Consider the following 72,089-nt stretch of genomic DNA (forward strand, 5'->3'; position numbering starts at 1 on the left):
ATGTGAGATGGTAATGAATAGACGTTGTTGCAGTATCAGACTCTGCCCACAAGAGTTCACTGTTGCATCTTGAATAGACTCTATGGCAGACCTCATGGTGTTTTTCAGTTGGAGCAGGGAGCTGACTGGAGTAGGATAATTCACTGCCATCCTAGGAGCTCAGAGTTCACTGTGTTCCAGAAACTGATCAGAGTATTGGAGAAATGTGTACCTATTCCTGTGACGCCTGTTTGTCACCGGTGTGTCAGAGGTGACAGACAGTCGTCCTGCAGTTGGTTGCAAGAGATCTCTACATTTGGCATTACAAACATCTTTTTAGAGACTGGCTGTCTCTAGGACCCAGCGGCTACCTCTGGCTAATTAGCTACCTGGGCTGGGTGTATAAATACCTGGTGTGTCTGAGAGGGAGGTGCTGGCAATATTCATTACTACTTGTGAGGCTTTAGCAAGAGCAGTACTTTGTCCTCTCTGGAGCTTGAGGCCGTGTGCGCATTTGTCTGGAGTCGTCTAAAGCTAAGCAACCCCCCCTTGTTTGTCTACCCTTGTTGTCTATAGAGTTTAGTGGGGATCGACTAGTGCTCATCTCCTCCCTTCCCTAGCCTTAGCTATATGCCAGGGAAAGTCAGGACGAGGCACGTGTGCAGCGATTGGTGAAGAGCCAATATAGGGACGGTAGTTGAGACAGGGTGACACTAGACCAGACTAGGAGGTCTCCTCTTCCCCCTTTCCCAAGAGTCTGGGCTCCCTTTCCCTCTTCCCTTTGTGTAGCACTAAATCTTTCCCACACCTGGCGTGACACTGTTAGAGAGAAAAAATTACTTTGCATCCAGCGTAGCCTTCTGCACAGAGTTGGATTCCCCCCAAAGCATCTGCTGTGATGTGGAGGGCCTCTTGCTAGCCTATCAGGCTAAAACTATGCTCCAGATGACAAGTCTATGATCCACTCCTCGGCCTCCCAGCTAAACGGCCGAACGGATGATCAGCCAGCCTCATCAGTGGCCAGGTTACAGCCGATAAGTCCTGAGCTTAGACCCCACCACAGGAATCCTGGTGGGACCATGCACACAGACTTAGAGAGAGTTTGGCGCCAAATGTAGATTCTTAGCTAGAGACATTGTTTGATAGTAGAACTGTATAACCAGGGCTACATACTCACCTCATTAGGGGGAACTTGTATACATATAGCCTAACAGAATAGTAGAATTAGAAAATTGTTAAGTTTGTGAATCTCGGCGCTGCACCACTGCAGGAACCTCCTCTTGCACCCATCTAATTACACCTCTGCCCTTGGTTAACTCTCTGTTACCACTTTAGGAGGAACCACAGGTCAGGCAAATTGTATCCGATAGAACATCCTGGGCCTATCGGTTATGCAGCTCAGGGGTCCTAGCCGATCCGGGCAAGGCGTGTGTACAAATTGACAATTGACAAATTGTCTGGTCTTGTTCTTTGTCCACGGCCGGCTGGGTTCTAGGAGAGACTACCCCCGGTATAATGTCTACAAGCAAACGCCAGAGACTGCAGGGTGCAGACCCAAATCTGGGACTTTTCTGCTGTATCCAGGATGGTTGAGATTAGAGATGAGCAGATCGATTCACAGAACTCCGGTCCAGCATCTAAGCCGGTGGAACCTGGCAGCTGGACCGGAGGCCTGCGAATCTGTTACCTTCTGGCATCCCTGGAGTGACTTTTCATTAGAAAGGACTGACGAGACATCATTTGTGCGTCCTGCTCATCTCTAGTTGGAAACCAAGGATTTATTTAATTTATTCAATCATAGTCGTAGCATCCAGAACTTTCCCATCTTTATGTAGCTTCTCTATACGACATCTGACTTTTTTGTGTCTGTAAAGCCGTGTTCACATATTACATAAATACTCTGCAGATCTCCGCACCAAACTTCACAATAACAAGCTTCTCTGATTATTGCATTTTTGCTGCCTTTCCCCTTTATTTGATGTATTTTTGGTGCAGATTTGAAGCAGCATCTTTAATGTGATTCTTATAGAACGAAAAGCTTTGATTCTGCACTTAAAAAAAGTAACTGCAGTTTTTTACATGCATTTTTTTAGACTCCATGTAGAAGCTGCTAGAGAAAAAAAAGTACCAAAACCACACAGTTCAGCAGCATCTTTAAACACACAGTGGGTAGCAGTCTTCATGAAATCCAATTTGCTTGGACCATTAAACACAGCAGAATTTCTGTGCAAAAAAAAAAAAAGCAGCCGAAAAAAACACAGTATTTATGCTACGTGTGAACATGGCCTAAATGTCCAAGCAAAGTATAGGCTTCTATGTTTTGAAAAAAATATTTGTAACAAAAAATGCCATTGTATTTTTAGAGTGTAGAATCAAAGTTTTTCTGTACTATTAAAAAAGCATTAAAAATGCTTGTCAAGGAATACACCAAAGAGATCCCACAGATCCCACCGCTGCCACCAGTTTGTCAAAGGATAATAGCAGAAGGAGTCACACACATCCCACTCTTGTCACTAGTTTTTCAGGGGATGCAGCCCAGTTTCCTCCAATCGTCAGGATAATTACTCAATGGACTGACGAGTGATGGACAAAGTCACTGCTGCTTCCACTATTGGGTCAGTTATTGGGGAACTCACAGTGAGCGTATGGTATATATGTGTCACCCTGGCCTGGAAGCCACAAAATGTAATAAAGCTGTGTCTGAGAGCAGGGGGGAGGTTCTCTAGTCAGGGGAACATTAGCATGCAGTACCTCCTGTCTCAGGCCAGTAGAGGGAGCAGGCTGCCCCTATAAAAGCTGGAACTGGGGGCAGGGTTAGGGAGAACTGGATGACCTGTCTCAGTACTGAGACTTGTCCCGGAGCAGAGCAGGGACAGAAAGTTGTATTGCACCTAAGAGGAAGTGTGGCAGGAGGAGAGCCACAAGCCAGAGACAAGAGACGAAGCGAGCCTGTCTTAGCAGATAAAGGACTTAATTTACCAGACTTTGGTGTCTGAGGCTGGGAGGATTCCACATCCCACAGCAGATAACCAGTCCGCAGGGAACTATATGTTCCTTGGCCTAAGAAACGAGGAGGCTCTGCCACAACAGAAGGGACCAGTAAAGCCGTACCAGGCCGGGAGCAGAAAGGAACCCACGTCGCAGGCCATACAGGCGAGAGTACACGGAAAGCTCGGAAACGTGGGCTGTTACCCTATAAGGAGGAGATAGCCAGAAGGAGCACAGAAAGCACGGTAGGCCTACACCCTCACCCTGACCCGGGCCAATTTCCCCATTGCTCTCAGACATCCAGGTCCCCTCCTAGCCGGGACTGTTTATGGGTCAGTTTACCTGTTTTAGTAAAGGCCCTGGACTGCAACCTGTTGTCTGTGTGCTCCTTCGCGCCTCCAGCACTACCGGTACTGGGACTCTCACCACCATCACTCCCACCATCCATTATACTGCCCTGGGGCCGCACTCTTCCCGTGGGGAGTCTCACTACCCTAGCTGCACACCTCATCAGCCCCAGCGGTCTGCATGCAGCGGCGGTTCCTAATAACCACAATCCACGGGTGGCGTAGTCGGACATAATCATCAGCGCATAACGGACTACCACTGGCCTGACCACCCTGAGCCACGGAGCCGGGTTGCCACTACTACTCCCATCGTTCCCCTACTGCCCGGATCCGAGTGCCCCACGGCCCAGGGGGCGAGTCATATACACCTCCAATTCCAATGCATGGAAAGGTAGGTAGTGTTTATAAAAAATATACAAAATGAGAACAAAACAATGCAATATATTGTACGCTTCAAAACTCCTTGAGCAACATGTTCACACTGAACTTTCCTCTCACCTCTCATCTAACTTTCTCTTCGATAACCAACAATCTGACTTCCGTCCCTACCATTCCACCGAAACTGCCCTTACCAAAATTACTAATGACTTACCACCAAAGCTTACCGACAATTCTCCATACTCCTCCTTCTAGACCTGTCCTCTCCCTTCGACACAGTTGACCACTGCCTCCTACTATAGATTCTTTCATCCTTTGGTGTCAAAGACCTTGCCCTATCCTGGATCTCCTCATACCTTTCAAACCGCATATTTAGCATTTCCCTCTCCCACACTACCCCCTCAAGGCTCCGTCCTAGGACCCTTACTGTTCTCCATCTATACCCTTGGCCTGGGACAGCTCATAAAATCCCATGGTTTCCAGTACCACCTGTACGCTGATGACACTCAGATCTACCTCTCTGGCCCAGACGTCACCTCTCTGCTGTCCAGAATCCCAGCGTGTCTATCAGCCATATCCTCCTTCTTCTCCTCTCGCTTACTAAAAATCAATGTGGACAAATCTGAACTCATCATCTTTCCTCCATCTCAATTAACTTCCCCATCTGATCTATCTATCACAATAAATGACATCACTCTTTCCCCTGTACCAGAAATATGCTGCCTCGGCGTAACCCTCGAATCTGCTCTGTCCTACAAACCACACATCCAAGCCCTCACCACCTCCTGTCACCTCCAGCTCAAAAATATTTCCAGAATCCGTCCTTTCCTCAACCCTCAATCTACTAAATTGCTTGTGCATGCCCTCATCATCTCCCGCCTCGACTACTGCAACATCCTCCTCTGTGATCTACCTGCTAACACTTTTGCACCTCCGCAGTCTGTCCTTAACTCTGCTGCCCGACTAGTTCATCTCTCTTCTCGCTACTCCTCTGCTACCCCCCTTTGCAAATCGATTCACTGGCTCCCAATTGCCCAGGGTATCCAGTTCAAACTACTAACACTGACCTATAAAGCCATCCATTACCTTTCTTCTCCGTACATCTCTGAACTAATCTCCCGATATATTCCCTCATGTAATCTCTGGTCCTCCCAAGACCACCTCCTCTCCTCCATACTTATTCGTTCCTCATCCAATCGCCTCCAAGATCTACCCCGAATATCCCCATCCTCTGGAATTCTGTGCCTCAACATGTCCGATTTTGCACCACATTCGGATTCTTCAGACGGAACCTGAAAACCAATCTCTTCAAGAAAGCTTACAACCTGCAATAACCACACTGCCGCATCACCACCACCAGAGCTGCTGCAGTGCCCTCAACCTACTGTCTCCTTCCCCATCATCCTGTATAATGTAAGCCCGCAAGGGCAGGGTCATCTTCCCTCTGTACCAGTCTCATTGTTGGTTTGTTTACTGTAAGTGATATCTGTATTTTGTATGTAACCCCTCCTTATGAACAGCACCATGGAATCAATGGTGCTATATAAATAAATAATAAAAATATATACAATTTGTGAGACAGTGAGGGGAGTCATATGCGAGGGCCGTTATGTATTTCCCAGGATGTGCTTAGAAAGATACTGGACCCACTGTAGTACACGGTTTTCAATTAAACCTGCCGTTAAGGTTTGGGTGTGTCAGTTTGTGTTTGGGATTTCACATGTAATAGAGCTGGAGGTGCTGTGGATGTACTTTATGCCTGGATATGTGAAGCTAACACAGACCAGAGCCAGCAATGTGGGAAAACACGTTAGCACCCGAGAACCTTATAGGGGTGCAAGTGACAGCGGCACTGGACTTTATTTTCATGTTCCCGGCTGCGATCTGGAGGTGAGCAATTTTCATGTGTGAAGTATTTGGACAATAAAGGATGTGTAATTCAACTTGGCTGGGTCACTGTCTCACTAAATTCACTGGTGGAAACGCCGGTGACTTATAAATGACATAAAATGAAAAGGAATAACGAAAGAGAATTACTTAACCTGATGTCACCGGAATGGCTCTTATCTTTATGGAGAAAAGTGCTCTGATTAGGAAAATGGAACACTCTCACAGCTAACTATGTCTTCCAGAAGGTTGTGAGTTCTATTGCTTTGGAGACCAGATCACAAGAAAAGATGAGAATTATTTATGACACCGAGAAAAGACTTTGCACTGAGAGAATGAGTGGATTTCGGGACAAAACCCTGACCTGCCAGCAGGACTACGCCATCAAATTGGGACAGTCCCACAGAATCCGGGACGGTTGGGAGCTATGCATGTAGAGCTGTTTTTAGAAAAAAAAAACTGTCATGTCTTATTCTGTACAACTCCTTCAGTACATTTTTATTTATGGTTTTGATTTGGAGACAATTGCCGTTTTTTGTATGTTGTCTAGGGTTGTGATAGGTTTTCTTTGTACCAGGTAACAATGATTAATTCCCCTTGAGGCTTCATTCCTACAATGAGCTTTTGGTGAGTTTTTGATGTTGCAAATTTTCTGCACCTACTAAGTAAATTAGGTTATTAGCGTTTTTTCATTGCATTTTTGAGTATATTTGTTTACATGCATTTTTAATATGTTTTTGACACTGCATTTTTTGTCTCTTGTTAGTATGTCATATTTTAAATAAAGCTGCTTTGTTTTGATACTTCCTGGTAATTGCCTTTGACAAAACTTTACTGATACAGTCATGTGCAGACGACATGCATTTTTGATGAGTTTTTGCATGTGAGCCTTTTACTTGTTCCACATCTAATGCAAATCTATGGGAATAATCTACACATAATACTCCATGTAAGACAAATTGACATATTGTTGATTTGAAATATGTACAGTACAGACCAAAAGTTTGGACACACCTTCTCATTTAAAGATTTTTCTGTATTTTCATGACTTTCAAAATTGTACATTCACACTGAAGGCATCAAAACTATGAATTAACACATGTGGAATTATATACTTAACCAAAAAGTGTGAAACAACTGAAAATATGTCTTATATTCTAGGTTCTTCAAAGTAGCCACCTTTTGCTTTGATGACTGCTTTGCACACTCTTGGCATTCTCTTGATGAGCTTCAAGAGGTAGTCACCGGAAATGGTCTTCCAACAATCTTGAAGGAGTTCACAGAGATGCTTAGCACCTGTTGGCCCTTTTGCCTTCACTCTGCGGTCCAGCTCACCCCAAACCATCTCGATTGGGTTCAGGTCTGGTGACTGTGGAGGCCAGGTCATCTGGCGTAGAACCCCATCACTCTCCTTCCTGGTCAAATAGCCCTTACACAGCCTGGAGGTGTGTTTGGGGTCATTGTCCTGTAGAAAAATAAATGATGGTCCAACTAAACGCAAACCGGATGGAATAGAATGCCGCTGCAAGATGCTGTGGTAGCCATGCTGGTTCAGTATGCCTTCAATTTTGAATAAATCCCCAACAGTGTCACCAGAAAAGCACCCCCACACCATCACACCTCCTCCTCCATGCTTCACGGTGGGAACCAGGCATGTAGAGTCCATCTGTTCACCTTTTCTGTGTCACACAAAGACACGGTGGTTGGAACAAAAGATCTCAAATTTGGACTCATCAGACCAAAGCACAGATTTCCACTGGTCTAATGTCCATTCCTTGTGTTCTTTAGCCCAAACAAGTCTCTTCTGCTTGTTGCCTGTCCTTAGCAGTGGTTTCCTAGCAGCCATTTTACCATGAAGGCCTGCTGCACAAAGTCTCCTCTTAACAGTTGTTGAAGAGATGTGTCTGCTGCTAGAACTCTGTGTGGCATTGACCTGGTCTCTAATCTGAGCTGCTGTTAACCTGCGATTTCTGAGGCTAGTGACTCGGATAAACTTATCCTCAGAAGCAGAGGTGACTCTTGGTCTTCCTTTCCTGGGGCGGTCCTCATGTGAGCCAGTTTCTTTGTAGCGCTTGATGGTTTTTGCAACTGCACTTGGGGACACTTTCAAAGTTTTCCCAATTTTTTGGACTGACTGACCTTCATTTCTTAAAGTAATGATGGGCACTCGTTTTTCTTTACTTAGCTGCTTTTTTCTTGCCATAATGCAAATTCTAAGTCTATTCAGTAGGACTATCAGCTGTGTATCCACCAGACTTCTGCACAACACAACTGATGGTCCCAACCCCATTTATAAGGCAAGAAATCCGACTTATTAAACCTGACAGGGCACACCTGTGAAGTGATAACCATTTCCGGTGACTACCTCTTGAAGCTCATCAAGAGAATGCCAAGAGTGTGCAAAGCAGTCATCAAAGCAAAAGGTGGCTACTTTGAAGAACCTAGAATATCAGACATATTTTCAGTTGTTTCACACTTTTTTGTTAAGTATATAATTCAACATGTGTTAATTCATAGTTTTGATGCCTTCAGTGTGAATGTACAATTTTCATGGTCATGAAGATATAGAAGAATCTTTAAATGAGAAGTGTGTCCAAACTTTTGGTCTGTACTGTACCTCAGGTCAGTTTACTCTGAATAAAAAAAGAAGCACAGTGGGCATGAGATTTCTAAAAATTCCATCCACTCTTCTGGAACTATAGTACCCAGCGAAAATACGTAGAGTCAAAAACTCATCGTGGGCACACAGCCTAAAAGGAATGTGTCACAATTTTTATTTTTTTATTAATAATTGATTATGGAATACATTTTTTTCATGTTAATTTTTATTTGCAGAACCTGCTGTCTGCCATTTTTATTTGCTGGTGTGTAAGTGTCTGATCACAACACTTACACACTGCAAATATGGCAGCACCTAGACATAGGAGACTGCAGTCAGTGTCCAACTGCATCTCCTACAATGTGGCTGCCGAAGCTCTGGACTGAGCGCATGCCTCCTGGGCTGCCCAGTACATAGCTGTGGGAGTAGTTGGTTGACATTTTATTATAGTCCAGAGCTGTGGTCTGAACTTCATTTTCCCACTGTCACCGCTTACACAGTATTCTGCAGCAGTGAGCGGTGATGGGGTAGAGGCGACGTGTACAGGATGGGCTTTGGCTTTGACAGGAGCTCCGAGACCGCGGTGGTGAGCGCAGGTCAGCAGCCTGGTATTGTACTGCTAACAGGAGGTTACCAAGCTGTTCTCACCACTGGAAGAAGTTACTGTCACATGGCTGCTCTGAACGATGACAGCAGTGCTGAAGTAGTAACTTATTCCAATTATGAGAGCAACTTAGTAGTCTAGCATTAGTAGCACAATGTTAATCTGCCGACCTGTGTTCACCGCCACTGTAACCGCAGTGTTCAGAGCACAGAAGTGTAATCTTCACACTACTGTGCGCTAAACAATGACTTGCAGTGTAACGCGTCATTCAGATTTCTGTGTGTGCAGGGACGTCAGAAAGAAGGGCCAGGGAACCCATAAGGTGTTCGGGCCTCATGACATCTTTAGAGGGTGGGAGTGATAGGGTTAAAGGTTGGAAAGTAGGCATGGGGAATTCTGCCTGGTGTAAGTGCAGGAAGCCTGATTGATGGGTGTGGATTTAGGGGCAGGGTAAAAATGGGGCTATTTAAAGAGTAGAAGGGGTTTGCTTACCCTCTCTTGCGTCAAGGACACAGCTGTAGCAGGTCACACAGGTCACACAGGACAGAAATGACAGACCTGGTGACGCTGCTGGAGATGGTGCGGGCTGCCTCCGCAGTCCATGGAGCCCAGACTGTTCAGCAGACGATCCAGTCGGCATGCTTGTCCCCATCGGTGGTGGCGGTAAGCTCGTCTGCCCCTGCTGTGCATGCTCGGAGGTCACGGCCGCCGGAGCGTTATTCCCAGGAGTTCAGAAGTGGGGGGAGAGGTTGATCCAAGAGCCCCCTCGGGGACCCTCTGGGGAGATGTCTCAGGTATCCCATCATTGATCCATTATTTGGATGACTTCTTTTGCGTGGGCCCAGCTGGGCCAGCAGTTTGTTCAAAGTTATTGTTTGCGTTAAAGGAGGTGGTGGCTGAGTTTAGGGACCCATTGGCGACGGGAAAAACGGAAGGCCCAGCGATGGTCATTCATTTCCTTGGCATAGAGATTGATTCTGTGGCAATGGAATGCAGGCTTTCAGAGGACATATTGTGTGATTTGCAATTGTCAATGGGTGCATTGAAACAGGCAAAAAAGTGCGTTTGAAGGTGGTGCAGTCATTGCTGGGTAAGCTGAATTTTGCTTGCCGGATTATGCCAATGGGTTTTTTCTAGGCGCTTGACTGTGGCGATGGTGGGAAAGACCTCCCCGCACCATTTCGTTCATATAACACAGGAAGTAAAAGTGGATCTGGGAGTTTGGGATTCCTTTTTAGAGAAGTACAATGGGCGGTGGCTGGAAGAATGGCATGGATCAGGCTTGGTAAGGATTTTAGCACTTCTGGAGCTGTTTCCAATCATTGTAGCAATGGAGCTGTGGGGGTCAGAGCTGGTGGGAAAAAAGGCGTGTTTTCATTGTGACAATCTGTTAGTGGTTTATGCGATAAATACGCTCTCGGCAAAGTCACTTCCGGTGGTGGCATATTTGCGCCATTTGGTGTGTGGTGTTTGGAATGGAATGTGTTTGTAGTTGCAAAACATGTGCCAGGTGTGTCAAATGATGTGGCTGGTGCATTGTCTCATTTCCAGTTCGACAGGTTTCAGAGGCTGGTTCCAGGGCCGGACGAGAGGGGTGGAAAATGTCCCGAATGGCTGTGGTGACTAGTAACGATGTGATTTCCAATTTAATTAGACATTCAGTAACTGTAGCCATGTGAAACAGATACAAAAAAATTTGGATGGAATGGGAGGAAGGTGAGGTTGAGGCAGAAGTTGGGTCAAGTTACAAAAACAGGTTGTTTCAAGTACTGACTTTTGTGAGCAAGGACTTTGTGGCTGGAAAGTCGGCATCGGCAGTGGGACAGAGATTGGTGGCATTAGCCTTCTGGTTTAAATTGCAAGGGGCAAGTGATATGACAAAGGACTTTCTACTGAGACAGGCGCTTAGAGGTTATTGAAGAGGTGTGTACAGTCGGGATAAGAGATGGCCGGTGTCCTTTGATTTGTTGGGCAAATTGTTGGGTCGCCAACAGGCAATTTGTTTTTCGGAATATGAGGTACGGTTATTCACTGCTTCCTTTGTCTTAGCCTTTTTTGGAGCATTTCGAATCAGCAAGCTGGTTAGCTCATCCAGGTTAGCGGTAGGAGGGCTGTTGGTAAGTAAAGTTGGTCTGTTAGAGGACAGGGTAGAATGTTTTTACGGGGGTCAAAAACAGATCAAGTGGGGCGTGGTAATTTGGTTGTGTTGTATGCAATTCCGAAGCAGGCGGTGTGCCCAGTTGTGGGAGTAATACGGTTTTTAGATTGTAGGGGTGGTGGGCCGAGGGCACTCCTAAAACACAAGGATGGTTCCTACTTGTCAAAATATCAATTTATAGCAGTATTTAGAGAATGTTTGCCCCAGTTTGGAGAGAAGCCGGGAGAATATGGGTCACATTCATTTATGATCGGTGCGGCAACAGAGGCTTCTCGTTGGGGTTTGGGTGACGAGATGATTCGCAGAATTGGGCAGTGGGAGTCATCGCGGTTTAGGTTATATGTGCATCCTCATCAGATGGTGTATGAAAGTTGGAATTTGTTGTTCGCATGAGATAATCGATGTTCCTAATTTTCTCTTGATTATCTCGTTTTGCTGTAGGTGCATGCTTAGTGTGGATCCTTGGGCAGTCTTATGTCTTCCGGGGGCCTTACAGGTGATCGCTCGCCTGGATGGTCGACAGCTCAGGCAGAATAGATCCACGGTCAGGTGGATCAGTATCCATGGCATGACGTGGGGGAGGGTTCTGCCGGAGGTGTCGTACTATAGCAGAATTAAACTCCTACCGGATATCCCCGTGTTGCATGTTGGAGGAAACGACGTTGGTGTCCGTTCATCTCGGGAGTTAATTCGGGACATTAAATTTGATATTTTAAGGCTGTGGTCAGAATATCCCGGAATTATTATAGTGTTGTCTGACATAGTGGCTCTGTTCACATGGAGTTATGCAAGGTCTGTGGATAGAATTAACAAGACACGGATAAAAGTAAATAAGGTGGTGGGGCGTTTTGTGTCCAAGAATGGTGGTATTGTTGTAAGGCATTGTCACGCTGTCTCTGTATACTGGAGGTAGGAGGCCTAAGCTGACCCTAAGCTGGGGCCCTGACTAATCCCTCAACCTGGAGGTACTGTTAAAGGTACAGAGGTCCAGGCCGCCAGCGTAACCCCTACCTCCTGAAGATCCCTGCACCTCAGTAATCTAGTCCTGAGAAGGACCCCGATCACAACCAAAGGGAACAAGAAATAATATGCCCAAACACAGTATTTAGACGAACGAGACAGTACAAGGGAAAAACCAAAACCACCTTGCATACAAACAACTTCTCAACTACAACAGAGGGAAAACCAACGGGAAAGGAGATAAATGATAAAGCGAGGAAAGGGAAAAAACACTTCCAAATACACTTATCTCAGCAACTCCAAACACCACGATCCGCTCTGTCAGTCTGAATGAAATGCTTTCACCGACACCTCCCAAACAGACCAGCAGGTATATGAAGGAGTCTAACTACAGAAGTATTGATTGCAGCTGGGCGAGGCTGGACCTCATCTAGCCCAGAGAGAGAGAGAGAGAATTAACTCCCTCACTGCCGAGAAACACAAAGCACCAACAAGTCAGCTGCGAGAAGTCAGGCTGTGTACTCGTGACGATCTTCGTGGCAACACACCCGTGACAGTACCCCCCTTCTACGAGGGGCCTCCGGACCCTCAGGGCCAGGTTTATCCGGGTGAGTCGTGTGGAAGGCCCGAACTAATCGGTCAGCGTTAATATCCGACGCAGGAACCCACATCCTCTCCTCAGGACCATACCCCTTCCAATGAACCAGGTACTGAAGGGACCGGCGATTAAAGCGTGAATCAATGACCCTCGATACCTGGAACTCCAAGTTACCATTGACAACCACTGGAGGGGGAGGTAAAAGTGACGGTACCACCGGCGCCACATACCTCTTAAGTAATGATCTGTGAAACACGTTGTGAATTTTAAACGTAGGGGGGAGGTCAAGACGGAATGCCACCGGATTAATAATAGAACTGATTCTGTACGGCCCGATGAACCTGGGACCCAGTTTCCAGGAGGGAACCTTAAGTTTTATATTCCTGGTAGACAACCATACCCGATCGTTCACACTTAGGTCCGGACCAGACACTCTCCTCCTATCAGCCATACGTTTGTATCGGTTCCCCATAGTATTCAGACTCTTCAGCACCCCTCTCCATACTGAAGCGAGTGATGAGGAAAATCGTTCCTCCTCAGGAACCCCCGAAGAGCCCCCCCCACTGAAAGTACAAAACTGGGGGTGAAAACCATATGCCCCAAAAAACGGGGACTTACCAGTGGACTCGCTCCGCCTATTATTAAGAGCAAACTCTGCCAGAGGTAAGAAAGAAGCCCAGTCCTCCTGGTTCTCTGACACAAAACACCGGAGATATGTCTCCAAGCTCTGGTTCATACGTTCCGTCTGACCATTGGTCTGAGGATGAAAAGCCGATGAGAATGACAACTGCATCCCCCGCCGTGCACAAAACGCCTTCCAGAACTTAGACACAAACTGAGACCCCCGATCAGACACCACCTCGGAGGGTACCCCGTGAAGCCTCACAATCTCCCCAATGAACACCTGCGCAAGAGTTTTAGCATTAGGGAGAGCCGGAAGAGCGATAAAATGTGCCATCTTGCTGAACCTGTCCACTACAACGAGTATGACCGTTTTACCCGAAGACGGAGGGAGGTCCGTAATAAAGTCCATAGACAGATGAGTCCAAGGACGCCCCGGGATCTTCAAAGGTAAGAGGGCCCCAGACGGACGGGTATGTGAGGTCTTAGAGAGCGCACAAACCCCACAGGACGCGACAAAAGTTACCACCTCCTTATGTAAGTTAGGCCACCAAAACCGACGCGAGAGGAGATCCACAGTTGCTTTACTCCCCGGGTGTCCTGCAAAAACTGAGTTATGGTGTGCCTCGATCACCTTCTGTCGCAACTGATCTGGAACAAACAGTCTCCCTGGAGGTCCAACAGGGGCGTCCCCCTGAGCCTCCAATACCTCCTCCTCCAGCTCAGAGCATACTGCCGAGACCACCACCCCCTCCTGAAGGATAGGAATCGGGTCGTCCGTATTCCCGGCCCCAGGGAAACTACGAGATAAGGCATCCGCCTTTACATTTTTTGACCCAGGACGATATGTAACGACAAAATTAAACATGGTAAAAAACAATGACCACCTAGCTTGTCTGGGATTCAGACGTTTCGCGGACTCCAGATATAGCAGGTTCTTGTGATCGGTGATGACGGTGACCGGATGAACTGCCCCCTCCAAAAAATGGCGCCACTCCTCAAAAGCTAACTTAATGGCCAAGAGTTCCCTATTGCCGACATCGTAATTCCTCTCAGCGGACGACAATTTTTTAGAGAAAAAGGCGCACGGATGCCACTTACCAGGGGACGAACCCTGTGACAATACTGCTCCCACCCCTACCTCGGAAGCGTCTACCTCTACAATGAATGGCTGAGACGCATCAGGTTGAATGAGTATGGGCGCCGAGGCAAAACATTTTTTCAAAGAGGAGAATGCTTGACAAGCCTTGTCAGACCACCTAGAAAAATCCGTCCCCTTTTTAGTCATGTCAGTGAGAGGCTTAACCATGGACGAGAAATTACGAATGAACTTTCGGTAATAATTAGCAAACCCCAGGAAACGTTGTAGTGCCTTAAGATTCTCTGGCCGATCCCACTCAAGAACTGCCCGCACTTTCCCAGGGTCCATACGAAAACCGGACGCTGAAACCAGGAAGCCTAAAAACTGGAGTTCCTGTACGGCGAACACACACTTTTCCCACTTGGCATACAGTTTATTATCCCGCAAAATCTGTAACACCTGCCTAACGTGCTCCTGATGAGACACCAGATCCGGCGAGTAAATTAGGATATCATCCAGATATATGACAACAAACTGTCCCACCAAGCGGCGAAAAATGTCATTAACAAAGTGTTGGAACACCGCCGGGGCATTAGTCAGACCGAATGGCATGACAAGGTTCTCATAATGCCCCTCCGGAGTGTTAAACGCCGTCTTCCACTCATCCCCCTCCTTCATCCTAATCAGATTGTACGCCCCCCTGAGATCCAACTTAGAGAACCATTTGGCGCCCACGATCTGATTAAAGAGATCGGGAATAAGTGGGAGCGGATACGGATCTCGGACCGTAATCCGATTAAGTTCACGGAAATCCAGGCAAGGGCGTAGTCCTCCATCTTTCTTCTTAACAAAGAAGAACCCCGCAGCCACCGGTGAAGATGAAGGTCTAATATGCCCCTTAGCCAGACTTTCTGAGATATAATCCTTCATGGCCTGCCTCTCAGGACCAGAAAGGTTATACAACCTAGCTTTAGGTAACTTGGCCTCAGGGAGCAGTTTTACAGAACAGTCATACACGCGATGAGGAGGTAGTTCCTGACACCCATTCTCCGAGAATACATCCTCAAAGTCCGCCAGAAATGGAGGTAAAACCCAAGGAGTAACCGCACCAATGACCGTGTTCATGCAGTTTTTATTACAGAATTTACTCCATTGGCTTATCTCCCTGGTTTGCCAATTAATAACCGGGTTATGCTTAGCTAACCAAGGAAGGCCCAACACAATAGGAGTGGGAAGACCCTCCAACACGTAGCAAGACAACAGTTCTTTATGTATTGCCCCCACTTGAAGTTTTACGTCATGCACAGCTTGCAAAAAACTTCCCTGCCCGAGAGGCCTGGCATCGATCGAGAATATGGGAATGGGTTTAGCCAACTCACTCAACCGCATACCTTGAACCCGGGCAAACCGAGCATCAACCAGATTAGCCCCGGCCCCACTATCCAGAAGAACAGATATCCTCTCAGTTCTCGTACCCACCACCACCTCCGCCGGTACGAGAAACTGAGACGAACCTAGGGACGAAATACCTACTCCCAGATTGCCGTCCACCACACAACCTGGGATCAACAGTTTTCCGACGACTCTTCACTCTGCAAGGGACGGGATGGACACCCCCCAATAAAATGTCCCTTTCTCCCGCAGAAGAAACACCTTCCTGCCTTATGGCGCACCACCGGTCCCCTCCCCCGAAATGATGTCCCTCCTAATTGCATAGGCTCCTCAGGACTGACCAGGGGAACCACCATATGAGGGGACCTTGTAGGAGGTGGAGTCATCACAGGGGGTAGAGTTATCCCGCACCTCTCCCGAAGCCGTCTGTCCACGCGAATAGCAAGGGCCATAGCGGCTTCCAGAGACACGGGAGAGTCATACTGTGCCAACACATCCTGCAATTTGTCGGATAAACCATGACAAAACTGGCTCCTAAGAGCCGGGTCATTCCACTGGGTGTCCGTGGCCCACCTACGGAACTCCGAACAGAATTCCTCCGCCGGACGATCTCCCTGCTGGATCCTACGTAACTTAGACTCAGCAAGGGAGATCCGATCTGGGTCATCATATACGAGTCCCAGGGCAGCGAAAAACCTATCCACTGACTGGAGAGTCGGGGAACCCGGGGGAAGAGAGAATGCCCAAGATTGTGGGTCCCCTTGTAGGAGCGAGATGACAATTCCAACCCTTTGTTCTTCACTCCCCGATGACCGAGGCCGCAGCCGAAAGTACAATTTACATGCCTCCCGGAAAACAAAAAACTTGTCCCGCCCCCCAGTGAACCTATCAGGGAGAGCTACTTTAGGTTCTGGTCCGGCTTGCTCCTGAGGATGCCAAACCTTGGACCTAACGTCCGCCAGCTCCATGGACAAACTCTGCAATTGCCGAGCTAGACCGGCTACTGGATCCATGGTAGCTGGAGAAAAACTAAGCTGGTCGGTGAAAATGTCACGCTGTCTCTGTATACTGGAGGTAGGAGGCCTAAGCTGACCCTAAGCTGGGGCCCTGACTAATCCCTCAACCTGGAGGTACTGTTAAAGGTACAGAGGTCCAGGCCGCCAGCGTAACCCCTACCTCCTGAAGATCCCTGCACCTCAGTAATCTAGTCCTGAGAAGGACCCCGATCACAACCAAAGGGAACAAGAAATAATATGCCCAAACACAGTATTTAGACGAACGAGACAGTACAAGGGAAAAACCAAAACCACCTTGCATACAAACAACTTCTCAACTACAACAGAGGGAAAACCAACGGGAAAGGAGATAAATGATAAAGCGAGGAAAGGGAAAAAACACTTCCAAATACACTTATCTCAGCAACTCCAAACACCACGATCCGCTCTGTCAGTCTGAATGAAATGCTTTCACCGACACCTCCCAAACAGACCAGCAGGTATATGAAGGAGTCTAACTACAGAAGTATTGATTGCAGCTGGGCGAGGCTGGACCTCATCTAGCCCAGAGAGAGAGAGAGAATTAACTCCCTCACTGCCGAGAAACACAAAGCACCAACAAGTCAGCTGCGAGAAGTCAGGCTGTGTACTCGTGACGATCTTCGTGGCAACACACCCGTGACAGGCATAGGGAGCTGGAAACACCTTCTGGGGAACACATGAGGTCAAAAGGAGTCCATCTTAATTACATTGGTACGGATTTGGGGATGTTAGGTTTGAGGGATGGCATCGAACAAGCAATGTGTTGGTGGCAGGAAAGGGCTCCGGGCTGCATAAGGTGTCACGGTGTCGGTCTGTGGTGGGGTGATAGGTCTGGGATAGAGGCGAGGTCAAGTGGTGATAGCTTTTTGGTGAAAGACACTATCAAAGTATGGTGACTTCGGTGATAGGCCAGGATTAATTGCGGGCGTAGGTTCTGGAAAATTAGGGGTATTAACTAGGTGTGATTAATACCTCATTCCCTGGACTGGTGCTGTGCGGCCAGGGAAAATAATTAGGAAGGTGGTGATATACCTCTGGACCAGATTTATCAGCGGGTTAATGTGATTCTTCTTCTATTCATGTCATTTAATGTTTAGAATGTTTACATTGTTTGGATGTTTGGGGCACTAGGTTGCTGGGCGCCCCAATGGGTTTGAAAATTAATAAAAAGTTGCTGTGGCCATTTTTTACATCAAGTCGCAAGCAGTCATGTCTTTATTTACGGTACTAAGAGAAGTGGAAGAATTTAAGGTCAGATTATGAACGACCTTTATCCCTCTTTAACTTGTCATGAGGATTTACTGCTGCATCTGAAAAATCCATTAGAAGTCAGCAGTAAAGTCTCCTTCAGACATCTGTATAAGGCGTTTCCCTGAATGAGCAGAGCCGTTCATCTAATCTCACCGTGTATGATACAATCCGCTGAGCCATGCATCAAATCCAATCATGTCCACTGTGCCGTGACAGGGTCTGTTGAACTGTGCATCTAATGCCATTATGTGTGACATGGTCCACTGACCCGTGCATCTAATCCCATCACGTGTGATACGGTTCGCTGACCTGTGCAACTAATCCCATTATGTGTGACATGGTCTGCTGAGCTGTGCATCTAATCTATCACATGTGACATGGTTCGCTCAGCCGTGCATGTAATCAATTCATGTATGACATAGTTGACTGAGCCATGAATCTAATCCCGTCATGTGTGATACAGTTTGCTGACTCGTGCATCTAATCCCATATGGGATACGTTCCTCTGAGCCCTATACGTAATCACATTCTATGTGATACTCTGTGTATGGCCACAGCCTCACTCTCAGTATTTGGTCAGTATTCAGTCAGTATTTTTTCTCAGAAGTGGGATCCAAAACCAGGAGTGGGTGATAAATGCAGAATTGGTGACTTGTTTCTGTTATACCTTTTCTCTGATTGTTCCTCACCTGGTTTCGGCTCCCACTCCTGAGAAAAAATACTGACCAAATACTGATACTAGTGCTGTGGCCTATATCTAACTACATCCGCTGAACCCTGTATCTAATCACATTATGTGATGCACTCCACTGAGCCCTGTACCTAACCCCATCATGTGATACACTCCACTGAGGTCTGTATCAAATCCTATAGTGTGTGAAAAATGTGATACACTACGCTGAGCACTGTATCTAACCTATCCTGCGTGATACAGTCCATGTTTCTAATCCCATTGTGTGATACAGTCAGCATATCTAATCCCAGCGCATGATATAGTTTGCATATCTAATCCCAGTTCATGATACAATCCACGTATCTAGTTCCCGTATATGATACAGTCCATGTAGCTAATCTGAGAGTGTGACAGGGCCGGCGTCAGCACCCGGCGCACCCGGGCACTTCGCCACGCTATAGGACCCGTGAGCGAAGCGGTCCCGCTTGCTCAGGGCCCCGGCAGCCGGCGAAACAATACTTACCTCTCCCCGTGCCTCCGCAGCAACTCCGGTCTCTTCCATGGCTGCTGCACTGTGACGTATCAGGTCAGAGGGTGCAGTGACGTCTTTACACCGCGCCCTCTCCTGAGCCATCACAGCGCAGAGTGAGAAGACGCCGGCGACGCTGGAGCCCAGAGCAGCGGCAGCAGGTGAGAAGTGAGGTGAGTATTTGATTTTTTTAAATGTATGGAGGCATGGGGCATTATAAGGGGGGGGGGGTGTGACATCCTGCATGTGGCATTAAAAGGGGGGGGAGTGACATCCTGCATGGGGCATTAAAAGGGGGGGAGTGACATCCTGCATGGGGCATTATAAGGGGGGAGAAGTGACGTCCTGCATGGAGCATTATAAGGGGGGGTGACATCCTGCATAGGGCATTATATGGGGGGGAAGTGACATCCTGCATGGGGCATTATAAGGTGGGGGGGTGTGGCATCATGCATGGGGCATTATAAAGAGGGGTGACATAATGCATGGGGCATTATAAGGGGGAGTGACATCCTGCATGGGGCATTATAAGGTGGGGGTGTGTGATATCCTGCATGGGGCATTATAAGGAGGGGTGACATAATGCATGGGGCATTATAAGGGGGGGGGGGTGACATCCTGCATGGGGCATTATAAGGGAGGGTGACATCCTGCATGGGGCATTATAAGGGGGGGTGATATAATGCATGGGGCATTATAAGGGGGTTGACATCCTGCATGGGGCATTACAAGGGGGTTGACATCCTGCATGGAGCATTATATGGGGGGAACAGCCTGCGTGGGGTATTATGGGGGTGGGGACAGCCTGCATGGAGCATTATGTGGGGGCACAACCTGCATGGAGCGTTATATGGGGCCAGTATTCTGTATGGAGTGTTATAGGGGGGCTAGTATCCTGTGTTGAGCATTATATGGGGGCCAGTATCCTGTATGGAGCATTATATGGGGACCAGTATTCTGTATGGAGCGTTATAAGGGGGCCAGTATTCTATATGGAGCGTTATATGGGGGTCAGTATCCTGTATGGAGCATTTTATAGGGGGCCCAGTATCCTGTATGGAGCATTTTATTGGGACCAGTATCCTGTATGGAGTGCTATATGGGGGCCAGTATTCTGTATGGAGTGTTATATGGGGCCAGTATCCTGTATGGAGCATTATATGAGGGCCAGTATCCTGTATGGAGCATTTTATGGGGGCCAGTATTCTGTATGGAGCGATTCGCCGGTTTCTGAGCTATTGTGGCATTAACAATAGATATCGGTCATGTAATGTAAGAAGTGAAATCTTCGGCATTGTGCTATATATATATATATTTCTCTGCGGTATCTGTGCATCATGAATCGTGGTTTGTGTTAAAGGGCCCCACTGAGACTCTTTCGCCTAGGGCCCACAAAAACCTGGAGCCGGCCCTGGAGTGTGATATGGCAAGCAGCACCATCTAACAGAATCGGCGTGGCCATTCGTCCTCAGTGAAACTATCCTCATGTCAGAATCACTGGCAGTCACCAAAAAATAGGCTCCACACAGTGATCCTTAACTTCATCCTCCCTTAAGCTTTGGCATAAGGGGGGTGGATGTCACAGGTGTGTCAGAGGTGACAGACTGTCGCCCTGCAGTGGGTTGCAGGAGATCTCTACGTTTGGCATTGCAGACAGCTTCTTAGATAAGAGGCTGTCTTTAGGACCGAGCGGCTACCTCTCTCTTGCTAATTAGCTCTCTGGCCTGGATGTATATATACCTGGTGTGTCTGAGAGGGAGTCGCCGGCTATATCCATTTCTACTTGTGAAGCTTAGCAGGAGCAGTACTTCGTCCTCTATGAAGCTTGAGGCCATGTGCTTATTTGGAGTTCATCTAAAGCTAAGCCATTTCCCCTGTTTTGTCAATCCTTGTTGTCTATAGAGTTTAGTGGAGGTTGACTAGGGCTCATCTCCTTCCATCCCTAGCCATAGCCATACGGCAGGGAGAGTAGGGCGAGGCACGCCGAATGTGGCCATTGCTGAAGAGGCAATATAGGGACGATAGTTGAGACAGGGTGATGCTAGACCAGACTAAGAGGTCTCCACTTCCCCCCTTTCCCTATCTAACCTGACGGAACTGGAGAGGATCTGCAAGGAAGAAAGGAAGAGTATCCCCAAAACCAGGTGTGAAAAACTTGTTCCATCATTCCCAAGAAGATTCATGGCTGTACTAGCTCAAAAGGGTGCTTCTACCCAACACTGAGCAAAGGGTCTGAATACTTATGACCATGTGATATTTCAGTTTTTTTTTTTTTATAAATTTGCAAAAATTTCTACATTTCTGTTTTTTTTCAGTCAAGATAGGGTGCAGAATGTACTTTAATGAGAAAAAAATAAACTTTTTAGAATTTACCAAATGGCTGCAATTAAACAAAGAGTGAAAAATTTAAAGGGGTCTGAATACTTTCCGTACCCAGTGTATATAAAATATTAAGCCATTATCTCCTGAATATTGAGTTTCCAATTTCTACCACAAAATGGTTATTCATACTGTGAGAAAGTAACTGGTAAAGTGCTGGAGGGGAGATATGTTTCCCTAAGGCTGTTGGCATCAGTGAACTAAAAGCATTACATTTCCTCCAGCATGTTATCTGTTGAGAGGGGTTAAGTATATAGTAAAAGGGAGTGGTTTTGTGAATGGCCATTGCGAAGGGTGGGAGGCCATTCACCATATCTCTCCGCCTCAGGGTATGGTCTGGGGTAGTTTAAATACTTGGCCAGCTGAGGTATTCAGAGTTCAATGTCTGAAGAAGTAAGCTACAGAAGGGAGCCACTGCAAGGACTGTGCTCTTTGTGTTACCATTTTTGCTATGTTTTTCCTGTTTTGCCCAGTGGGCTGTATTCATTTTCACGGACTAAGGGTTGGTTTATGCCATAATATAATAAACCAACCAAAGATTTAGATAGACGGCGTACCTGTGTCTACCTCTGTGTGCAGCCGAGTGAGTGACCTACCACAATACCTTCATTGATGGGTTTAGTTTAGAGATGAACAAATCTTTCGATATTCAAATTCGACATTTAACCAAATTATTTGAAAAAAATATAATTAGCAGGGAATTGTTTGCTGCGAATCACAAGTACTGCAAAGTCTCCAATGCCTATGAAAAGATGTGTATAACATAAAACTCTGAGGTCTCCTATGACTTTATCCAACCCATTTCAAGCTCTTTAAAGGGGTTGTCCACTACTTTGGCTACCCCTTCTCAATAACTATATTGCCCCACATAAAATAATTACATCCTGTGCTTACCTCCAATGCTGGCGCCATTACTGAAACGCCATAGCTGAGTCTCCTGAGACTTGCGTGATGTTATGTTACGTGAGACTGCAGCCAGTGAGTGGCTGCTTTTGGACAAAACTTACATGTAAGTAAGTACTGCTCCTGCTCTCTGACTAGCTGCAGATGTCAGTTACATTCAAAGAAAGTGAGAGTGGAGCAGCCCAATAGCAGCCGTTGATTGGCTGCAGGGTTCACTTAACATAAGAGCATCATGCAAGCCCCAGTAGACTCCGCACCAACACCGCTGGAACAGCGCCCGCACTGGACGTGAATACAGGCAGTTATTATTTTACGTGGGGGAATATGGTGATTGAGAAGGGGTTGTCCAATCAGTGGATAAGACCTTTAAAACAAACACAGCCTTAGTAATGGCAAAGTAACCTCAACATATCTGGCTATGGGTAAATGGCTAGTAACTGTTTGTCACCACTGTGTTATCACACACATTATACATACAGTTTCTCCAGTGTTTTATGGTTAGATCTCCCTATTTCTATGGCTAAGCTGTGAGCTATAATGTACTCTCACTAACCAGATTCACCACAAAATGGTTGCTACAATATCTGCCTCTGCTTTTATACAGACTATGATAGTCCCTCCTTATTGGCTGTGGTATAATATGATGTGATAGCTGCAAGGCATTATGGGGAAGCCTGGCTGCACTTGTGGTCATGTGATCCTTCTCTGGATGACACAATGTAGCAATGTGTAAAATTCGGCCTGCCATTTTAAGCGATTCCTGTGAAGCAAAGCACAAATTGTTCAAATTTTCCAGGTTCAGCAAATTCCTGAAAAATTGACACAAATTCGATTTGCATTGAATTGATTTACTCCTCTGTAGTATTATTAGAAAGTGCTTGTAAAAACAAGTACTTTTGTCATTTATTATTTATTTATATTCCTCGCAATTCCCTGATAATTACAATTTTAATTTTTAATGGTTAGGACTAGGGATAAGCGAGCATGCTCGGATAAGGAGTTATCCGAACGTGCTCGGTTTGGACTCATTGCCCAGGGAACCGACCACAGTAGTAACTGAAAATACACAATGCCCACAAATTTTCCAGTAGAGCTTGTGAGCACTGCATTGAAGCTGGCCACGATCGCTGGAGAGTAGTGTTGGCTCCTGATCCCGGCCAGCTTTAGTGCCACTGTGCTTTCGATGCTACAGAAGCAAAGCTGCTTCATATAGCAGCATTGGGATCTCACAGTCCGGACCAGCGGTGTAGGGTAATCTGTTACATTGGTGACCCAGATCAACCGTGAAGGATTCATAGTTTAGTGTAACTCTGGCATTGGTACCCAGGTCTTTGACTTCTGAGCACAGTTCCATAAAGTATAATATAAAAAGCAAGTACCAAAACACAATACAGTAAAACAGAATTGATGCTTTAGTTTATTTATACAGATAAGCAGTCTTAATGATGTCAGGGAAATTATACTATATTCACATCTACAGAAATGTAGAATAGCATATTGACTCTTAATAATTACTCCAGGAAGTCAAAACTAGCTGCATATTTTGAAATGAAGCACTTATCGATACTTCGCTGGACTTTTGCAAAGCCTTCTTCTCCCCATTCTTCACCCCAACTGTAAGAAGAAATAAAAATACAGATTATGAGGTGACAGTAAATTATCTGTGAATATAAAGTCACTGAACAGTTGAATCCAGTACAAAATATATAAAAGCACAACGGCAAAGTAGGTGAGTGGGGTATAAAAACTATATGTGTTATAAGAAGAAGTCCAGTTTAACGGTATAAAGTCTTCCAGATTATTTGTATATGTTGAAAACATCTTCACATGCATCATTAGTCCATAGATAGGATCATCCACGCGTTTCTGGTGCACTCACCACCCTTACTCGTGGTGATCAGTTTTATTTTAACCTCGAGAACATTGCTTCCAGTTGTATTTCTAGGTACATTCAATACATTTTCTATATATTGTAGTTGCAATGATCCCTTAAATTGTGGACCTCTCTCTTGGCTTAGCCATATTTCTGCAATCAAATGTCACAGTGAGCAAACCCCTAAACAGCTGGCTATTGTATGTGGTGTTTTCACATGATTAGTTACTCTCTTGATTAATTGTATTAGGTGTATTGAGACTTGTGATTTGAAAATGTGTTTTTTTATGATGGATTCTATGTAGGGGTTTGAGTAAGCAGTGTTCAGCCTTGAATTGCAAACAGCAGAAAGTCTGTAAATTTTGCTATTAAACCTGATATGCATTGTATATATGTGCAACTGTATAACAAATGTTATAATCTGTACAAGTATAATACATTATTCTGATATATGTTTTATAAATATATATGTTGTGACTGTATGATATATATGTGTGACAAGATAATTGGGTGGGTATTGCTATATTTCCCCAAGAATCCTTTCATTCTAGTTTCCAGGAAATTTTGTCTGTTAAATGTCCATGGTGTTAACGTGCTCCTGCACATTGCACGTCTATCTATCTATCTATCTATCTATCTATCTATCTATCTATCTATCTATCTATCTATCTATCTATCTATCTATCTATCTATCTATCTATCTATCAAATGCATTTGTTTTTGTTGTACATTGTTAGCAATATTTAAATGTCCATAAATGACATACGCTAATAGAAAACAAATTCTGTTGTGATATCTTATTTGAATTACTATTATTGTGTTCTAGTAAATAGGATTTGAATACCATCTCCCACAGCTAATAAAACAGGAAAGTATCTTTGCTATACCATGAAAAAGGTCAGTATGCCAACATAAATGCAAAGTGCGTATCAAAAATTCAAATATTTAAAAGTGTAATGAAGTCATATGGACATGACTTAGGCAAATTTTACGGATATGATCTTAGTGGCTCTGTAGGTTGAGTTGCTGTAGTGGTTCTTTTACCAAAGATCATAAGCAAATAAAACTCACCGCTTCATTTGACTTAATTCCTGGGAAGGCAGATCAACGTTTTTTTATCATACCGATTCGGCATGAGAAAAAGATCGCAGCATGCTGTGATATGACCTGTGAGTCGGAGAAGACTCACCCATTCAAGTCTATGGATGTGTGGAAATCATCAGTGTGCAGTTCGATTTCTCACAAAATGGAGTGTCATTAGAATAATCAATCCGATTCTCTTGGATGAGAGACTGTACGATCATTTGACCTGGGCCTAACACTGGGGTCTGGTTTGTGTAAACTATATACTACAACAGAGAGTCCAATCCTATACCCAAAAAACCCTCTAGGTGCCATCATGGGGTTGCAATAAATTATAAGAAATTGAAATCTGAAAAAGTATTGAAAGGTATTGTGCAGACTGAAAATTATTGTTATTGAATGACTTATAGATATATACTTGTGGGAAGGGCTCCAAAAACCCCACAAAAAAAGCAAAGTACTTTGGTCCTCCCGACCTATCCTATCCATATGCTATCCAGAGTGTCAGCAACTAGCTCACCTAGATTTCAGCCCCCAACCATTATGACTTCCAAATGTGCCCCTCTACTAGCTCGTCACTATTGGGCCAATTTACAGCTTGCAGAATGTAAAGGGGTCTGCACCTGAATAGAAGTCAATGTTGTAGAACTCCATATGTGCATGATGAGGGAGATTTATTATAGTGGTGACAGTAGTTGTAAATTATATTAAATGCTATGTTTAAGTTGAAGCTTTTAGGAGTTTTTCAACTGCTCATCACCTGAATTTTAACTAAAAGTGAATGGAGCTTATGAGAAAGGGCAGTGTTATACATGGTCCAACAAATTTACTATAATTTATACCAGAAAGTGGCATAAACTATAGTGAAAATCGACACCAGCCACGTGAATTTCAGCTGCATTTACTGTGCCTCTTTACAAATAAGACGCATTTTACGCCACCCTTCTTTTTATTAAGACCAGTGTAATATACATCAGTCTTAATAAAATCTTCTTCAGTGTACTTCAGGGACGTCTCCATGATCACCACTCAAGAATCCATGTAACAGTTATAAAAAAATGACATTTTGGACCCATACAACTCATCCAAGCTTAGGGTACATGAATTTTTGTGCAAGGCTATGTTCCCACGATGAGATTTTGGTGAGTTTTTTTAAGCTGTGTATTTTCGAAAAAATCCAAGCAACCTATTTTTACTGAGGCTACCTTCCCACGATGAACTTTTGTTGAGTTTTTGACCTGCAGAATTTCCACACCATTTCTGCACCTATTATTTAAATTAGGTTACTTGCAGTTTTTCATTGCGTTGCTGTGTGCTTTTTTTTAACATGCATTTTTATCGCGTTTTTGATGCTGCATTTTTTTGTCTCTGTTTGGTGTGTCATGCTTTAAATAAAGCTGCATTGGTATTTGGATTTGGTAAAACGTTATTGCTATACTTAGGTGTGGATTGCATGTACTTTTGTTGCGTCTCAGCCACGGAAATACAGTAAAAATGCTTGTGCATTTTTTACATGCAGATTTTCTGCATCTAATGCAAGTCTATGGGAAAAATCTGCACAGAAAACACAGCGTAACCACAAAAGGAATTGGCGAGATGCAGATATGAAAATTGTCTCTTCAGAGAGGAAGAGGAATAGAACTCTATTGCCACCTACGGGAAGTAGTAATCCTAAAAGTTAATAGTGACCCTTTAACGAGCCTTATCACATGACTTAGGATAAAAGCCAAGACCAGAAACTCAATTTGCAGACACTGTGTTTCGGGGTACTGCCCCTCGTCAGTGCAAAGTGTGAGTTCTGGTTTGGCTGGATGAGAGGCATCAGACCGGTATCTAGGGATAATATTTCTCCTTGAGTGACGTGTTAAGCATGTCAGGTGAGGAGACTTTTAAGCCACAATGCTCCTCTAAGAAATATGCAAATTGCCTCTTCAGAGGGGAAGAGAACTCTAGTGTCACCTACAGGAAGTAGCAATCCTAAAAGTCAATAGTGACCCTTTAACAAGCCTTATCACATGACTTAGGATAAAAGCCAAACCAGACACTCAAATTTGAAACACGCACCACAGATCAGTTTATGCTGAGTAAACAAAAAAGCACAGTGTGCATGAGATTCTTTAAATCCCATCCACATTTCTGGAACTGTAAAACGTTGTGGTTTTGATGCAGCATCAAAAACGCACCAAAAGCTCAACGTGGGAACGTAGCCTAACAGAGCAATATCACAATATGGCTGTGGGTCAGGGATCGTTTTAGGAGGTTGCAAATTGGGCAATTACCTAGGGCCCCTATTTTCTTCAGGCACAAATTAAAATCACCCAGTATTATTTAGTAAGTGTTACAGCATTATGTATTAATAGTATGGTAGTATTATCTGGGCTTTTTTGTTATTGAGGTGTTACATATTATCCGATTGCTATAAAGTGGTATATTATGTGGAAAGTATACGGTATTGTTGTCTTTGCTCTCAGTGGCCATATGGCTAGGTAGCGGGGGGCTACATTGCTTGTTGCCCAAAGTACTATTTTCTATAAAACTACATTTATTTTTCCTAATATATAGTCACTAAAATATTAGCTCCTTAGATGTATCCACTCATTGGAGTTAATGTTATGAAAGGTGTATTCTTTACTCACCTATTCTTTATTATCCAATATGGCTGTTCCTCACCATCTTCATTTTTTTCAGTACCAAAGCCCATAGCAATAATGGCGTGATTGGCATCTTCTGCACATTCCCCATCAAATATTCCTTGTATTAAAAAAAAACATGATCTTAAGTTTCTGTAGCATTTAAGAGAACTGTAATAAGAAGACAAAAGCGTGCTAAGTGCTATCACTTCACTGACCAGTAACATACTGATAAGCTATTCTCCTTACTCTACTTAGGCTATGTGCCCACGATGCAGAAATGCTCGGGATTTGTTCCTGAGCGTTTCTGCATCTCCCTGGCAGAAAAAACGCATGCGGATTGTACATGCGGATTGTACATGCTTTTTTCCTGCCAGGGACATGCAGATGTGAAGTGTTCTTCACTTGCATTTCCACATGCGGGTGTCAAGCGATTTTAGCATCACTTGGAAAGTGCTTGACAACTTGGTCACACTATATAAATCCATGCAAACGGCATGGATTTATATAATGTGACCGAAAGAATGGTAAAAAATAAATCTATACTTACCTTCTGATGGCCCCCGGTGTCTTGCTTCGCTCCGTCCTGGCTTGCCGGCAGCTCGCGGTACACTGCACTGAAGGACTTGCCGTCACATGACTATGACATCAGCGCAGTTCCTTCAGTCCACCGCGATCTGCCGGCAAGGGAAGACAAGGACACCGGGGGCCATCAGAAGGTAAGTATAATATTTATTTTTTATTTTATTCTTTTTTTTCACAGGTTCTATGGTACCCGGGTCCGGAGGAGAGTCTCCTCCTCTACAGACCCGGGTACCATCAGCACATTGAAATGCATGGAATGCGCATCTACATATGCAGAGATGCGGATCCATGCGTTTCAATGCAAGTCAATGGCGGCGAAAACGCAGCACTTCCGCAAAATAATTGGTAGTGCTGCATTTTTTTCCGCAATGACAACCCGAAGCAGATTCATTTTGTGAGGTAAAATATTTCACTGCCTGTTTTTAAACAATATTTTACCTAACAAAATGAATCCTCAATTTCAGTTTTTTTCTTTTTTGATTTTTCCTCCTCTTCTTCCCGGAGCCATAACCTTATTTTTTTTGTCCACATAGACTTATGAGGACTTGTTTTTGGCAGGACGGGTTGTACTTTTGAGTGACACCATTTATTTTTATCACATAGTGTAGTGGAAAATGAGAAAAAAATTCCAAGCGCAATGAAATTGCGAAAAAAAAATACAATTCTGACATGCAGTCTTGAGAATTGTTTTTATGGCGTACTTTGTGTGGTAAAAATGACTTTGCATTATGATTCTCCTCATCAGTATAATTATGGCGATACCAAACTTGTCTAGATTTTATATTATTTTTGTGGTGAAAAAAGACAGAATCTAAAAATAAAAACCAGAAAATCACATTGTATTTAAATAATTAAATTGCATTTTATTGCATGAAATAAGTATTTAATCACCTACCAACCAGCAAGAATTCTGGCTCTCACAGACCTTTTTAAGAAGCCCTCCTACTTTGCACTTATTGCCGGTATTAATTGCCCATTTGAACTTGTTACATTTATAAAAGACACCTGTCCACACACTCAATCAATCACACGCCAATCTCTCCACCATGGTAAAGAACAAAGAGCTGTCTAAGGACACCAGGGACAAAATTATAGACCTGCACAAGGCTGGGATGGGCTGCAGGACAATAGACAATCAGCTTGGTGGGAAGGCAACAACTGTTGGCACAATTATTAGAAAATGGAAGACACACAAGATGACTATCAATCTTCCTCGGTCTGGGGCTCCATGCAAGATCTCACCTCGTGGGGTAAGGATATTTCTGAGAAAGGTCAGGAAACAGCCTAGAACTACATAGAAGGATCTGGTCAATGACCTGAAGAGAACTGGGACCACAGTTTCAAACATTAGCATTATTATCACAATACATCAACATAGATTAAAATCCTGCAGGGCACTCAAGTTCCCCCTGCACACACCAGCAAATGTCCAGGCCCATTTGAAGTTCAACAATGACCATCTGGATGATTCAGATGAACATGGAACCAAAATAGAAATATTTGGTATCAACTCCACTCACCGTGTTTGAATGAAGAAGAAGGATGAGTACAACCCCAAGAACACCATCCCAACCATAAAGCATGGTGGGGGAAACATCATACTTTGGGAGTGATTTTCTGCAAAGGGGACAGGACGACTGCACCGTATTGAAGGGAGGATGGATAGGGTCATGTATCGCGAGATTTTGGCCAACAACTTCCTTCCCTCAGTAAGAGCATTGAAGATTGGTTGTGGGTGGGTCTTCCAGCATGACAATGACCCGAAACTCACAGCCAGGGCAACTAAGGAGTGGCTCCTTAAGAAGCATTTCATGATCCTGGAGTTGCCTAGCCAGTCTCCAGACCTGAACCTAGCATAATATCTTTGGAGGGAGCTGAAACTCAATGTTGCCCAGCAATAGCCCCGAAACCTGAAAGATCTGGAGAAGATTTGTGTTGAAGAGTGAGCGAAAATTCCTACTGCAGTGTGTGCAAACTTGGTCAAGAACTAAAGGAGACGTCTGCCCTCTGTAATTGTAAACAAAGTTTTCTGTACCAAATGTTAAGTTCTGTTTTCATATTGTATCAAATACTTATTTCATGCAATAAAATGCAAATTACTTATGTAAAAAATCATACAATGTGATTTTCTGGATTTTTATCTTTTTAAGATTCTGTCTTTCATAGTGATGAGCGAGTACCGTAACATTCGTAATCACTATACTCGTAACCAGTACTTTGTAATAATCGCGCATTCGTTCCGAATGTAAGTCAATGAGAAATGCGAGTAATTTTCTGCTGGACCCTACAAAGGGGTCTAGGGGCCTGAGGAAAAGGCTGAAATGGATGGGAAAGTGATGAAACAGAATGGGAAGAGCCTGAAGAATAAGTTTGTCGCAGTATTACGCTACTTTTACGGACACACATGAACAACTACCAAACCTAACCTAAATTGCATTTAACAGGCCAAAAAGGTTAAGAAACAGATTTTCCTGCATAATCACTTGTATATAAGGCTAAATAAACCAGAGAAACCCAAAAAATATCCCTTTTAGAGTTTGTTCACACTTGCTGTTGTGGCTTTTTTTGCCTTTTACAATTGGAAGGGCCATGACTTATACATTTTATAGGTCCCTCTGTCATATATCATTTTTAGTTCGCTATTCCCCAGCACTTTTCAAGCACAGCTAGAACGTACCAGTAGGTATGTTGATCTTTGACCCTCAGGTGGCTCTGTAACATACGTTTTGGAGGGACAGCTATTACTTAGAATTTTGGTGGTCCCTCCATTATTGACCCTCAGATAGTGGTATACATATTCCATAGCAGTTTACAATGTGCCCATTGTAGCGTTGGGCTTGACCCTCCTCCTCCTCCTCCTCTACCACCATGTGATACTGCGCCCCTAAATTCAAATGTTCAGAGGGTCTCCAGTAGGCAGAAAATCTGAGTTTTGCGAAAGCCCTCGTGTGGCCCTGTGACATACATTTTGAAGTGCCCTCCTCTAGAAATTTTGGAGGTGGCTCTTGTGTACATTTGAGAGTTCCCTCACTTATTCATATTGTAGGGCCCTCACTCTATTATTTACCTCATTTAAAGGAAGAGACTACAGAGAAAAAGGCCAAGAGACATGGAGTACTAGAAGGTAGCAGTGAGTGCAGCCTGCGATCCTCAGGTTTGGCTTAACTCTGTGAACCGGAAAAATAAAGCTGCACTAGTCAACTGGATGACAAGCTCAAATATATCACTTGTGCAAGTCAATAGACAAAGGATATATGGTGCCTCCCTCCAGGATGGGTTGGAGAAGCTTCTCCAAATGGCTCAAAGATTTTGATTGCCAATATTCCCCAGATTATATAGGAAGAGAAGACTTCTTGATACTGTACTACTTGGTCCAGTTCAGAATGTCCATCGTATTTCCAAAAATTATTCCTGGGGGCTGTGTCATAGGTGCAGGAAGATTCCATGACAAGGGCCTCCCTTGACAAACATTATCTACAATGGAGTACTGTAGTAGTTGTGGCCCTCAATTCAAGTTTTCCGAGGGCCATCAGTCGGTCATGAACAGTCCGTGTAAATTTCTATTGAATATGTATCCCCTATCTCAGTCACAATGTGGCACAAGCCAGGCATGTTTTTTTGCCAAATAGGGTGACTGACAGTACATTTCTATTGAATATGTATCCCCTATCTCAGTCACAATGTGGCACAACCTGTGACAAGGGCCTCCAATGACAAATATTAGTTTCGTAGGACCAGTGTACATTCCAGATTTGTCCACTGCACAATGTGCATAGTGTTTGTAAAAATTAGCCCTATGGGCTGAGTCATGGTTGACGCAGGAAGCCACCATCCCAAGGGCCTCCAATCACAAATAGTAGTTAGGCTGGAGTAGGAATACTGTCCTGGTTTGTCCACTACACAATGTGCATAGGGTTTGTAAAAATTAGCCCTATGGGCTGAGTCATGGTTGACGAAGGAAGGAAACGGGTTTTTATGGGAGGGGGGTGACGTCAACAGCAGTAGCATGAATCTGCATTTTTGGTGAATTTAGGTTGGCTTGCTGTCATCTGGAGGGATTACAAACTGTGGAGATATCCAGTCCTTGTTGAATTTAATCAGAGTAAGTCTGTCTCCATTTTCCATGGAGAGGCATGTGCGCCTATCAGTGATGATTGCCCCATCAGAACTGAAAACACGCTCTGACACCACACTAGCAGCCGGGCAGGCCAGCACCTCCAAGGCCTATAAATTGAGGTCGGGCCAAGTGTTCAGCTTAGACACCCGATAATTAAAGGGAACTGAAGCGTCAGAAAGGACACACATATGGTCACTTAAGTACCCATTGACCATGTTCTGCAACTTATCCCTCCTTGGCGTTGTTACAGGAACAGATATCCTTTGCTGTTGTGCTGGTTTATTGAAAATTGCCCAATTTGTGCACATTTTCCCCCCACCTCTGTTGGAGCTGGTGTGCGTATCTCTCCCCATTATCCCTTGGTGTTGAAAAGAGCCGGTACCTCTGCCACCAGCATTGTCTGAGGGTGATGTTTTCAGCAACTGATCTACAACAGCCCTCTTGAACGATTCCATTGTAAAACTCTTTGGTGACTCCAAAAGGAGAGAAGGAAATTTCTCCTTGTACCGTGGATCGAGAAAGGTGGCCAACCAGGATAAAATGTGTATCACGCGAGCGTCTTGCCACAGACACTTAGACATGAACTGTGCGATGTGGGCCAAGCTGCAAATAGGCAAATGTTCTGTGTCCCCAACAGTAGAAACAGTACCCATCCTCTCCTCACGCTGACTCATCCATTGGGAAATCTGGCTCCATTCCAACGTGCTGGGCACTCAAAGCTTCCTCTTTGAGATTATGCAGTGATTGTTTCAAGTGACACAGCAGCGGGATGGTTACGCTGATAATAGCCAAGACCCCTAGTCTTGCCTTTTACCTAAGTCACTCATAATATGTATATATTTGTTGTTCACTATTTAAAAATATTTTTTGCATAATAAAATTTATTTATACTTTTCCATCAATAGCTATATCTTTGGCTGTTTTTGTTTGAGAGTGGTGCCCTCCATATACATTCCAGTGGATACTGGTCATACTCCTCCTCTCTACTCTTTGGTGTTAGAGGAGCATATTATGATAACGGATCAAATTTAGGAAGAAAAACATCTATTCACTGTAGAAATAATATATTGTTATGTTACCATGGTTATACAACTGGAAATCTTGATCAACTGCAAACCCAACAGCCACGGGTCCTTCTAGGGCCACTGAAGACACAATGCTTTCTTCATCGGGCAGGTTGTAGTATTTGGTTACATTCAGCATTATTGCTTTATCTTCATCATATTCACAAGCATTTTGCTATTTTAAGAAAAAACAAACAAAAGAATTGTTAATATTTATCCATATCAATATTTTTAGCAATATTTTTCCCACTAGGGTCTGTGCACATAAATCATATCCGTTGTGGAATAATTCTGCAATGGCAAAATTTTGTCCTGATTTCTTTGCAGAATCGCTACAGATTAATATGAATTTCAAATAAGCAGTGGTGTTCAATTTAGCCCGCAGGTTTTCCTTGCGGTATGAGGATGAGATTTTGTAGAATCCACAATACTTTTACAGCATGCAGCAGATATCTCTGTATGGAGTGCACATGCCCCATGCTCAAATACTAATTGGAGTATTTTCACACACAGAGGAAGCCATCCAAAAAATGAGCATGTCACTTCCTTTAACCGCTTGAGAATTTCTGAACCATGAAGTATTTAAAAGAAGTGACATAAGACGGAACATGCGCACAGCAATGCCGTTTTGACATTGTTGTGCACTATGTTCACTTTATAGGACACTTTTGCAGTGCTTTTTCAGGCAGATTCTGGGCATAATCCACCTGAAAAAGACACCATGTTCACACACCCTTATACATACCGGTTGAGTGGCTTTTTTTATTTTTGTTACTTTTGTAACACGTATTCATTGCAAAGGTTTTTTTTAAGTTCTATAGAATTTGTAGAATAATGCTGCTTCTTGGGTTTTAATAAAAATGCCAAGGCTGATCTATAAAACTGCTAAAAGAATATAAAAAAAAAAAAAATTGCATATGTAGACATTAGAAATTAAATAATCGGTATGCGATGTGTGTGACGCAGGCATAAAAGTTTACGTTTTGGTAACTTTTAGACCAATTACAATCATAGATTGCAGAATTTGACATCTATGATTTTATACGTTGATATCATGAAGCGCACTTTCACTCAAAATATACCTATAGCTACTCTTATGGATGATATTATAGACCACCCAAATTATTGTAAAGTCATTGTCCAGTTTGAAAAATTATCAATTAAATGTGTGTAAAATAACGAGATATACAACTTGCTCATATACTTAAATCAAAGGAGCCCTGATTCACCAATATCAGCTTTAGGCCCATTACCTGGCAGCTCTACTTCTGACTTGTCCCCAAGATAGGACAACGTTTCTCAATATGTAGAGATGAGTGAATTGATTCCATGCATTTTACATTTTAGTAGAATTTTTTCAAATTTGGAAACCTGCAAATTTGAACAATTTACAATTCCATTTGTGTGAATTGGAAAAAAAAAATCCAACCAATTTTTTAAGCCTTTCAGAAGATTACATCATTAACAGAAGGTTGACATGACCTCAGACACAACCACGTGAGCTTTCCCATAATGCCCTTCCACTATCACATCACATGGTATAGCACAGCCAATCAGGAAGGACTATTATAGCCTGTATAATAGCTTAGGCAAGAAGTGCAGTAGCCGTTTTAGGGTGTTTTAGATTAGTGAGACGACATCAGAGCTCACAGCTCAGCTATAGAAATAGGAAGAGAAAGCCCTAAAGCATTGAACAAACACTCCAAACAGTAATGTGCTGTATAAACGCAAAACTAAAAAAGATGAGAGTAGTGGTCTGTGAATAAAATGGAGATTCAATTTATAGGGGGGAAAGAGGGAGGAGAGAGGCTAGCAACAGTTCTATAGACTCAGTGTGATTGATCAGTGATATGATGTACATGGCATTTGTCCTACTGCATTTGAATTACAATTTCACGTTTTTTTCTTAATGTTTAAAGGGGTTGTCCAATACTTTATATTGATGGCTTGTCTTTTGGTTATGCCATCAATATCATATCGGTGGGGGTGCAACGGCAGTGGGGATCGATAAGTCGTTCCCGGTGGCGGAAACAGACGAACATGCTGAGTTGCGGAACTGAACCACACAACTGTCAAATGAATAGTGGCCGCAGCTGAGTATTGCAGATACACCCCTATTTATATGAATTGTCATGGATCTGCAGTTCTGCATTGCAACCACTATACAGTTGATGGAGCTGTGTAATTCTGCTCTGCAACTGAGCAAATCCATCCACCCCTGGCACTAAGGACAGCTGATCGATGAGGGTGTCACACCCCCACTGATCTGATAGTTATCACCTATCCTAAGACTAGGCCATCATTCCACCAAGTTCTAGATAATATCTTAAATACACCAGAAAGCAGCAGCAATACAGCACAGTATATGTACCAAAACACATCTGAAATCATTGTTAGTCAGAGATGGTATGCTAGCTAGTCACAAGTGACTGTACTGCATTTTTAGTGTAATCCGTTTTGTGAAAGGGTGCGTTCTTTTTGGCAAAGGTTGAATAATTGGAATATATGGCGTATCTATCATCTCAGTCACAGCAGAATTATGTTACCACTAGCAGTGACACTGTCAGTGTTCTGTACAGAACGACCTGATCACAAATCACTAAGAGGGACAATTGTTGAACTGTTTTTTCATTTAAAAAAATATCATAAGTCTGTCAGTGCCCTGTATTACTAAATAGACTGTGGGTTACTACCGGGTTTATCATCCGTTTCTATGGTAAGATAATTTTAACATTACCGAGACTATGTTTATGTTAAAAAGCGTGAAAGAGGTTGAAGACAGCCTTTAAAGACCTCAGAGGGTTACAGACGTTTTTCCAGGGCAATTGGAGGCTGTGCGATTTGTAATGAATCTATTCTCTGCAAATCGAATTTTCAGAAAGATTCGACGAACCTAGCAAATTCAAAATTCATAAGATTTGATCATCTCTGCTAATATATAATCAATACACTTACTATATGTTATCAATATCATTGTCAGTCCTGGGTCTTGACAGCTCCACTAATGGCTTGTCTTCGACAAAGAAACTTATTGCTTATGTCAGCACATCATCAGTGCTGTGTGTGATGAAGGCAGGTTGACTGGCTTGTTGCAATAGCTAAGCCTGCTCCATCCTCTGTTTTAGCCAATGCATTAACTGATAAGGGGGCTGATTTTGCCATTGAAATAAACAAATCTGCTAGCCCCATTAACATATAACACTGAAAAGTGCAGACATATGAAGTGCCTTTCTGTGTCAAACAGAAGCTGGAAGTGGAGCTGCCAAGATCTAGAACCAACAAATGACTTTTGTCAGTTTGGGACATCTTTGTAAATTGAAGTATATTTGTAACTTGTATAATTTGCTATTATACAAACGGAACAAATCCTTTACCGTCGTTGTTCAAAGACATTGCTGGGATGGGATGTAAATGTAACATGGGATGTAAATTTAATAACTCTCTTAAGATCAGAATACCATTATACAATATTAATTTATACAGTTTTACATGACACAATTTTGTTCTCTCAGCTTGCAATTGTAAAATCTTAAGGCACAAGTGCCCTAAGATATAGGTATAACTGGTCCATTATTCTGCTTGCAACTAATCCAGAATGTCAAGGCTAAACTGATTGACAAGCTTATATTGCCTTTAGAATGAAAGAATTAAAAGATGTACCTTTTCTTCATATTCATAGTCTTGAGATTTCATGAGTCCGGTGTGTGTTACATACGTTAATGCTTGAATTGGGAGCCCTCCACAACATGCACCATCAACACCATCACAGTCCACCAGCTGTTGTTCACTCAGGGTCATCAAGTTATGGTTCTTTATGCATAATCGGGATTCAACCACACCCACCTAAAATGACAGAGACATTTTTATAACTCCTAATTATTCAAGGTAAATGACAAAAACAATAAATATATAAAGAACACTTACTGTTGCAAATGCCCAGCAGGATCCACACATCCCTTGATTCTTAGCAGGTGTTACACATTTGGACTCTCTCCAGTCAACATGCTCAGGTAGACCTTCTTTTAACCCGTAGGAGATAGTGGGAGCTTGGGTTTCCTGCCCATTTGTCATTAAGCAGCTCTTCCTCTTGACTTCTTCAGGTGACTAGTGTATGGTTAGAAAACAGTTACAAACATACATAGTTCACTTTACAGTCAGTGAATAGAAACAGTCTGCTTTACATTTAGAAGCTTAAAAACCCATGAACCATAAGCAGAACCCCAAAAATTGTTCCTCCGTTTTTCTTTTATAGAAAATGTTTCCATTCACTGAGTGAAAAAAAGAGATCTTGAATATAGTAGGAAATTGGAGCAAAAAGTATATTACAAAGTTATAGAATGTTGAATAATGTGTGTGATTTATTTATATAAGATAAATATATCCTTTAAAGCGTTTTCCCATGAACAAAGTACATTTTAAGCAACAGATCTTGAAATAACAATAACTTTTAAATTGGATGTGTTAATAAAATGTTCCTGTGCTGAGATGAATGATCTTATGAATGTGCCCCGCTGTGTACTGTGTAATGGCTGTGTCTGACTGCAGGGACATGGATTTATATATAAAGGTCTGCGTCACACCGAGCAATAGGTGCCAAAAGTAAACTTCAACACTTAATGAAAGAAAAAACCTTTGGCACAAGTGTAGTCTTGCTTAAAGTAATTTAATTTATTGAGCCAACCCACATGAGACAGAATAGATGTCAACGTTTCGACCTTACAGCCTTTATCAACGCTGTCTAGGTGCTCTTCAATGGGTGATTTGTCCTGGGGCATTAGAGTGTATGTGTCTAGCGTGAATTCTCATGGTGGCATGAGATTTCGAGCTAGACACATACACTCTGATGCTCCAGGTAAGACTACACTTGTGCCAAACGTACAGAGACATGGTCTGATCATAGCATCAGAGAGTATAGAGACAGGACAGCATGGAATCACAGCTATCTGAGCTAGCACTTAGTGTGTGAGGCTCTGAAGGGCCCATGGCTAGATTTCCCTCAGTATAGTCTTTTTCACCACCCTTGGCAGCATGCATCACTGAGCGGGGAGAATTCCTGCTGTTTTGCTGATGGCAATAGCAAATCACAGTGCAGCTGCATGAAGCCATTCTCGTCTTCCTGCTTCGCACTTTCTCTATAACTCAGTAAGCGTTACCTCGTCATCGCACTGGCTTAGTCATTTATCAGGCAGCAGGAGAGGATAGAAGGGGTGTTGCAGGGATCGTCTGTAGGGGTAAGTGATTCCTTTTTTTTAAGACAGCGGGGGTGAGCATGATACAGGTGCGATGGCACTGGGAGAGAGGACATGTAATTAAAGTTGATACATGTAATTGCAATGAATTGGGAGAGGCTTGGAGAGAGAACATAGAATTGTAATGAATTGGGGGAGAAGTGGAAGAGAAGATATGGAATTGGGAGAGGAATGGGGGAGTGACATGGAATTGTAATGAATTGAGAGAGTGGAAGAGAGGACATGGGGTTTTAATGAATTGGTGGGACATGTAACTGCAATGAATTGGGGTTGGGGAGGACATGAAATTTCAATAAATTGGGGGTTAGGAGGACATAGAATTGAAATGAATTGGGGGAGAGAGAAGACATGGAATTGCAATTAATTGGGTGGGAGAGAGAAGATATGGAATTGCAATGAATTGAATGGGGAAAGGTAAGGGGATATGTAATTGAAATAAATTGGGGGTAGGGCATTGTTATTATCATTATTATTTATTATTATAGCGCCATTTATTCCATGGCACTTTACATGTGAAAAAGGGAGTATACACAGCAAAAACAATTACAATAATCTTAAACAAAAACGCAATGGCAGACTGGTACCGAAGGAGAGAACCCTGCCCGCGAGGGCTTACAATCTACAAGGGATGGGTGAGGATACAGTAGGTGAGGGTAGAGCTGGTCGTGCAGTGGTGTGGTGGAGCGATGGTACAGCATGTTGTAGGCTTGTCGGAAGAGGTGGGTCTTCAGGTTCCTTTTGAATGTTTCCAAGGTAGGCGAGAGTCTGATGCTTTGGAGTAGAGAGTTCCAGAGTAGAGGAGATGCACGAAAGAAATATTTTATGTGATTGTGGGAAGAGGAGATGAGATGAGAGGGGAGTAGAGAAGGAGATCTTGTGAGGATCGTAGGATGCGTGAAGGTATGTACCAGGAGACTAGGTCACAGATTTATGGAGGAGACAGGTTGTTGATGGCTTTGTATGCCATGGTTAGGGTTTTGAACTGGAGTCTGTGGGCTATGGGGAGCCAGTGAGGCGTTTGACAGAGAGGAGAGGCAGGGGAATAGCGAGGGGACAGGTGGATTAGTTGGGCAGCAGAGTTTAGGATAGATTGGAGGGGTGCAAGAGTGTTGAAAGGGAGGCCACAGAGAAGGAGGTTGCAGTAGTCGAGGCAGGAGATGATGAGGCTCTGCACTAGTATTTTTGCAGATTCGTGGTTGAGGAATGTGCGGATTTGGGAGATGCTTTTGAGTTGGAGTCGGCAGGAAGTGGAAAGGGCTTGGATATGTGGTTTGAAGGAGTGGTTAGAGTCCAAGGTTACCCCAACGCAGTGAGCTTGTGGGACTGGGGAAAGTGGACAGCCATTGATTTTGATGGCTAGGTCAGATGGTGGGGCCTGAGTGAGATGGGGGAAAGATGATGAATTCAGTTTTATCCATATTAAGTTTTAGAAATCTGGCAGAGAAGAAGGATGAGATAGCGGGCAGACATTGTGGGATTCTGGTTAGTAAGGAGGTGATAGCAGGTCCAGAGAGGTAGATCTGTGTGTCGTCAGCATAGAGATGATACTGAAAGCTGTGAGACTCTATGAGCTGTCCCAGGCTGAAGGTGTAGATTGAGAAGAGCAAAGGTCCTAGGACTGAACCTTGGGGGACACCGACAGATAGGAGCCAAGGTGAGGAAGTGGTGTGTGAGTGAGAAACACTGAAGGTCTTGTCTGTTAAGTATGAGGAGATCCAAAATAGGGCCAAGTCTTTGATGCCAAGAGATGAGAGAGTCTGTAATAAGAGGGAATGGTCCACTGTGTCAAAGGCAGATGACAGGTCCAGGAGGAGGAGGACAGAGTAGTGTCGCTTGGATTTAGCAGTTAGTAGGTCGTTGGTGACTTTAGTCAGGGCAGTTTCAGTGGAGTAATGCGGTCGGAAGCCAGATTGTAAGCGGTGAAAGAGGAAGCAGGAGGAGAGGTGGGAGGACAGCTCAGAATGGACGTGTTGTTCGAGTAGTTTTGAGGCATAGGGGACAAGTGGTATGGGGTGATAGCTAGTCAGAGAGGATGGGTCAAGGGAGGATTTTTTGATGCATGTTTGAAGCATGAGGGAAAGACACCAGTTGTTAATGACAGGTTGAAGAGGTGGGTAAGAGTTGGGATGAAGACTCTAGTAAGGTTAGGGATGAGGTGGGACGGGATAGGGTCACGTTCACAGGTGGTGAGGTTTGACTTGGAGAGTAAGGAGGAAAGTTGATCTTCTGTAATGGACATGAAATTATATAAAATTTTGGGGCAAAGGACATGTAATTCTTGTGAACTAGGGGTGTGGGTGGCATAGAGGACATGGAATTGCAATGAATTGGGGGGATAGGACACAGGACTGGAACTCATAATGAGTTAGGGGTGAAAGTTACAATGCTTAATTAATTTCCAATTTTTATTGACCTAGAATAATTATAGATAAAGGGGGACACAATGCTGGCTTATCAATTTATATTTTGAATGGTGGAGTGCACAATGAAAAATTCAGGGGGTCGTAGAGGCAGCTTTGTTGTCTAAGGCTCGGATCACATTTGTGTCGGAAACTCCCTCACAGGTACCGTAATATTTATCGGAAGAAAAGGTGCAAGGTGCTGCACTATTTTTCTGTTAAAAAGGCGGCCACCCAAACAGAAACCAACTAGAACCTATTATAGTCTGGTGCCTTTTTGTTTCTGTCATAGGATGGATATGTTTTCTTGCAAAAGTTCCCTTTTTCTGTTCCTATAGTGCAACAGCAAAATGGGAATTTAAACACCAGTGTGAACCTAGCTCGATCCTGAAACTATTTATTATACGTAGAATATCAACTCTGGGCGATACATATACATTTTTTTAAAAATAAACTATACTTAAAATTCAACTTTCATCCATCATCATATTTGGGATGATCTGGTGGAAAATTTTAGACAACTGCAGTCTTCTCATATATATTCTTGAACTTACTTTGTCCGCGAAATGATTCATTGCCATCCAATATGTGGAGCGGCCTTCGTCAGCAAGCTTATTATGTTCCTGTACCTTATGCCAAGTGGCTTCCCAAATTTTTCTGCGGTGTGTCTCTTCTCTGGTGGATGAATATTTTTTATCTGGTAAAAAGTATTTGTAAATGACTGTTACTGGCATGTTGATAAAAAAAGTTAGCTATTCTTAGACTATGAGCTACTTTTATATAAAACATATTATTTATATTATTTATTTACTGCCTCATAGATTGTAAGCTCTTCCAAGAAGTGCCCTCATTCCTCTTGTTTGAATTTCTGAACCATAATCCTATAAGTTTGTAAAAATCTATTGTTAGTGTCTCTCTGCAGTGTCATACTAACACACATATATATATATATGTATATACATACAGCTCTGCTACATATGCATACAATGAGTAAGAAACAAAAAAGGGTGCAATAGTGCTGTTACCCAATGATAACCATAAAAAGTGAAAGAAAATTATGCTCACCCCTTGACAAACTTTGTCTTTACGGAAGAGCGCAGATTTTACCAGCACCATCTTCATCCTTACACATATACATACACACACAGCTCTGCTACATGTGCATATATAGACACACACAGCTCTGCTGCATATGCATATATAGACACACAGCTGTGCTACATATGCACAGCAGTGAAGATTATTGGGTGAGGAAAAGAGAATAGTGACATGCACATCTTTTAAGGGCAATAGGAGGCTTTGGAGTACTTTTGATTTGCGGTGAATCGATTCACCACAAAAAGAATGTCTCGGGAAAGCTCAGTGATGCTGGCGAATTTGAATTTCCAAAGATTTGCATATCTCTAGTTGTTCCATTTTCCCTCATAGACCATGTTCACATATTGAGCATTTGGTCAGTATTTTGCATACCTGTTTATAAGCCAAAACTAGAAGTGGGAGAAAAATGAAGAAGTGGTGACGTGTTTCGATTATACTTTTCCTCTGATTGCTCCACTCCTGATTTTGGCTTACAAATACTGATGTAAAATACTGACCAAATACTGATCGTGTGAAAGTGGCTACACTCTGATTGTAAGAGTTAAAGGTGTTGAATGAAGCCGCCCGTATCGTGACTGATTATTTAAGTTAGACCACCTTCACACCTTCAGTATTTGGTCAGTATTTTACATTATGTTTCTATTACACTTTTCCTCTGACTGTTCCACTCCTGATTTTGAAGTACCATTCTGCTTCATTATAAGTGAATTAGGGTATTCATTGTAGTGAATTAGGGTATGTGCACACGTTCAGTATTAGGAATAGAAAAATTAGCTGCAAATACTGAGGTGTTAGCAGGAAAACTGTAGCACAAAATATGCACTTTTTTACGTGTTTTCTTGCATGTATTTTTGATGTGTTTTTCCCATTCATTAGAATAGGTCAAAAACACTGCAAAAACACTGAAAGAATTGACATGCTGCAGATTTGAAACTGTTTCAAATCTGCAAGGAAAAAATAAGCAACTTGTACATGAGATTTCAGGAATCTCATTCACTTTGCTGACACTAGGAAATCCTTCAGTTTTTGTGACAAATCTGCATGAAAAAAATTGTGACAAAAACACAGCAAATACTTAACATGTGAACAAACTCTTTTCTTGGGAGCGTTCCCAGTTCCTCTTCACCAAATAGCAGTGTAGAGGATGAGTATGAATGGATCAGCAATCAAGCACCCAGCCTGCTGCTCCATTCAATGTCTATGGGGCTTCTCCTTACCCCAGTTGTGCAGTGAGAAGGGGTGGCAGACTCCAGTTCTAATGATCTCTGGGAATCCAGTGGTGGCACCTCCAGTAATAAGTCATTTTTCTTAACTATCCTCTTAAGAAATGTTCATTTAATAAATATAAATGACGTATAATTTGGTAATACTGTATATTGGGAAAACCTTTGGCTCAGTGAAACATAAAGAGAATGTACATGGAGTATGTTCATGCCATGTATATTATATGCCATAAGTATGCTCAGCTTACTGTAACTTGTAGATATTTTTCACACATGTTCACATATAGTTTTATCATATTACTTACTGTATTTTGTCTTCCATGTACTCCATTCTTGATCGAAAAAAGTTGAAGCCCAAGTACAGAAGAGGAAGGTGGTGAAAATACACAGACTTCTATTCAAATGCATTCTGAAAAATGACATAAATACACTCTCATACTAAGCAATATAATCATGACCTTAAATACATCATGAGGAGCTTTACACAATCTGACAAATAAGCCAATGACAAATAAGTCTCATTGTAAGATTCAATTCTGTTCTGCCATACCGTATTTCACTAACCTGAAAGCTGTGCTTTGTCATATGAGTGTAATATCCCGGTCCCACCACTCAGTATATATACTTATCTACGCGGATGTTTTACATGTCATTTAAATTTATCAGATTCATTTAACTGAATATCACCACCACTTTGAGCCTATCACAATCTGATTACTGGAAACAGTTAAGTGTGATAAGATTATCAAATAAAGGCTTTTTTTTGTTGCAAGTTTGACTGGTTTATTATAAGAATTCATTCTACATTGTGGCATAAATGTGTTTCATTTTCTCGCCTGTGTGAGTAGATTAATTATCCAGCAAGCAGAGATCTTGAAAATGGGGCAGAATAGAAACACAAAGTATAGTATTAGGCTTTAGAACTTTTCTTTTACAGTTATTACATAGTGTCCCAGGATGGGGGACATTTTTACTGGAAGTGGCCCAGGATGAGAGATATTATTACTGGAAGGGGCCCAGGTTGGGGGACATTATACCAGGAAATGTCCCAGGATGAAGGACATTATAACAGGAATGGGGCAAGGATGGGGGGCATTATTATTGGAAGTCGCCCAGGATGGAGGCATTATTACTGGACGGGGCCCAAGTTGGGGGAAATTATACCAGGAAGGGACCCAGGATGGGGGCATTATATCAGAGAGGCACAGGGAGGAGAACATTGTAACAGGAGGTGGCCCAGGATGGGGGGACAATATTACAGGAATGGGCCCAGGATGGAGAAAATTATTACTGGAAGGGGTCCAGGAGGTGAGGCATTATTACAGGAAGGAGCCCAAGATGAGGGACAATATTACTGGAAGGGGACAGGATAGGAGACATTATTACAGGATGGGGACATTATTACAGGAATGGGCACAGGATGGTGGACATTATATTAGGAAGGGACCCAAGATGGAGGATATTGTTAATGGAAATGTCCCAGGATTGGGGGCATTAATATGGGAAGGGGCCAGGGTGGGGGCATTATTATTGGAAGGGGCCAGGATGGGAACATTAATGAAAGAGTCAGGATTGTGACATAATTAGAGGATGGGGCCAAGATCAGGGACATTATTATATGGGGGGGGGTGAAAATATATGTCTTTATAGCATTAAGCATGCTACACAGACCCATATTCATTAAAGATTTCCCCTGACCCACTTCCTGTGAACTGAGAGCCATGAAACTTGGCACAGTTATTAGTCCTTCTCTACATAGGTGTCACCTAGGAACACACACTTCTCCCATCTCTTTATGCAACTATAAACACCTTGCTTGTAGAAGTCGACAGGTTGCTCCAAAAGCCACGTTGTGACTTCGGAAATCAGAGTCTCATCATCTGGAAAATGCTTGCCCTTCAAAAATAACTTCATTTTTGGAAAGAGGTGAAAGTCCGATGGTGCGAGGTCGGGTGAATAAGGGGGATGCGGTAGAATTTCAAAGCGACAGGAGCATGCTTCCATTTGGACAACTTGTGAGTTGTGAACTGGTGCATTGTCTTGCAGAAGGCAGACACCTTTGGTGAGCATGCCGCGTCTCTTGGTTTTGATGGCCTCCCGCAATTTCTGCAGCAGTGAAGAATAGTATGTCCCAGTGATCATGGTACCCTTTGCTAGGAAATCCATCAATAGTACTCTGTGCTTGTCCTTTCAAGTAAAGGAACTTGATGACTGCTCTGTATTCCGCTGGGTCCATTCTCAAACCTCACACCACTTCAGCACCTGTAAAATCAAGACTGTTATCAGTTCTGAGTTGCAAATTGGCACTATAGAGACTTATATCATTGCACATGTAAATTTTCAGCATCCTGTGATGAATAGAAGTGGGTCAGGGGAAATCTTTAATGAACGCCCCTCATATGTAGGTGGGGGTCCAGGTCCAAATTTTGCACTTGGGCTCATCTGACTCTAGTTATGTCACTGTTCATAATTAGTGATGAGCGAGCACCAAAATGGTTGGCTACTCGTTGCTCGGGTCGAGCTAATTTGGAATGCTCGAGTGCTCGGTCCGAGTAACGAGCCCAATGTAAGTCTATGGGAAACTCGAGCATTTTTGGGCCAATCGGCAGAGGGCCTGAAAATTGCCCAAATCGATGGGAACAGTGCTCAAATGCCATGGGAACAGCATGGGGAAGACCCCTGGAAGCATTTCTGACTCCCAGGTCACTGCTGTCAACAATGTTGTCAGAGGTATTGTGCCACTTTTACAGACTCACAATACAACATATAGAAACAAAACCAAAATGGATTTTCCTGGGAAATATGTTAAGGAACATCCTTTCCAGGGTAATGACTTGTATATAAGACAAAATAAATAACCAAAAACCTAAAATGCTTCTCCACACCTTGGGCTATGTTCACACGTAGCATTTTTGATGCGTTTTTGCACTTTTGCATTGCTTTCAACCAAGAAAAATGCATTCACCGGGAAATGTCATTTTAACATTTTACTACCTTATCTGGCTATGTGGTGTGTGACATGGGAACAGCATGGGGACGACCCCTTGAACCGTCTCTGACTCCCAGGGCACTGCCTAAAACTGTGGCCATCTCATCATGTGATCCTATATTACAGCGGTAATAATACAGACATTTTTGGCAACGTGGCAAATCGTAAACTCCATTTAAAATGGGCAAGGTGTGTGTCAAGGGACGGGAAAGTGGATGTTATGGTGATGGTGATAGTGCATGCAGAGGCCGTGGGCAAGATGAAACTGTGCCTGCTGAAGGAGCACAACAAACACCCACGTCATGTCGAACTACCTTCCTGTCCCAATTTCTAAGGGGCCGCAGAACACCACTATTGAAGCCAGAGCAGTGAGAAAAGGTTGTTGGTTGGATTGCAGATAAAGTTTCCTGTCAGTTTGCCACCACCACCACCCTGTGTTCCACATGGTCTAGTCTCAGTAGATGTGAGTATTATTACTTCATCGCCATTTATTCCATGGCGCTTTACATGTGAAAAAAGGGTATACATCGCAAAAACAATTACAATAATCTTGAACAAAAATGTGACAGTGACTGTTACAGGAGAGGAGAGGTCCCTGCCTGTGAGAGCTCACAGTCTACAAGGGATGGGTGAGGATACAGTAGGTGAGGATAGAGCTGGTCGTGCAGCAGTATAGTGGAGTAAGGGTTACTGCAGGTTGTATGCATTTCGCAAGAGGTGGGTCTTCAGGTGCTTTTTGAAAGTTTCAACAGTAGGCGAGAGTCAGAAATGGTGGAGTAGAGAGTTCCAGAGAAGGGGGGATTCACGGGAGAAATCTTGTATGCGATTGTGGGAAGAGGAGATGAGAGGGGAGTAGAGAAGGAGATCTTGCGAGGATCGGAGGTTGGTGCAAGTAAGTACCGGGAGACTAGGTTACAGATGTATGGAAGAGACAGGTTGTGGGTAGCTTTGCATGCCAAGGTTAGGGTTTTGAACTGGAGCCAGTGAAGGGATTGACAGAGAGGAGAGGCCAGGGAATAGCGAGGGGACAGGTGGATTAATCGGGCAACAGAGTTTAGGATAGATTAGAGGAATGCGAGAGTGTTAGAAAGAAGGCCACAGAGCAGGAGGTTGCAGATGTTGAGAATGGAGATGATGAGTGCGTGCACTAGTGTTTTTGTAGATTTGTGGTTGAGGAATATGCAGATCCGGGAGATTTTTTTTACTTGGAGTCGGCATCTTCCTCACCCTGATCCTCCTTCCTCCCACTATTCCGAGTGCCCTGAGACAACTGATCCCACACTTGGACACTCCAAAGAGCTGTTTTGTTCATGTTTCCATTTATAGATTCTGGCCTCTCACTCGGTCTGTACAGAAGTGGAAAGAGCTTGGATATGTGGTTTGAAGGGGAGTCTAGAGTCCAGGGTTACCCCAAGAGCTGTTCACTTTTCCATCGATAAATTTGGGCCTCTCGACCGGCCAGCTTCGAGCAGGGCAACAGAAAATCACATGTAGCGATTTGAGCAGCCATGGTCACCCGACGGTGACGGTGGGAAAGTGCAATTACTGTCGCAAGAGGTGGACAATGATGTGACACAATGGACAGAAAGTCAGGAGAAGGACCCGGGTGCAGAAGTGGAAAAAGAAGCTGTGGACGATTAAGTCATTAACCCAACCTGGCAAGGGGACATGTAGAGGGAAGACAGCAGCACACAGAGGGAGGGAGGCATAGCACCACAACAGGCAGGAACAAGCAGTGTGGTGGCCACAGACACAAGGTGGGCAGCTGCTCCCCAGAACACCAACTGTCACGCCAGGTGAGGGAAAGACTTAGTGCAACACAGAGGGAAGAGAGAAAGTGAGCCCAGACACTAGGGAAAGGGGGAAGTGGAGATCTCCTAGTCTGGTCTAGTGTCACCCAATCGCAACTACTGTCCCTATATTGGCCGCACGTGTGCCTCGCTCTGACTTTCCCTTGCGTATGGCTAAGGCTAAGGATGGGAGGAGATGAGCACTAGTCAATCTCAGCTAAACTCTACAGATAACAAGGGTAGAAAAACAGGAGGGGATTGTTTGGCTTTAGATGACTCCAAATGTGCACACGGCCTCAAGCTCCAGAGGGGATGAAGCACTGCTCCTGCTAAAGCCTCACAAGTAGAAATGAATATAGCTGGCACCTCCCTCTCAGACACTCCAGGCATTTATACACCCAGGCCAGGGAGCTAATTAATCAGAGGGAGGTAGCTGCTAGGTCCTAGAGACAGCCTCTCATCTAAGAAGATGTCTGTAATGCCAAACGTATAGATCTCCTGCAACCAACTGCAGGGCGACTGTCTGTCACCTCTGATACATCCGTGACAGTATTCCCCCTCTACGAGTGGCCTCCGGACACTCAGGACGGGGTTTCTCAGGAAAAGAGGTGTGGAATGAACGAAACAATCTGGGAGTGTTCACCTCTGATGCTGAAACTCACATCTTCTCCTCTGGACCATAGCCTTTCCAGTGCACCAAGTATTGTAGAGAGTGACAGAATGACGTTGGAGATGAGAATCTACAATCCTTGAAATCTGGAACTCCAGATTACCATCAACTATTACTGGGGGCGGTGGTAGAGGTGATGGCGAAGATGCTTCTCGCCCTGTACCTGCCATTGCTGACTTGCAACCATCACTGTCCACGTCCTTGTCCCTTTGCAGCGTTCAGTTGCCCTACCACTGTCCTTGGAATGCAAGCGCAAGTATGCAGCCAGCCACCCACCCACAGGCCGCAATACTAAACTGCCACATTTCTGGAGTGCTTGCTTGCACTTGAAATGCTGCCTTTTAGGCTCGTGGAGGTGGAAGCTTTTGACAACCTCATACCGGTGACAGCCGGGTGTCCATACTCAGTCCCCAGCCGCCACTATTTCTCCCGGTATCATCTCCGCCTTCCACAAGCGCGGGTCCCAGAACATTACTCGTGCCCTCCCCAGAGCACTTAAGTGGGAAGGACCGCATAACCACAAACACATGGACAAGTGAATGTGGCCAGGGACGGTACATCTCACTGACGCATGTGACTGTGTTAATATTGTGCTTGGTCTCTTAGACAGCGACCAAATTATTCATGATGATTGGATCATCCATCTCCTTAGCTTTTGGTTACTTGGAATGCAAGCGCAAGTATGCAGCCAACCGCCCACCCACCACCACAGGCCACAATACTAAACTGACACATTTCTATACTGCTTGCTTGCATTTGAAATGTTGCCTTTTAGGCTTGTGGAGGCGGAAGGTTTTCACAACCTCATGCCGGCGGAAGCCGGGTGTCCATACTCAGTCCCCAGCCGCCACTATTTCTCCTGGTATCGTCTCTGCCTTCCACAAGTGCGAGTCCCAGAACATTACTCGTGCCCTCCCCAGTGCACTTAAGTGGGAAGGACCGCCTAACCACAAACACGTAGACAAGTGAATGTGGCCAGGGACGGTACATCTCACTGACACATGTCACTGGGTTAATATTGTGGAAGCCGGGATCCAGTGGGACCCTGGGACGGAACACGTCCTCCCAACGCAGAGGATTGCGGGTCCTGGGTCAATCAGGGTTACTCCTACATTCTACAGCTCCTGCACCACTTCCTCCTCCTCCTCTTCAGCCTCCATCTCCATCGCTTGATTCATTTTTTCAGGACATATTCCAGAGGATTTACTTAAACTTTGGGTATGCCAATAACACTAAGCAGGACAAACCGCACACCATTGCAGAGTTGTTGAAAGCTGTATCAGTGAACCTGGTGGCGGCTCTGAAGCTAGACAAGCTCGCACATGTACCATGCCTGGCCCGTGTGCTCTTAGTGGTTCTGCAGTCTCTCAATATCTACAAGGATCTGCCAGAGCTGTTTGTGAAAGTACGCCCCATGTGTGCCCATTTCAGGAAGTCAGCTGCAGCTTCCGCCTCTCTGGAAGGGAATCAGCAGCATTTGCAGCTTCCATCTCACAGACTGGTGTGCGATGTGACTATGCTTTGGAAATCAACGTTGCAGATGTTTGGAATAATTTTGAGCAGCAGAGAGCAGTTGTTGAATACCAGCTTCAACACGTCCATCGGCATTCAGGTCAGCCTCCGCACATAATAGCTGATGAGTGGGCATGAATGTCTGACATCTGTGCCCTCCTCCAAAACTTTGAGGACTCCACCAAGATGGTGAGCGGTGATGACGCCATAATTAGCGTCACCATCCCTTCTCTGTCTACTGAAACACTCTCTGCTCACAATTAAAGAGGAGGCATTGAAGGAACTATACAGGGTGATGCTGCCCAGCCCAGTCTCATCTCATCTCAACGCGGATTAGGTGATAATGAGGAGGAGGAAGAGAACATAGACAGTCGTACTCTTGGTGAGAACAGGGAAGTCTTGGCTGTTGGTAGTCTAGCACAAAAGGCCGACTTTATGTTCCCCTGCCTTACCGTGACCATCACATTGTATGGATTTTGGGCATTATAGAAAACTGCCACAAGAGAATTCTTGGAGACAGAGTTGTGAGGTTCTTATTAAGAAGGATGTCTGTCTTAGATCAGTTGCAGACCGGGGGACACAGGAGGGGTGATACACAGAAATGAGGGAAAAGATATAAGCCGGTGCAGAACTGTGGACAGCTTGGTGGGTGAGAGAGATGAGTTTGTATTCTATTCTGTAGTGATAGTTTAACCTAACCCATGCAATGACGGGCACAGGGTAGAGGCGTCGGTGAAGTGGCTTGATAGAAATACGACCCTCGCTGCTGCATTCTGAAGAAATTGGAGAGGAGACAGTTTGTTTAGAGGGAGACTGATTAGAAGAGAGTAGCACTAGTGAATAAGAGAGACAGTAAGAGTTTTTGCAGTATCAAAGGTGAGAAAAGGTCGACTTCTGGAGAGTTTTTAAGGTGCAGGTGACATAAGCGATTGAGTGATTTTCCAGGTTGAATAAAGGAAAGTTGTGTGTCAAATATGACTTCAAGATAGCAGGCGTGCCAAGTGGGAGTTATGGTGGCACCACCTAAAGGAAATTGCAAAGTCAGGTATATGTAGGTTAGTAGAGGGATGAAACCGAAGGAGTTCATTTTTGGAGATATTAAGTTCAGGCTCTTGTTGAAGAATTATAGCAAAAATATATTCCCATCTGACAACGCTGGCAGCAGAGGTCACAGTCAGACAGTTCATTGGACAACCAAGGAGTACAAGCAAGGGTGAAACAAACCAGATGCGGCAGAGGCAGGAGAACACTGTCAAAGGTATGGGACAGTTTTCTCAGACCCTCCCAGTACCCAGGCCCTAATACACGGGGTACTCTGCCAAGGAGGGAAAAGTTTTGGAAGATGCAAGCTGGACACGTGGCATGAACTGTCTTTCTACGCCTTGGAGGTCCTGGCCACTAGCTTTTTGTCAGAGATGGCTTTTAGTGCCGCCGGGGGCATTATAACTGATAAAACGCCTCCGCCTGTCAACTGAAAATGCTGACAGGCTGACTCTTATAAAAATGAACAAGGGCTGAATTGGGCCAGACTTCTCAACACCACCAGATGATAGCATCAAACATAAACTCAAATCCAGTGGTTATTTTTTTGGGGGTCTATTCCCATGCACGTTTTCACACCCAGACATGGGTATATGACGCGCCCCCTGGGACATATTCCTTTTTGAGGGGAATACCCGGCACCGGATCAGATGGGGGGTTGTAGTCTCCGAGCGGCTGTGACCCGGTCCCGTGCCCAGGGCGTCAAGCTAAGTGTTATGTGACAGCTTTACAGATGTTACTAAAGTTCTTTTGTGTCGACTACGCCACCCGTTGTGATGCGGTCACTGTGGCCGCCGCTGCTGCAGGGTCCGCTGAGGCTGATGGTGGGTGCGCAGCTTGGTGAGATAACCCCCAACGGGAGGGGTATAGCCTCAGAGGGGACAGGCGCAGAGGATGGGGGTTGTGGTGGTGCGATGCAGCCGGCAATGAAGACAGACTCGGGTTATGCAGTTAAGGGTGTTTACTTACTGCTGATGTTGTACTGGTCACTCCAGCTGCTAGTGACCACCCGAGCCGTGCTGCGTCCACCAGGTCCTGGATCCGGCCAACCCCCAAACAAGTCCAGAGCGTGGCCCTGAGCTCTCCCTCTGTCCTTTCTTCAGCCGTCCCCACCAGTGATTCACCTAGGTCCAGCTCCCTCGGGCCTTCTTTTGGGACACCCTTGGCCCTGGGTTCCCTGACCCTTCATGTGGTGTGCCTTCGGGGTGAATGTGGTGGGTGACCGTGACAGACACTGCCCACGGTCTCCGGTCTCTGGCTGGGGAATGTCTTTGCCCCCACCAGCTTGGGTTCCGGTACCCTCTTGCTGACTCCTCACCCGGTGCTCTAATTTGGGTTCTTGGGTCCCTTCAGTCTTCCCCCTCTGGGTCTTTCTTTGCTCCACTCTCTCTCTCTCCAGGGCTGCAGTTTCCTTCTCTCTCCTCTCCAACTGACTTGTTCTCAGCGTCTGACCCTGATCTAAGTTGGTGCCCTCCTTATATATCCCTCTATGTGTGAGCTCAGGTGACCAGCACCCAATGAGCTCCTATCTTTACCCAGGCTGCTCCCCCTATCTGCCCCTACACTACATGGGATGTACCACCCCCCTCCCACTCCAGCCAGGAACAGACTCGGTCGTACCTGCACATTTCTAAGTGGGAGTACCGTCGGCCTGTTCCTCGGAAATGGGATGTATGTAGTGCATGCAGTCTACCGAGCTCAGTTCCACACTCCATCCTTACCCGGGAGTGGAATATCACACCTCTGGGTTGAGGTGCAATACCCCTGTAGCAGCCGAATCCTCAGGGTGCTACATTCCCCCCTGGTAAATCACAGCACGTCCTCGGGCTGTAAGACATAAAACACCAAAACATACAAAATTTTTATATGAACATATAAAACATATAAACATTATATATATATAAAACTTTTTATATAAACATTCTCGTAGACTTCTCTTGTCTCTGGTTCCTCCTCCGGACACTGTGCAACGTGTGTCCGGGAAAAGTGCGACAGTCTCTTAGAAAAATCTGGTTTTCTTATAAAACCGGTAGGGGGCGCTTTAGGACGCGCAACTATATACAGGGGAAGTTGAAAGTTGGCCGCTCTCAGTCCTCGGCCAGGTAGAGGGTAGGGAATGGCTGCTCACAGTCCTCAGCCTGTAGGATGAAGGGGTTAACGGGTAAAACAGTTCACTGGTCCCAACGGGGACTATTTTAGCAGCAGCAACAGTTCCAGTTTCAGTTCCTTTATACCCCGATTGGGTAACTATTTACATCACTTCTCGGCCGCACTCAACGGCGTCTTCCTCCTGCTCTTTCTTGATATGATGTTTCTTCAGACCCGTCCGGGTCCTCTGGCTCCTCCTCTCCGTACCGCAACTCCTCCTCCGTCAAGCGGTGTACGTGGAGGGCGTAAGGTCCTTTGGCACACTTGTGCCGGGTGAAAGTGACCTCGTCTCCGACGTAGAGGTCACGGCCTTTGTGACCTTCCGGCAGGTGGGACTCGACGTCTCTGCGGGTCACAAAAACGTCACCGCGGTTGTTACGGTCCCGAATAAAGCCCCACCCATGCTGCGGGTTGAACTTTATCACTGTCCCGATGGTGCGGGGACAATGCGCTGCACGGGGGTTCCTCCTAGTCCGGCTCTTCTGCTCCGCGCTCTGGATTTGGGCCTGTTGTTCTCTGACCCGCCTCTCCTCCCGTTCTCTCTTAAACTCTGCCAGCTGTTGACGGCAACACTCTGTACGTTCAGCTGCGGCTGCCCGAGTTTCTCCGGTGAACCCCATCAAATCTTCTCCCGTGGGGTCCCACACGAATTGGGCTTCTGCTAGAGGAGGCGAGACCCGAGCCACGGGCTTCGGAGCCGGGATTAGGGGCTCACACAAGGGCCCTAGTCTTTGCTGCCGCTCCAGCTCAGGGTACCCTTCGGGCCAGATGAAGGGCCGCCCGTCCGGCCATGTGAGCTGGCCGAAGAGGTCCTCCCCCAGGTGTGGCACCCTTGGTATTGCGGGCGCGGGCGCGGTGGTGGTGGCGCCCGGGTTGCCCAGGCCTTGCGGCCAGGCCTGGGGCACCTGGAAGGTGAAGGGCACCGTTAGGACGGCGGCGCCCTGGGCTACCTGGCCTTGCGGCCAGGCCGGAGGCTCCGCGGAGGTAGGGGGCGCTGTTGGTGATGCGGCGCCCGGGGGTACTAGGCCTTGCGACCAGGCTGGTGGTAATTCCTGCTTTGTCACGCTCCGGGTCGAGGCGCGTGACGTCACAGGGGTCGCTGCGGCGGCTTCCGGTCGGGGCCTAGTCCATAGCGGTGACGTGGCGGCTACGGGCACAGCAGGGGGACTTTCGGGCTCTGCGACAGGGAGCTGGGGCAGGTAAGCGGTGTCACGGCTTGGGGTATAGGCGTCCCCTTTACCTGCCTCCATGCGTTCGGCTCCCTTCTCGGCGCCGTCTCCGGCCTTGGGTCCTCCCGCGCCATCCTCAGAGGCGGTCTGCTTCCTCTTCCAGGGTAGCGTGCTCCGTTGACTGGTCTCAGCTTGCTGGGTCATCTCCCGGCTCCACTCCGCCAGTATCTCGCGCTGTACCCGGGCCATCCTCCGTGCGAGGCCCTCCAGGGCAGTCTGTGCACACTCCCGGTCTCGGGGGAGCTGCGCTAAGATCTCCGCTAGACCTAGCGGGGTTGTGGACTCTAGCAGGCTCCTGACCATCGGGTCGGTGCTGCTCTGCTCTGCTTCCGGCAGGCTCCTGGCCAGCGGGCCGGTGCTGCTCTGCCCTCCTTCCTCGGTCTCTAGCAGACTCCTGGCCAGCGGGCCGGTGCTGTTCTGCTTTCTTTCCATCTCCGGGTGAGCTTCTCCGCTACTCCTTGTTAGACCTCTTGCCTCCGGGTGCGCTCGCTCCAGACTGCTCCAAGCGACACCCATCTTTTCTCTTCTCTTTCGTCTCCTCCCACTTAGAGGGCGGTCCCGGGGCAACTCGGTGACTGTCAGCTCCAGGGGTAGTTCTTTCACGCTGACAGACACCTCCAGCATCACAGTCTCTGTTGGTGGGGGCGGTTTCCACTTTTGGCGCCATTTTCTGTCCCGGCCCACGATGGGAGGTGGCCTCTTGCCCTCCTTTGGCACGCCCATAATGGCGTCCGCTGCTCTTCCAAGGCGGGAAATCTGCGGTTTTGGCGGGAAGCGTCGCCCAGTGGCGGGAAACTCTGCAGATGGCGGGAACAAGCTGGAAATGGCGGACAATCGGCGGGAAACGACCGGTGATGGAGTCCGATGGCGTGGACCCTCCGGAACCGGCGGGAGACTTCTTTCTGAGGTAAACTTGCACTTTTCTTCAGGCACGCAGTACCCGGGTGTTGCGGGCACGTAATCCTGCCGACTACGCCAAAGTTGACGCGCCCCCTGGGACATATTCCTTTTTGAGGGGAATACCCGGCACCGGATCAGATGGGGGGTTGTAGTCTCCGAGCGGCTGTGACCCGGTCCCGTGCCCAGGGCGTCAAGCTAAGTGTTATGTGGCAGCTTTACAGATGTTACTAAAGTTCTTTTGTGTCGACTACGCCACCCGTTGTGATGCGATCACTGTGGCCGCCGCTGCTGCAGGGTCCGCTGAGGCTGATGGTGGGTGCGCAGCTTGGTGAGATAACCCCCAACGGGAGGGGTATAGCCTCAGAGGGGACAGGCGCAGAGGATGGGGGTTGTGGTGGTGCGATGCAGCCGGCAATGAAGACAGACTCGGGTTATGCAGTTAAGGGTGTTTACTTACTGCTGATGTTGTACTGGTCACTCCAGCTGCTAGTGACCACCCGAGCCGTGCTGCGTCCACCAGGTCCTGGATCCGGCCAACCCCCAAACAAGTCCAGAGCGTGGCCCTGAGCTCTCCCTCTGTCCTTTCTTCAGCCGTCCCCACCAGTGATTCACCTAGGTCCAGCTCCCTCGGGCCTTCTTTTGGGACACCCTTGGCCCTGGGTTCCCTGACCCTTCATGTGGTGTGCCTTCGGGGTGAATGTGGTGGGTGACCGTGACAGACACTGCCCACGGTCTCCGGTCTCTGGCTGGGGAATGTCTTTGCCCCCACCAGCTTGGGTTCCGGTACCCTCTTGCTGACTCCTCACCCGGTGCTCTAATTTGGGTTCTTGGGTCCCTTCAGTCTTCCCCCTCTGGGTCTTTCTTTGCTCCACTCTCTCTCTCTCCAGGGCTGCAGTTTCCTTCTCTCTCCTCTCCAACTGACTTGTTCTCAGCGTCTGACCCTGATCTAAGTTGGTGCCCTCCTTATATATCCCTCTATGTGTGAGCTCAGGTGACCAGCACCCAATGAGCTCCTATCTTTACCCAGGCTGCTCCCCCTATCTGCCCCTACACTACATGGGATGTACCACCCCCCTCCCACTCCAGCCAGGAACAGACTCGGTCGTACCTGCACATTTCTAAGTGGGAGTACCGTCGGCCTGTTCCTCGGAAATGGGATGTATGTAGTGCATGCAGTCTACCGAGCTCAGTTCCACACTCCATCCTTACCCGGGAGTGGAATATCACACCTCTGGGTTGAGGTGCAATACCCCTGTAGCAGCCGAATCCTCAGGGTGCTACATATACTCTTCAGGAATTGTTCTATTTTATGTCACCCTCCTCCTTCTCCTCATCCTCCACCATCATATCACCAGGGAGATCTTGATGCAACACCCACATAATTTTTTTAAGGGTGTTTATGATTAGAGACGAGCGAATATTTCAATATTCGGATTACAATCGGTTTTGGATAACAATCGCCGTTTTTGCAATATTCGCCAATGTAATTGTCGAATATTCGTCGAATATTGCCAAACGCCATTGGATTCAATGGGTGCCAAAACCAAACGCATACACAACACCTTCAAATGGGACCAAAAGCTGCCAAAATACATCAGTGTAGGGGCAGTCACCAGGAAAGTACCATCAATTGACCCAGAGTACAAGTAATATAATTATTATTATTTATAATTATAGCGCCATTTATTCCATTGCGCTTTACATGTGAAAAGAGGTCACTGACTGGTCCAAGAGCAGAGAGGACTCTGCCTGTGAGGGAGCACAAACAGTCTATAAGGGATGGGTGAGGATACAGTAGGTGAGGGTACAGCTGGTCGTGCAGCGGTATGGTTGATCGAGGGTTACTGCAGGTTGTAGGCTTGTCGGAAGAGGTGGGTCTTCAGCTTCCTTTTAAAGGTTTCAACAGTAGGCGAGATTCTGATATGTTGGGGTACAGCCTTCAAGAGTAGAAGGGATGCATTGAAAAAATCTTGTATGCAATTGTGGGAAGAGGAGAGAAGACGGGAGTAGAGAAGGAGATCTTGTGAGGATCGCAGGTTGCGTGCAGGTATGTACTGGGAGACTAGGTCACAGATACAGTACAGACCAAAAGTTTGGACACACCTTCTCATTTAAAGATTTTTCTGCATTTTCATGACTATGAAAATTCTAAATTCACACTGAAGGCATCAAAACTATGAATTAACACATGTGGAATTATATACTTAACAAAAAAATGTGAAACAACTGAAAATATGTCTTATATTCTAGGTTCTTCAAAGTAGCCACCTTTTGCTTTGATGACTGCTTTGCATACTCTTGGCATTCTCTTGATGAGCTTCAAGTAGGTAGTGCCCCCAGTACCAGTAGCGAAGCCATCCATAATTTCCTTTTCTTCTTCCCAAATATATTAGTTTCTCAAAAAGGAGCTGAATATACTGAGTGGCAGTAGGTGCAAGTTTCTCCAGCATGTTAGATAGCAGAGGGAGAACAGAGAGGGCAGCACAGTGGCTCAGTGGTTAGCACTGAAGCCTTGCAGCACTGGGGTCCTGGGTTCAAATCCCACCAAGGATAACATCTGCAAAGATTTTGTATGTTCTCCCCATGTTCTCCCCATGTTTGCATGGGCTTCCCCCTCAGTAAAAAATTAGCCAGAGAGTGTCCAGGAACCTTCCCACACACTTTTCTTAACCAGGGCTGCTTATCGGCAGGGTTGGAACCAGAGAATCCTCGGGTGGGTCCTGGCTTCTCCATCAGGCACAAACTTTGCAGCTGCTTTAGGGCTCTTGAGCGGGGGAGAAAAGTGGGCCCCCAGAATCAAATCCTCTGGTGGAACCAATGTTTTTGAGTCTGACATTGCTTCTCAGTGAGAGTTGTATTGTGAGAGGGAGATGTGTGGACATTGCTGTGGTAACAGCCACAAGAGGTCTCTGTTGCCTCTGAAAGAGACTCTATGGTGAACTTGATGATGTTTTAGTCAGTGGAAGCAGGAAGCCAGGAGAAGAGGTAGTTGGTGCTGGTGCATCCTAAAAGCTCTGTGTGTGTAGCGTGATGGGAGTGCAACAGAACTTAGAGTCAAGGTGAAGCTTTGCCTGTGACTTTGGCCAAAGAGAGAGAATCACTTTGGGGGGACGACTACGGTTGGATGCAGAGTTGGATTCCCCCAAGGCATCTGATTGGTGTGAAGGTCCTTCTACTAGTCTGTCAGGCTGAAACTGCACTCCTGTGACAACTCCAGATCCTCTCCTTGGTCTCCCAGATAAGTGCCCGATCGGACGATCAGACAGCTTCTTCAGAGAACAGTTAACAGCCGGTAAGTCCTGAGCTCAGGCCCGACCACAGGGATCCCGGTGGATGCGTGCACGCAATTAGCAGGAAGAGTTTGGCACCAAATGCAGGTTCTATAAGACATTGTTTGCTGGCAGGTCTGGGTAAACCTTAGCTAGAGACTCCCCACTGTGGTGAGCTTGTGTATAGATAGAATAACAGTATTGTAAAAGTAGAGTGTTAAGTTTGTGAACTTTTGCGCTGTGACCCCTGCAGGGGCTGCTTCGTGCACCCACGTGATTACGTCATTGCTCTTGGTAACACTCGGTTACCACATTAGGCGGAACCAATGGTTAGGCAAATTATAGTTCATCTTGTAATACATCCTAGTCCTGTCAGTTGTGCAGCACAGAGGTACTAGATGTCTTGAGCTAGGTGTGTGTGAAGTTTATTTGTGTTCCTTTCTTTCATTACCGGGGCAACTCAGTTCCTGTTTTTAGTAAAAAGGTGTTCCCCAACAAATTGTCTGTTAGTATCCTTTGTCCTTGGCCTGCTGTATTTTGAGAGAGACCTCCCCGGTATACGATCGACAGTATTTCACCACAGCCATATTCTTTAGCTCGGTGAAAGGACTGGCATAGGGGGAAACCATATCTACTGCGGCTGTCATATCTCCGCCACCAGGTTCCGCCCATTGTCACACATGGCTTTATGTTCAGAGGTGAGAGCCACAAATCAGGCTGCTGTGTCACGGCTTTCAGCACAGCCTGTTGCCGCTTGGCCAGCTTCCAGCTTGTGACTGATGTGGTCATTTTGGAGATGGAGGCCAAACCGGAGGAGGAGGTGCAGGAGGTGCAGGAGCTGAACAATGTGATTACATTAAGGTTACATTGGCGAGTCTGGTTGATATACTAAAGAAAGATCCCACTGTGTTTTATTTATTTATTTATTTATTTTACGACTCTTCGAATGTGTATTGTAGTGTGTCCTAATTTTTGGCAGCCCCTGAAATTGTTGAATGTGCAATAACAGTATAGGTGACACACTCCTTAATAATGGGAAGGATAATTCAAATAGATTCTATGTTCTAGAATATTAATTGTCTTATCTGAAATTCTTTTACAGGTGAGGCATCGCAGTATGGATATTACATCGATCCAGCCATGTATTATTGCCCTATACAGTCATGGCCAAAAGTTTTGAGAATGACACCAAAATTATATTTTCACATGATCTGCTGGCCTCTGGTTTTTATTAGTGCTTGTCTGATGTTTATATCACATACAGAAATATAATTGCAATCATATTATGAGTACCAATAGGTTATATTGACAGTTAGAATGAGTTAATGCAGCAAGTCAATATTTGCAGTGTTGCCCCTTCTTCTTCAAGACCTCTGTAATTCTCCCTGGCATGCTCTCAATCAACTTTTGGACCAAATCCTGACTGATAGCAGTCCATTCTTGCATAATCAATGCTTGCATTTTGCCAGAATTTGTTGGTTTTTGTTTGTCCACCCATCTCTTGATGATTGACCACAAGTTCTCAATGGGATTAAGATCTGGGGAGTTTCCAGGCCATGGACCCAAAATCTCTATGCTTTGTTCCATGAGCCATTTTGTTATCACCTTTGCTTTATGGCAAGGTGCTCCATCATGCTGGAAAAGGCATTTTTGGGCGCCAAACTGCTCTTGGACGGTTGGGAGAAGTTGCTCTTGGAGGACATTCTGGTACCATTCTTTATTCATGGCTGTGTTTTTAGGCAAGACTGTGAGTGAGCCGATTCCCTTGGCTGAGAAGCAACCCCACACATGAATGGTTTCAGGATGCTTTACAGTTGGCATGAGACAAGACTGGTGGTAGCGCTCACCTCTTCTTCTCCGAATAAGCTGCTTTCCAGATGTCCCAAACAATCGAAAAGGGGATTCATCAGAGAAAATGACTTTGCCCCAGTCCTCAGCAGTCCACTCCCTGTACCTTTTGCAGAATATCAGTCGGTCCCTGATGTTTTTTCTGGAGAGAAGTGGCTTCTTTGCTGCCCTCCTTGAAACCAGCCCTTGCTCAAAGAGTCTCTGCCTCACAGTGCGTGCAGAAGCACTCACACCAGCCTGCTCCCATTCCTGAGCAAGCTCGGCACTGCTGGTAGTCCGATCCCGCAGCTGAAACAGTTTTAAGATACGGTCCTGGCGCTTGCTGGTCTTTCTTGGGCGCCCTGGAGCCTTTTTGACAACAATGGAAGCTCTCTCCTTGAAGTTCTTGATGATGCGATAGATTGTTGACTGAGGTGCAATCTTTGTAGCTGCGATACTCTTCCCTGTTAGGCCATTTTTGTGCAGTGCAATGATGGCTGCACGTGTTTCTTTAGAGATAACCATGGTTAACTGAAGAGAAACAATGATACCAAGAACCAGCCTCCTTTTAAAGTGTCCAGTGATGTCATTCTTACTTAATCATGACTGATTGATCGCAAGCCCTGTCCTCATCAACACCCACACCTGTGTTAATGGATCAATCACTAAAACGATGTTAGCTGCTCCTTTTAAGGCAGGACTGCAATGATGTTGAAATGTGTTTTGGGGGTTAAAGTTCATTTTCTGGGCAAATATTGACTTTGGAAGTACAGTAATTGCTGTTAAGCTGATCACTCTTTGACATTCAGGAGTATATGCAAATTGTCATTACAAAAAATGAAGCAGTAAACTTTGGAAAAATTACTATTTGTCTCATTCTCAATACTTTTGGCCATGACTGTACTGCTTGCTGCTGGTGCTGCCCAAAAAAAAATTAAAATCTATTCTATTCTCTATCGATAACGCTGTTAGATGCATTTACAATAGGGACAGGTGGTGCTAGGTGGTATCATCACCAGCTACAGATGAGTGTTCATTCTGGTCGCATAAATGTCTTCCACAGTTCATAACTTTATTTTTTTTATTTCTTTGGCCTTATATATAAGTCATTACCCTGGAAAGAATGTTTCTTAACATTTTTTCCATTTTAGCTTTTTTTTTGTATGGGTTTTTTTTTGTCAGTCCACAAAAGTGGCGTAATACTCTAACAACATTGTTCACAGATATGCTATTTGACAGTGGCCAACTGAGAATAGTTTTGAACCCACAACTGCAATACTTTAAATGGAGTGTAATATTTGACACGCTCACAATAATTGCTGGATTATTAGGGCAGTCATATGGGATAACGTCTGATGGCCACGGTTTCAGGCAGTCGTCTAATAGTCTTATATTTGTCAGTGATCAAGTGTCATTTGGTTCAACAAAACACAGGTGCTGACTTTAAATGTATTGGAATATTTGGCATGCTCCACAAAATTTCTGTATTATTACGGCAGTCATATGGATCACGTGCGTCTGATTATTGAAAAAAGTTTCTCTGCTTCTACAATACAGTAATATGAATAAAACAAAAAAAATGTGCCTGTATTCTGCCAACAAGCAAATGGAGCTGTGAAATGGTGTACACTGACACACTGCTACAATGGAGGACAATATTTTCCACGCTCTCTACAAATGGCTGGATTTGAACCGCCGTTATATGTGATATGTCTGACAGAACCACGTTTTTAAATAGCAGGCCTGTAGTTTACTAATACTATTCTTCAGAGACCTAGTGTGAGTAGCTTGACAGACACACTACAATGAAATGGAAGGCAGAAATGGCTGATTTTGGAACACTGTTTTGTGATATGTCTGACAGAGAACCACGGTTTTAAATAGAAGGCCTGTAATTTACTAATAATATTCTTCACAGAGACCTAGTGTGAATAGCTTGACTGACACACTGCAACAGAATGGAAGGCAGAAATGGCTGCTTTTGGAACCCAGTTATATGTGAGATACGTCTGACAGAGAACCACGGTTTTAAATAGCAGGCCTGTAATTTACTTATATTATTCTTCACAGAGACCTAGTAGTGTGAATAGCTTGACCGACACACTGCAACAGAATGGAAGGCAGAAATGGCTGATTTTGGAACGCAGTTATATGTGAGATACGTCTGACAGAGAACTACGGTTTTAAATAGCAGGCCTGTAATTTACTAATATTATTCTTCATAGAGACCTAGTGTGAATAGCTTGACCGACACACTGCAACAGAATGGAAGGCAGAAATGACTGATTTTGGAACCCAGTTATATATGAGATACGTCTGACAGAGAACCACGGTTTTAAATAGCAGGCCTGTAATTTACTAATATTACTCTTCACAGAAACCTTGTGTGAATAGCTTGACCAACACACTGCAACAGAATGGAAAAGGAGGCCAATATATTCCACGTTCAGTTCAAATTTCTGGATTTTTATTTCTGAAATATGAAACAGATCTGGCTGTATTCTGCAATGCTAACAAGCAAAAGGAGCAGAAAAATGGTGTACTCTGTATTGCTTTTTAAGCAAATAATCAGGATTAAGATAAAAAAAAATTGCCCTGGCCCCTGATATCTGGGGCTATGTCTACAGATATCTGTAAGAACAGCAGCAGCAGACAGGACGTTCAATGGACCCTCTTGCACTATATGGACTGCAGTCTGTCACATACACTACCTGCTTGCCTAACTCCTGCTATCACCACTGAATATATGCAGCTGGATTAGTCCTCAGAAGGACTGTTAGTTCAGATGGATATATATATATGTTGTGGAATACCTATACTAACTATAAACAAGCAAATCTCTCCCTGACTCAGCAGCATCTCTCCCTACACTGCTTGATTCCAGGGTAGATTGTGACAAGCATAGCGCACCAGGTCTTATATAGACCTGATGATGCTGTGCGGCCAGCCAATCGCTGTAATGCCCACAACCAACATGGCTATGGCATTACAGTGCATGGCAAGCAATCCCTGCATGTTCATTGGCTCTCTAAAGAGCGACAAACATGCAGAGTGGGGACCTGAGTTCCCGCCCGAGCAACCCGGAAATACTCGCCGAGCTTGTCAAGCACCGTGATGCTTGGGCGAGTACCGAGTAGTGGCGAGCACGTTCGCTCATCACTATTCATAATCATCCTATTATTTGACCGGACAATCTATTTAACAACAACAGACTGCTCTGTCTGTAGACAGGTTCTGTCTTTTGTGTAATGGACATTAGTGCAACAGTATCAAACTTCTTTCTAATCTTGAAAAAGTAAAACAGTTGCCAAAATGTGTTGTAAACTTAGTCTTGGCATTCTTAGAAAGGCAAAAAGCCTTTATTGAATTATTGCCTTGTGGCCTTAAAAACATTGATGTGGTCCTAAACCTAAGGGACCATAGATATGGCATAGCTGTCCTTGAGACCACATTTGATTTGCATTATTATTCTATTCAGGGGGTTGAATAATTCTGAGATTGCAGTAGTCAATAAAAGTGGCATTTAGTTTTGGATTTGGATTGAACACTTGTTATATTAGTTGTGTTGAGCTGTTTAAATTGGTCTTGTTTGATTGTTTTTTTACAAATAGCAGAACGTTTTTACATTTTGCAGATTGGGGACTGCTACATGATCCCTATCACATTCATATTACCTTCCAGGATGGATATATCTGATCCAGGAATAGCTGGGAAATGTATAATAAGGAATGTAGGACATCTCTAACAAAGTATAGTTTGGTAAGTTCTATTGGTAAGACCTGGGCTTTTATGAAATGATATAGAGGGGCCTATCCTTTCTTTCCTGGTCTGGTTTCTTCAGTCAGTCCAGGAGTTGGACTAACTATTGCTGAGCTTAGAAAGGATTGAAAGGACTGCACTATAATTGTAGGAAAATTGAAGGTGCAGAAGGTGTCAGTTCAAGAAGCTCTGTAACTGAGGACTCCCAGTGTCCTGTTGGTGCTGTTGGTGTTAGGTAAAACACAACTTTTTTTATTTCTTTTGGGTGGTTGATAGTAGGCCACCTATATAGACCAAGAAGCTGATATTTAGTTAGTGCTCAATCAAGCAGGAGTCAAGCAGGAGTTAATTTATGTTTTGTGCCAGGATATAAAAACTTTACTTTTATTTTTTACACCAACAATAAAGAACAGGAAAAGCCCTATAAGAACTGAACAGTTGTGTCATTGACTCTGACTGTATTGGTCCCATTTTCTCTACTGCTAGTCTTCATTGTTTTCTAATTGAGATAAATCTGATTTATAATTTTTATAACCAGACAACTTTGTCTTTGTTTTTTGCTGCCTGTAAACAGGAGCCATTTTTTAGCATAAAAATTCCTGACCTCCCTTTAAAGGGGTTGTCCGCAACTAGGACAATCCCTTCTGGATCTGAATGTTTCAGTTACCGTGGTGTTGGCTCTCACGTTCACTGGGCTCACATGATGTTGTTATGACACGTGATCCCTGCTCCCAATCAGCACTCCGTCCCGGTCTTCTGACGTATTAATAATCAAGAGGAAGAGAGCGACCAGCCGCAGCTCTCACCGCCTCTTGATTATGCATACGTCTGAAGGTGGAGACAGTGACTCCAGCGCTCAGGGATCAGGTGTCATAATGTGGCGCCCCTGAGGGTTCAGTCGCCACAGGGGTACTGCACCTCAGAATGAGGTGTGGTATCTCCTCTCCAAGGTAAGGATGGAGCACCACACAGGACCCCAACCACACACTCAACACTACACCACTCCAGTGCTGCAGGGGGCCTAAAAGCACCATAGTGCTGCCCCGGTCCGGAATGGAGGAGTTGGGGGGAACCAAAGTTAGGGGGAACCAAGTAGTGAGTGAGGGTGGAGGAATCACTTTGCTTTAGCACTTAATAGAATCATATATAACTGGAGGCCATTTTAATAACCGGGTCTTTAGTCGTGGGTCTATGGGACGGCAGGTCAGCACAAGGCTGCAGCCGCCTCAGGGTCCACGGTTCCCGGTCTCAGGCCTCGAGACGGGGGATTGGGGCAGAGTTAAAACTGGCTTTGTCCCTGGTCAGAGTCCAACCAAGAAGTCCCAGGAGGGGAGCAGAGGAGTTAGGCTCCACAGGCGAAAGGATCTCAGGGGGTGCGGACGGAGCGGAGTCGCCACCTGCATACCTTATTCTGGCCCTGCCAGAGAGATCCTGCCGCAAGAGGGGGTACCGGTCCCCGATTATCTGACTTTGCACTTCACGTCTCTGTCGGAAAAGTCTGGAGGCTTATGTTGATCCCAGGGGGATACGGACGGAGCGGAGTCACCACCTGTATTCCCTAATCTGAGTTCATCCAGAGGGACCCGACGTTACGCCAAGTTCTCACCACTAGTAACCAAGAAGGGCACCCAGTCGGTCCGGGAGCTACAAGCTACCCATCAAGGACATCGCAGTACCCGTACGGGACACAGTGGGGGACACAAGGCGGGAGAAGTTCACCAGGAGAGGAACACTTTAGAGCGGGGGTCCTGTCAAGCGCTCCTGAACTACCTGGAGTGTGCTGAACCCCACCCTGATGGCCGCAGCTCGCCGTGTGACAGCAGAGAGAAGCTCTAAGCTGAGAAAGCACCACCGTGAGTAAAGACTTGGATGACTTCAAATACTCCCTCTGTCTTTTCTTTTCTCCGCGGCACTGCACCCGCCAATGCTCTATCCTGCATCCCTTCTCCTACGCTGCCCTGAGGCCCCGCTCCACCTGTGGGGAGCCGCACCAACTAAGCTGCCTGATCACCGGCCTCAGAGGACTGTAGCAGCACTGGTGATCCTCACCAGACTCCACCGGTGACGTCACGAACAATTTCCCCTTTCCCACACACCTTTCCCCCATTATTCCTTGCTTTTAAGAGTGACCCCAGGGTACGGCCTCGGGAGCCGGCCACCGCGGCACCCCTCCCCCAAAATTAACAGCAAGGCCCGGGCACCGAGTAGTCGTTTCCCCATCCCCTGGGCGCGTCAATAACAACCTCACGTGAGCTCGAGAAACGTGAGTGCCGACACCGCTGGAATGGCACCAGCACAGGAGGTGAGTATAAGTGTTTTTATTTTTACAGGGGCAAAGATTCAGATTGAGGAGGGGTTGTCCTAGTAGTGGAAACACCTTTAACTTAGACTACCATGTATGCTTGTCTTATTGTTCCTTACAAAGCGCTGACAAGTTACATGGGCCTTTTGATGGAACAAAAAATTGTACATCTCTATACTTTTGCAGGCTGTATATAGGCTTTGATATAACACAACATAATTGTTCTTTTCTAAAGTCTGTTAGGAATGATGATAGTCATTGAAATATTCTAAGGTTATAAAGTCGTTAACAGGATGTATGACTGAAAATGATCACATTTATCTGTCAAGATAAGGATAAGAATTGAACGTCATCTGCTAGTTTTGTCAGTATGGTTTATAAATGTAAATGCCCTATATTGACAAAGATCAGACCAGCCAAAAACCATTTATGGTCATTAGCAAGAGGGCATTGCAATCCTAAAGACACACTTCAGGTAATTATGGGAGCCATGCCACTTTGGTAAAGACCATATGAATTAGCACTAAATGAAATGATCTCTGGAACGATATGAAGAATTTAAAAAAACAAACAAAAATCAAGGGGAGCAGCGGCATCAAAATAAGAACATAAACTAGCTACTTAGGACCTGTCACCATGTCTTATTTAAATATTTCCCTCTGTTAAAGGCAAACTATACTTTCAGGTAACTTTTCAGAATAAGCTGTCATGTGTGTACATGAACAGTAACACTATTGCTGGTCTTACTCTTTATATGACTTTATTTTTCAGCAGATTTTCCATCTTCTGGCTCTATCTTTAATTTGCAATTGACGTTCAACTAGCTGCTATAATATTTCTAATGCATTAAACAAATAGAAGGAAGCCTGTTTTTTTTACCTTTCGTAGCGCACAGTAAGAAGCAGCAGAATGTGAGACAATACACAGTAGTACTGAACAGCGTAGCTGTGAATCCAGCACTGGTTTAAGAAGCGAGTAAAGGTACCGTCTCACATAACGACGCACCAGCGATCCCGACAACGATATGACCTGGCCGGTATCGCTGGTGCGTCGCTAAGTGATCGCTGGTGAGCTGTCAAACAGGCAGGCTCACCAGCGATCAGGGGAGCAGCGACATCGTAGAAAGAATCTTTCCACAATGTCCTGCTCCTGGTTACCAGCCTGCTGCTGAAGCGGGAGCAGGCTGGTAACCATGAAAAACAGCAGGTTACTAGGGGCACACGCGCACTTAGTAACCCGCTGTTTATCATGGTTACCACTCTGCTACGGTGAGCGGGAGGTTACCGCTCACCATAGCAGAGTGGTAACCATGATAAACAGCGGGTTACTAAGTGCGCGTGTGCCCCTAGTAACCCGCTGTTTATCATGGTTACCAGCCTGATCGCTGCTCCCAAACAGCGATGTGTGCTGACCAGCGGGAGGGCAAGGACCAAAAAATGGTCCAGGACACTTTGCAGCGATCAGCGACCTCAGAGAAGGGGCCTGATCGCTGCAAAGTGTCACACATAACTACATCGCTGGTGAGGTCGCTATTGCGTCACCAAAACCGTGACTCAGCAGCGATCTCACTAGCGATCTCGCTATGTGAGACGGGGCCTTTAGAATCTGCACAATCTGTTTCTCTGCCCCTCACTCTTCTCATGGCTTGTCTTCCCCTTCTCTTATCAATAGACATCATTATACTGTGTAATATAACACCTAAGTGTGCTAGCAGTTCCTCCTTTCTTGAGCTACAAGGATTTGAGCTGTTTTCTTTAGAGTGAAAATTTACTTCACAAGGCAGGGGGGAGGAGGAAAAGTGCCTTATAAGTAAAGAAAGAAGCAAATTTCTTATATTCACTAGTACTATTGATGTTTGCAAAGTTTGTTGAAAGTACAGTTTCAATGTAAAGATTCTTAACCTACTCATTTCAATAAATTGTTGTGCACACATAAAAAAATGTTAAAAATTAAAAGAAGTATTTTACTTATATATTGAAAGGAAACCTGTTAGGCCATGTGCCCACGTAGCGTTTTTGTAGCATTTTTGCGGCGTTTTTACGGCCGCGAAACCGCTTGTAAAACTGTCTGCCATGCAAAGCAATGTGAATTCGGATGTGCTGTGCACATGATGCGCTAATTAGCGCGCCGAATTCGCATTGCCTTGCAAAGCGCAGCATGGCCATTTCTACCGCGATTACGCTGCAAATTCGCGGTCATTGAGGAACATTGAAACACAGCAAATCTGCAGGTATATGTGGATTTGGTGTGTTTCAATTAAATTCAATGGCCGCGAATTTGCAGCGCAATCGCGGTGCGTGTGGTACCCGGGATGAAGAGGAGACTACAACTCCTCTTCATCCCGGGTACCACGCGGTGAAAAAAAGAAATAAAAAAGTTAAAAATAAAAAAACCCTGTATACTTACCTCTCCGGTCTTCTCCCGGCCGCGTCCTCTCTCCTCGGCGTCCCGCTGTGTACTGGCAGGACCTGCGGTGACGTCATTTAGTCAGCTGATGGTCACGCGACCGCTGACGTCAGCGACCAGCTGACTAAATGATGTCACTGCGGGTCCTGCCAGTACACCACGGGACGCCGAGGAGAGAGGATCGCTGCCGCCGGGCGGGAGGAGACCGGAGAGGTGAGTATACTGGTTAGTTTTATTTTTAACTTTTTAATCCTTTTTTTTTTTTACGATAGATGCAACATTTAAAGCATCTAAGTTGGTCACACAATATAAATCCATGCCGGTTGCATGGATTTATATTGTGTGACTAACTTGTCAAGTACTTTTCCAAGTGACGCTCAAAATGGCTTGGAAAAGTGCTTGAAAAAACGCATGCGAAAATGCTGAAAAAACACTTCTCTCTGACAGAAAAAACGCATGTAAGGCTGCGTTCACACATTGCGTATTTCCCTGCATTTTTTTACGCTGCGTATTTTCCTGCTTTTTTTACCTGCGTTTTTTTACGCAGGTAAAAAAAGCACCTCCATTCACACACTGCGTAAAAAAGCGCAGCAAAAAACGCAGTGTGAAATGAAGTGTGACATGTCTAATGTATGTGTCTGTGTGTCCTATGTGTACTGTGCGTCTATGTGTCGTGTGTGTGAGTGTCCCCCTAGCAGTGTATGTACAGACAGCTTCTGGCTGCAGTACATACACTGCTTTAAAAGAAATAAACTATGGATACTCATTTTAATTAGTGCAATAGCAGTAACATGACACTGCCTGTAGTTTACTTAGTAAATCCTGCTAAGGCTATGTGCTCAAGTAGCAGATTTGATGCCGAGCGTTTTTGCCTCTATCTGGCAAAAAAAATGCAGATTTAGGCTGCGTTCACACATTGCGTATTTTCGCGCGCTTTTTTGCGCGCACTTTTTCAAAATACGCAATGTGCCTTGTGTCTGCCAGCAAAGTGAATGGGAAATTCACTTTGCCATTCAGACACTGTGTGATTTTACGCAGCGCGAAAGCGCAGCTGCGTAAAGAATTGACATGTCAATTCTTTACGCAGCTGCGTCCCGCGCTTTCTCCCTATTGTGCCCATTATAAGCTATGGAATTACGCAGCGGTGTTAACACACTGCGTAATTCCAGCGCTTTTTTATGGAGGCGCAGGAGAAACTATGGATACTCACATATCCGATGGATGGGAGAGGCGTCCGCTCCGGACCCGCGGCTTCCAGCATCTGCAGTGAAGTGATCAGCTGACTGTCACGTGACCGGCTTGTAAATCAGCTGACCGGAAGTCGGTAAGCTACAGTCAGCTGTAGTGTGTGAACGCAGCCTAAATCTGCATTTTTTTTGCCAGATAGAGGCAAAAACGCTCGGCATCAAGTCTGCTACTTGGGCACATAGCCTTAGCAGGATTTACTAAGTAAACTACAGGCAGTGTCATGTTACTGCTATTGCACTAATTAAAATGCTACCTGTAATGAAGAAATCTGTCTTGTTGGTCTTGTGTAATCAGTGTTTGCAGTTTTGAGTTAATGATATGCTCGTGCTCCAAGGCAAGACTATAGGCAGGGTCTTATCCTGGTGCTCTAGGCCAGATCAGAAAGATCAGATCTGCCCACTGGCCACCCCAAAGCATAAGTATGTTCCTCATCATAGAGACAGCCAGACAGAGAGACAGGGGCGGCCAGTGGGCAGGTCTTTTCTTGCTGACCTGGTCTAGAGCACCAATATAAGACCCTGCCTACAGTCCCGCCCCGAAGCACAAGTATGTTCCCCACCATAGAGACACTCAGAGAGACAGCCAGAGAGAGAGACACAGCCAGCCAGAGAGAGACATCTAGCCAGAGTCTCTTTGTTTATCTCTCTCTCTCTCTCCCTCTCTGGCTGTCTCTCTGTCTCTCTCCTTCTCTGGCTGTCTATCTGTCTCTCTCCCTCTATGACTGTCTATTTGTCTCTCTCTCTCTCTGGCTGTCTATCTGTCTCTCTATCTGTCTCTCCCTCTCTGGTTGTTTATCTGTCTCTCTCGCTCTTCCTCTCTGGCTGGCTGTCTCTCTATCTGGCTGTCTCTCTCCCTCTCTGTCTTGCTGTCTATCTGTCTCTGGTTGTCTCTATAATGGGGACCATACTTGTGCTTTGGGGCGGCCTGTGGGCAGGTCTTTTCTTGCTGGTCTGGCCTAGAGCACCAGGATAAGACCCTGCCTACAGTCCTGCCCTGGAGCACGAGAATCTCATTAACTCAAAACTGCAAACTCTAATTACACAAGAACCACACAATGGATTTCTTCACATCAGGTATCATATTAATCAGTGCAGCAACCCCAACATGGCACTGCCTGTAGTTTACTTAGCAAAATCCTGCTGACAGGATTGCTTTAATTAATGGAGTATGCAGAGTACATGTATGAAGGAGTCTTGCATGGTTTACATTTGTGATCTATATTAATGTTCAGGCATATCTGATTATTACGTGTGTATTAAAGGATTTCTTGAGCTAGGATAAAAAAAATAAACAAATGTAAACTGATACAGGCAG

General features: G+C 45.1%; 1 protein-coding gene across 2 annotated transcripts; it reads right to left on the minus strand.

Annotated features, from left to right (window-relative positions):
* Window positions 1-23,753: 23,753 nt before the first annotated feature.
* Window positions 23,754-44,397, minus strand: LOC141166312 (cathepsin L-like proteinase). Of its 2 annotated transcripts, XM_073652878.1 has the most exons (8): window positions 44,250-44,397; window positions 43,991-44,094; window positions 41,919-42,061; window positions 37,641-37,820; window positions 37,377-37,559; window positions 33,732-33,891; window positions 27,957-28,071; window positions 23,754-23,978 (listed from the first exon to the last, which is right to left on the minus strand). In XM_073652878.1, the coding sequence occupies exons 2-8, from the start codon at window positions 44,091-44,093 to the stop codon at window positions 23,876-23,878; spliced, it is 987 nt and encodes a 328-aa protein (XP_073508979.1). In that variant the 5' UTR covers window position 44,094; window positions 44,250-44,397; the 3' UTR covers window positions 23,754-23,875. The 2 variants fall into 2 exon arrangements, with proteins under 2 accessions (XP_073508979.1, XP_073508978.1); XM_073652877.1 differs by lacking the exon at window positions 44,250-44,397 and having other exon boundaries at window positions 43,991-44,123.
* Window positions 44,398-72,089: the final 27,692 nt, after the last annotated feature.

The sequence above is a fragment of the Phyllobates terribilis genome, unplaced genomic scaffold (genome assembly GCF_046119375.1).
Source record: "Phyllobates terribilis strain yellow unplaced genomic scaffold, ASM4611937v1 Scaffold_11__3_contigs__length_659146591, whole genome shotgun sequence".
Taxonomy (NCBI): domain Eukaryota; kingdom Metazoa; phylum Chordata; class Amphibia; order Anura; family Dendrobatidae; genus Phyllobates; species Phyllobates terribilis.

What these genes read in the sequence shown, in the direction of transcription:
- LOC141166312 (XM_073652877.1), bottom strand. Translation starts at nt 44,108, where the DNA reads ATGTCATTTTTCAGAATGCATTTGAATAGAAGTCTGTGTATTTTCACC. An exon ending in TACATGGAAGACAAAATACA is followed by an intron (nt 42,062 to 43,990) that starts GTAAGTAATATG and finishes ACTTTTTACCAG; the next exon opens with ATAAAAAATATTCATCCACC. An exon ending in TGAATCATTTCGCGGACAAA is followed by an intron (nt 37,821 to 41,918) that starts GTAAGTTCAAGA and finishes ACCATACACTAG; the next exon opens with TCACCTGAAGAAGTCAAGAG.